This window comes from Diadema antillarum, unplaced genomic scaffold (assembly GCF_040938485.1).
Source record: "Diadema antillarum isolate AM-2024a unplaced genomic scaffold, OU_Dant_1.0 seq00000123_RagTag, whole genome shotgun sequence".
Taxonomy (NCBI): Eukaryota; Metazoa; Echinodermata; class Echinoidea; order Diadematoida; family Diadematidae; genus Diadema; species Diadema antillarum.
Window position 1 is genome coordinate 30,107 of NW_027271203.1, and position 72,089 is coordinate 102,195.

At 37.1% G+C, this 72,089-nt stretch overlaps 3 protein-coding genes across 3 annotated transcripts; 2 read left to right on the forward strand and 1 right to left on the reverse strand.

The window, feature by feature from the left end:
- The first annotated feature begins 1,419 nt into the window (after window positions 1-1,419).
- On the forward strand, window positions 1,420-19,133 carry LOC139727226 (aquaporin-9-like). The gene is made up of 6 exons (XM_071638184.1): window positions 1,420-1,501; window positions 9,413-9,550; window positions 14,050-14,168; window positions 16,596-16,813; window positions 17,191-17,345; window positions 19,033-19,133. Exons 1-6 carry the CDS (start codon window positions 1,420-1,422, stop codon window positions 19,131-19,133), a joined length of 813 nt encoding a protein of 270 aa, XP_071494285.1.
- A 7,623-nt stretch (window positions 19,134-26,756) lies between these two features.
- On the forward strand, window positions 26,757-35,569 carry LOC139727227 (low-density lipoprotein receptor-related protein 3-like). Its single transcript, XM_071638185.1, has 5 exons — window positions 26,757-26,889; window positions 28,505-28,681; window positions 31,779-31,973; window positions 33,569-33,682; window positions 35,198-35,569. Exons 1-5 carry the CDS (start codon window positions 26,757-26,759, stop codon window positions 35,473-35,475), a joined length of 897 nt encoding a protein of 298 aa, XP_071494286.1. The 3' UTR covers window positions 35,476-35,569.
- An 8,936-nt stretch (window positions 35,570-44,505) lies between these two features.
- Window positions 44,506-54,204, reverse strand: LOC139727224 (aquaporin-3-like). The gene is made up of 8 exons (XM_071638180.1): window positions 53,940-54,204; window positions 53,636-53,783; window positions 52,661-52,787; window positions 52,080-52,217; window positions 49,645-49,766; window positions 46,345-46,562; window positions 45,449-45,618; window positions 44,506-44,650 (listed from the first exon to the last, which is right to left on the reverse strand). Exons 1-8 carry the CDS (start codon window positions 53,996-53,998, stop codon window positions 44,622-44,624), a joined length of 1,011 nt encoding a protein of 336 aa, XP_071494281.1. The 5' UTR covers window positions 53,999-54,204; the 3' UTR covers window positions 44,506-44,621.
- Between the last annotated feature and the right edge of the window lie 17,885 nt (window positions 54,205-72,089).

Here is a 72,089-nt window from a genome sequence, read left to right on the forward strand (position 1 = left end):
AGGTGTGATACAGGCGGTTTAATACTCAATATTTGTATTTTCCCTCGAGGAGCGAACGTGACGAATATATAAAGTGTGATGTGAAGAAACATAGGGGAGGTTGAAATTCTCCTTTTGATCCACTGAGGACATGAGAGAAAGCCATTCGACAATATACCGTCATTCCTATGAGAACTGTGTCTGCAGGAGGTCTAGTAGTGGACGGGAAGCATGGCTTGCTCGCAAAATAAAGACAAGCTAAGAAAGATCTTCACGTTGAGAAATGAGTTGGCCAGACAAACGCTGTGTGAATTCTACGGAATGTATCTGTATGCTGTAAGTATCCATATGAGGTAAGCCCTCTGATAATGACATAAAATGATTCTGAGTTGTTGAAGCGGATTATCGATCACGATGTCCCTGATTCGAAGCCCCTGCAAGGCTGCAGCGTTTGCGCCCCTATTATGGCTAATGCACAATAACCTCATCGCCTGGTCCTTTGGAGGGGTCTCAAGCCTTTGTAGTTGTTGGCTTATAAAGTATCCAATGCTTCCTAAGCGGTCACTAGTTAAGGAAATCAATAAATTATTCTAATCAATTCTGAACTGCAGCTTTTATGCCTTCATCTGTAAACTTACTTCAGTTCAGGAAAAGAAGAATGTGGCTTGCAAAGCATTGTTATGAATCATGTTGAGATCTACCCACGAGCTGGACAAGCACGAGTCATACAGCCCACGAGCACGGACATTTAAAAAAGTCCACGTGTCATACATCCCACGAGTCAGACAGCTCATGAGTTCGGCACTAGGAAAAAAAAAATCCCAACAGCTTGCTTACATTAGTCCTGTAATGTAAAGTCGGTATCTTGGGCTTTCTTTGTCCAGTGTGGAACTCGTGGGCCCTGTTTGCCCTAATGTCGGACTTGTGTGCCCTGTTTGCCCGTCGTGTCGAGCTAAAGGGCCTTATTTACCTAGTGTAGAGCTGGTGGACCGTATAGCTCGTGGATCCATTCTACTTACTGTCGAGCTCATTATGGGTCTTATTCACGAGGTGTCTATGATCGTCGGCTGTTTGACTCGTTGGTGTGGATCTCGTGACGCGAACCCGTGATGTCCTTGGAACACGTTTACAATTCAGACCATTCACGATGCATCACAACTGTTCTCTTACAGCTAATTTTTTATATTTGTTGCCTTCATTTCTCAAAAGAGTGGTCTCAGGAAATAAAACAAAGTTGTTAAAATTCGGGGGATTGGGGTTCTTGATATGAAAACATCATAGAGTTTTTGTTTGTTAGGACAAACGACATGAAAACCTAAATCGTACCGATACATGTAGCCTACATTATTTTGACCATTTTCGACAACATTTCGCTTCCATCCCGTGCGCTAACTCTCCAAGGTCCTCGTGCGAGGAGTGGTTGCTCGAGCGACGCTCTCGATGTCGACGTCGAACTTCCAAACGGCCTTCTCTATCGGCATGGCTCTCGCACTGTCCATCTACTCTGGGTTCGGGGTATCAGGTGAGATGCATGTCTAAATTTTCATTTTCATTTCAATTCAATTTATATTCATATTTCTCACATATACAACAATAAAGTATATAAATACGAAAATTTTACAAAACATAATTTAGATGAGACTTCATCGGAATGAACAAAAGTTTGATTTGGTATAAACACAAGGTCTGTATATATGCGAATCAAACTGTGGTCATGATGCGAAAAATATGATGGGGCCTGCCCATTTTCTCAAAGATCCTTGAAAAAATTGTGTATAAAAGATTGGATGATTATCTTCAATCATATAGTGTTTTGATTCCACAGCAATTTGGTTTTCGGAAAAAATGTTCCACGAGCATGGGTGTCTTGAATTTAGTGAATACTGTCGTTAATGCTATTGATAGTGGCAGGTATTGTATTGGTATATTTTTAGATTTGTCGAAGGCTTTTGATACTATTGACCATTCGATACTCCTGTGTAAGCTTGAGCATTATGGTATTCGTGGGGTAGCTCTAGCTTGGTTTAAAGATTACTTGCAAAATAGACAGCAATGTGTAACGGTAAATGGAGTTAAATCACAGTCGAGGCAAGTAACATGTGGTGTTCCACAGGGCTCAGTCCTAGGCCCTTTATTGTTCCTTATTTATATTAATGACATTATCAATTCATCTAGCTTGTTTACTTATTCGCTTTTTGCAGATGACACTTGCTTACTTGCCCACCACAACTATTTGTTACCCTTAATAAACTCTGTAAATGATGAAATTGGTAATATATTTGAATGGTTTTGTTGTAATAAACTATTATTGAATACTAGCAAATCTCAATATGTTGTATTTAGATTAAGAGGGAAAAGAATCCAAAATGACATTGTTCCACTTGTCATAGGCGGTAACCAGATTGATCGAAGCCAAAATGTACGATTCCTAGGCGTTATAGTCGATGAATATTTATCGTGGAAAGACCACGTCAGTTACGTCTGTACTAAAGTTTCTCGTAGTGTTGGTATCATATCCAAGTTACGTCTCTATTTACCAAAAGAAACCTTAATTACTCTGTATAATGCCATAGTTATGCCTCATTTAATGTACTGTAATGTAGCTTGGGGAAATACTTATAAGACTCATATAGATAAGTTGATTGTTCTTCAGAAAAAAGCTGTAAGGTATATTACAAATTCAAACTTTAGAAGTCCAAGTTTGCCATTGTTTATTCAACTTCATATTTTGCCATTTGAAAAATTAGTTATCTTGAGTTGCTTGATTTTTATGTTTAAGACACAAGGTGATCCGAAATCTTTCATGAAGGATGCGTTTGTGTTAAATTCTACCGTTCATGCTTATAATACGCGTAAAAGTAATCTCATTCATCAACCATTTGCAAGAACTCAAACTGCCCAAAATTCATTTGTATATGTTTGTATTAGAGAATGGAATAATTTGCCATTGAGAATTAGGTCAGCCTCATCACTATCCAACTTTAAACGTACATGTCGCATTTATCTTGAGGGAAATTTGTAAAACAAGAATGATCAGGGAAGCTGAATTTAAAAGTATAGTAAAATAGAAAGTATCTTTCTGCAATTTCATGTAAATTATATGCATGTGCATGAGAGTTTTTGTGACACGTGTTTGTGTGATTGAATGTGTGTGTGTGCGTGTGTGTGTGTGTGTGTGCGCGTGTTGCATTTGTCCTATGTAAATATGTTACTATTATACTTCTTGTTAATATGTTTAAAACTTTAGTATGTTTTGCTTTGTTTTATATGTTTATCCGGGACCCCTTTTTACAAGCTCTGCTTCTTTTGGGGTCCCAAACCATTCATTATTCTTAATGCTGTATCCTTTTGTAAAATGTCAAATGTTTAATGAATTGGTTAAATAAACTTGAAACTTGAAACTTGAAACTTGAAGCATTAGCTTGTACAGCCGCAGGTCCCGTGGGTAGTGATAAATCAGACTAGGGGAAGTTTAGAATGTGGATGATTTTTAAGACCAACTATAACTGGGGAAACCGATTAAAGTAAACAAAACAAAAAATCCAGCTAAATAGAATACAGAAAGGTCACATGTTGCAACAATATAACCTTAGTAAGGACATCGGTAGAACAACAACTGGGATTGCAGAGATTCAAGGGGTGTGTTGCAAAGTATAGAAAATGGCGTAACAGTATGGCATAAATACACAAGTAGAAGGTGGAATAATGATGAGATTTGTCATGAATGTAAACAATACCGTGTACTAGGGAAATAAAGCTCAGGGGGGCATTTCATGAAGGAACTTGTCTGATAAAATGTCCGACAAGTCAATTATATCCGACAAGTTCAGAGAAATCAGCCAATCAGACTACAGAATTTCTCAAAACTTGTCGGATATAATTGACTTGTCAGATATTTTATCCAACAAATTCCTTCATGAAATGCCCCCCCCCCCCCCCCAAGTAATATTCCAGCATGGGTCCTAAAACCAAGCAGGCCGTGTGACCATGGTAACCGACAGCTGTCACGCGCGAGGATTTCGACAATCGAGTGGGTTGGTGCATGAAGAGCGCAACAGGCAGACTGATCAGAAATAGTGTTCATGGTTAGGATCCCGACGGACGCGTGTTTTTTTTTAGACGGCACAGATTGGGGACCCTAACCCTAACCCTAACCCTATAGCTCTAACCCTAACCATCAAACCCTAACCCTAACCCTAACCCTAACCTTAAACCCTAACCCTATAACCCAACGTGTTTCCCATAGGTTTAATACGCGCCATGCCCCAATCTGTGCCGTCTTTTAAAAAAAAAAAAAAAACGCCCGCCGGACTACTAATAAGGGATAGACAAGGGGTAAAATAAAGAGCAATAAGAACTATACACTATGCATGCCGTATACTCTGGAAGGTGACGTCACTTCATGGGGGTGTGGACTGTCCTCTTATTCATCATCTTTTGGGCTATTCAAATTTTCACGCATTATGAATGCTACACATGAAATGTTGAGCCAACACGATTGTTCAGAGAGAATATGAAGTACTATTCATTCTCTTGAGAATTTAGCGACGAATTACATTCATTTCTATATTATACATTGCATTGTAATTACATTCAATTTTCACAGTAGTTCACAGACCAGTTTGAGATGTTTTGCTGTTGTATTCAAATTATAGATGAAATCTGTTACAATGGTGATTTAACAAAAATTGTTAGTCCGTTAATTATGAAATTGAAATTCTGTGTCTGATTTCATAATATTAGGGACAACAAAGTCATTTCACTTAGTCTGTCTTTAAGAATTAACAGAAATCCAAGACAAGCTTTATTCACGTCATTGACTGTCTCGAAGAAACTGGTCCTTTAATCAAAACACATGATGCGTCTGTATACTAGATACAGAAGATTTTCTCGACTCGTGAGGTTTTACTTCTGATTTCAATAGGCATTCCAGTAATGGTATCTTAATATCGTCATTATGCAAGGACATAGGACAATGCTATCCCTTTATCCATGGTGTTTATGTGAGTCGGAGGTCCAAATAGTACACCAGGACAGAGAAGAATCGTTATTCATATCATTATTTCTTCAGTTATGTGGCCAGGCTGTCATGTGGCCAGGCTTTCCTTTCTGCCCAGGCTTTCATGTAATGAGCTTTGTAAAAGCGAACGATTTGAAGACTTCTTTCTGACGAATACTGTTTACCACAAATCGCACCAATGTCACACCAAACAGTTTCTTGAAAAAACACACAGTCATATCACCATCCGATTGACTCTTTTTTTTTCTTGACACACTTTTGAAATTGAAGAAGTCATCAGCTTTGTTAGGGGGGGGGGGGCTATGCCCTAATAGTGATGACAATCGTCCCCGATAAACCTTTGTCATACATATTTTTCCTGTTGTTATTTTTTTTCTTTATTCTTCATTTCACTGGAGTAGACGCAGCCTGCACACATACTTTACTTTGTCAAAGCACGATGCGTTGCTGCCTATAGATAAACATATCAGATTACCAATCTGTCAAGTACAAACTGCACAATATTTACATTCTCTGTTTGCACGCATCGCTGTCTATCCACACAATAGAAGGATGTATTGATTTCAATAGTAAATTGGGTTAACAATGCAACACGTGTACCGTCTGTCTGTACAAACAGCTGAAATTCCCCTTCTCATTGCACTGCCGGATCCTTGATTATTGAGATGGTCGTTTGGCTCTCACGCAATCACCAGAGTACATTGTTCACATGAAAGTTACAGCCAATGTAACACGCCTATTGCGACATTCAGAACTATGCAGAATTATCTTTTATGTTGTACTCTACTTTGGTATCACCTTACTTCAAGGAGAATTAAAGCCAAATATACATGTGGATTGAGTGAATGCAGCAATATTAGTAGAACACATCAATGAAAGTTTGAGGAAAATCGGACATTCGGTTGAAAAGTTATGAAGTTTTGAAATTTGGTGACGAGACCACTGGATCAGAAGATTACTACAGATCATGACATCACATTTAGACTACCATATAAAGAAAGTAAAAAGAAAATTCCACATGATATCATTTCATATGACAGAAACACATTCCCTAAACTTGTTATAGTTGTTACTGACATAATGTCAAGGGTAATGTTATTCCCCCTGCTTTCTGAAAGAGGTAGTCCTCTTTCATTTTGATAGAAAAGTGAAAAAATGTTTAATTTTCTTTATATTTTCTTTATATGGTAGTCCATATTATGTGATGTCATGATCCGTAGTAGTCTTCTGATCCAGCGGTCTCGTCACCAAAACTTCAAGAGATCATAACTTTTGAACGGTTTGCACGATTTTCCTCAAACTTTCACTGACGTATTCTACTAATAATGCTCTATTCACTCAATCAACATGTATTTTTGTAATTCCCCTTTAATCTATTATGACGCACTCGCCTTGTGAAACACATATTCCTCATAATTATATAGAGAGAATACTATTATTACAGAAAACAGACCTTTGTGTTATTGGTACCTAATCGTGAAGATGCCATACTGATGTTCCATTTCATGGCAACAACATATAAAGATTAATATTAATTTGTATCGTTTGCATTCAGGACAAATTACGTACAATTTACCAATCATTCTCTCCTTCTTGTATTCGATTCCATCTTTGTTTAAACCAAAACTGTCCATTTACATCCTACCCGACCATGGGATGAATTTGATTGCACTTGGCTAGGACTATTTTTTTTCAAAATCCATAATCTCTGTTTTTTGGCCCTGAATTGTAGAATTCTCTCAGTAACAGTATGAAGGAGGCTTAAAGATTTAATACTTTTACTTTGAGAGGTGTTTTTTTTTCTCAGAAATTCCTATGCAGAATGTTTATATTCTTGTTAGCCCTGATTTCAAGTTCGTTTTTTATCATGATCGGTTATCGTCTCTTGATATCATTAAAGGGTGTGCACAGTTCTGGTCGAGGTGAGAATTTAGCTTTTAACCTTTTGCGATTGAGATATTCATAAACCACTCTATGAGATGTCAAAGAGCATGCAATTCTAAGGGGTATCAAAAGTTTATTTGATGAAAATCGGTTTTGAAATGGTTGAGATATCCAAAAACAAGGCGAAACATAGATATCCTAATAAAAGGCGTGGCCTGTCACCTTTTATTATTATCACTTTTTTTTTTGGATATCTCAGCCTTTTGAAAACCAATTTTCATCAAATAAATGTTGAATCCTTCTTAAAATGACATGCTCTTTCATATTTCATAAGGGGCTTCTCATTATCTCATTTAGGAATGTTCAAAACATGAATCCCCACCTTAACAAGTACCGTGCAGTCCCTTTAAAATCTTCTCTACATCTTGGTAAACCTATGTATCTGGTGCTTTGTTGGTTTTGACCCTCCAACTCCTTTTCCTTGGTCCTTTCCTCGTCTCCTTCAGTCTCTTCTTGTTTGTTTCCTTCCACGCTAATCCTTTTTCTTTCGAGAAAGCTTCCTCGTGTTTGTGGAATGTGTGGGCATTTGTTTTGTTTGTTGTTGTTGTTGTTGTTTTTTTTTTTGGCAAGTTGCCTAGTCTTGTTCGCTCAGCAATTAGAGGTTAGTTTCATGACATGTTCCGCTTTTTTCAACCGTCCCCTCCATTTCCGATCAATTTTCTTTCGGTATTTGTCATAAAGTCACATCGTTTATTGTATTTCAGTTCACAGTATTTTTCTTGATTTCGTTGTTGTATTGATTTTGTGTAATTATGTTTATTTGAATGTATATTTGCAATTCCATTTTTTTTTGTTGCTGGAAATGAAGTAAATGAAATGAAATGGATACATTAATAAGTATAATGATGAGCAGTGATTCTGTATAGACTGCGCAGTAAACAAAGTGTTTGATATTTCTAAGATATGTGTGTTTGGCTACGCTTTATAAAGGTTGTATGACAAAAGTGAAATGTTTTGTACAACAGGCCAGATGTTATATTATTGGATGTACCACGTCCCAGTGGAGCTTGTATTGATGTAATATTCTATCTTGTATTATATTTTCTTTATGTATTTTCTTTGTTTCATTTTCTTTTTAATTCACTTGATTTAATCTAATTCTATTCTTTAGTCTATTTTATTTTAACCACGAATTACAACTGAATCTATTACTTGTCAGTCAATCCTTTCATGATATACTGTACATTGTACATGACAGCAACAAAAGAAGAAGAACAGTTGGGGGAAAGAAAAGAGAAGAGAGAGAGAGCGGCGGAGTGAGGGGCGACATGAATCTCACGTCTTTGATAGACCGTGTTATTGGTAGTGATGCGGGTTTTTTTTTCAAGGCTAATAGAGTGGTTTCCCTGATACAAAACCTATAGGCGTCAAACAAGTAGGGCTTGTCTAATGTCTAATAGAATATAATGTTTAACGGCGCTTAACGTCAACCTTGTATTGTAATTAAATATAAAACCTGAATTTTGATGAATAAAGATCAAAGCATTGCATTCAAGCTTTTGTTCATTATATCCGCGTGAAATTATTTGAAAGTTTATCAGGTGTTTTTGCCATTTTTTTGTTAGTTGTCAGCACAGGTCTCTTCTCCAATCATCGCAAATAAATTTGACGTCGTTAAGTATCGTTATCAGCTTTGATTTTAATCGCTTGCATACCAAATGACCTTGGAAGAGAACGACAGCTGATTTATAATAAATCCTCATCGTAAAGTTTTTATGGCAATCGACAGGATAGATACCTCTGGAGAAGTAGATGTTAAGGATGCAAATTAATGTCCTTTCTCTTCTGTAGTTTGATTAGCCTTCGTAGCAACATAACATTTGAAAGTTAACCTTTCCATTTCGTTTCCTCTTATTTCATTTACTCTCTTTTTCCGCTGTCTTCACATATTTCAATTTTCTTCCTGAAGAGATTAAATGACTTTTATCATCTTACGTTACTTGTTATGATGATATGCTCCTTTATTAAAGGTCCTGTTTACCTTTGGGAGCAGTGATTTCTAGAATGTTCAAGATATCACTTTTGATGCCTATAGGTCAGTTGCATTACAAAACATCCTACCATATAAAATTTTCGCAATAAAGCCTAAAATATAAGGAGATATCGATATTTTGTCTCATTAAACCATAACTGTAGGCGGTTTAGTCTGGAAACATTTTCTATCATAACTATTGTTCACATACTGGTTCAAATTTTTACATTGGTTGTTTCTATCCCTAACTCACATTTCAGAACTATTTTTAAGCACTAATGCTGGGTTTTTGTTTCATCTTGCAAATGGTAAATTATGCCTGTAAGTAAAACGGTAGATGTATAAAAGATATATAGGAAACTGTATTGCGACCAAAATCTTAACAGCATACAGTGTACGTATGCACGCTTGTAACGTACTAAATTACGTGAAACCTACATGATATATTTTGACATGCCAACTACTAAGCGTCTTTTATGATATATCCCTGGGGTCAGGTGGTCACCTAAACTCAGCCGTCTCTGTAGGCCTGGCTGCCGTGGGCGCCTTTCCCTGGTGGAAGGTCCCTTTCTACGCCATCGCACAACTTATGGGAGGTTTTCTCGGAGCTGGCACAGCCTACTTGATTTACACAGGTAGTAATTTCTATTATGCTGTCCCTTGTTATAGACACAAGATTGTTCGTGTCGTCGTGACATGCTGAATTTACTTCGAATAAACAAAATCAAAGAAACAGAACAACAAAGTTTCATGAAAGCCAGATGTAAAAAAAAGTCAGAAATTACAGGAGTTCTTAATTCAGATGTTACCGAGCACATAAGTATGAAAATCATACGAATTTTCACAATGTATGGCCGTACAAGTCAATTCAAAGAAAAGTTCACGTTGTTTTTTTCTTTCTCTTTTCTTTGTTTTATCATAGGCTTGAATTAATATTATGCCTTCACATTATAATCTGAACATTTCAACAAGATAACTGTGTAAGGGTAGGGGGAGGTATAGTTGATGTACATTATGAAGGGATAATATTCAAGCTTGAAAGATATTACTTGCGATGTTCCACTGGGTGGTTCAGTATGACTTTTGCAGATCCTCGAATATCCAGTGATCTACACTGTTAGCACATGATTCAAATGTGTTCTTTTCGCACCAAACTCCAATTACTTTTGTATGAACAGGGAGGTGTTTCCTCTCACCTCCCTGGTATGAACAATAAATTCCGAATTGCAAAAAGTTACTCGATGGATAAGAGCAAATCAATTGTCTCTAAATCTTCAGTAGCCAAGTATATAGTACATGACTTTTAGCCATTCGAATGAAGTTTTGCCAACAGATATCAACAGATATATTTAATGGCACTCCTTTGGAAAATATATCTAAAATCAAATTTCTGGTTGTCACTGTCGATAATAAATCATCTTGGGGTCAACATCTGTACAGCTATTCCACGTAACATTGGTATCATCAACAGATTTAGATTGCATTGATGCCTTCCTCTTCTTTGTTGAATTTATATCATTCCTTGATTTTAACTTGCTGAAACTATGGAATTTTAACATGGGGAAACAACCACCAGCATTCATTTGTTAGATAAACTGCTGTTATTACCAAAAAGTTGCTACCGAAATGATCTAAGCGGACTCGCCCCGCGCATCCAGTCAGATTCACCATTTGTTTTTTGGATTACAGAATTCAAACAAATTAAAGATTTGTATTGCTTATAATGAAACAATAATGTTTAATTGAAGTATAATACAACCCCACATACGTTTAATTTCATATATCAGAGAAATGAATTGTTTCATAAATATCCTATTAGGTGTTCGAATAGTTTTCACTTACTGATCTTAAGGACTTCATAAGCTCAAAATACATTCACATACACAGGCCCTACATTTTTTGATTCTCCGAACGATGAAATAAAAAAAGACAACGCTCTCTCGTTATATATAGTCTTTTTAGCCCAAGCTGATATTTTGCCTCTTTTCGAGTCCTACCGAAGAGACAGCGTTTGTAATTAATCCGTAATGAATATAAATATCGTCATCCCCAGATAGTGAAATACATATTTTCATTTTATCATCACAGCTTTATAGAGCTACACTGAATCATCAGATATTCAAGCAGCTTTCTTGAACGTCCCTTTTCTGATTCCTCAATAACAGCTTGTATAAGGCCTTGTCTATACAGTCATACTGTGTTGCTGTGATTTTGTACATGTACATGTATTTGTGTTTTGTTTTTATGTTTGTTTCTTTCTGTCCTGTAATGTCTGCCATGTCCAGACTGACTTTATATTTTTATTTTGTAAGATCATGAGTCGATTGCATGCTTTGTCCACAGTATGTCAGCTGCACTTTGTAGTGGACCCCTTATTTTGTTTTTTCTCAGAGCACGGATACTCCACATATTACAATTGGTTGGAAAATATGTGCATTTGCTTTTAATTCGTTAACACCTCTAATTTTCATCATATAGTCATTTATTGTGTTCTCAAGATCATTCGTAATTTTTGTATATTATGTTATGTTCTGTGGAAGAAGAAAATGAAATCAAATGAATATGGATTGAATTATCAAAAAGTTGAAAAATTCTAAAACATCTGACGAACAAGCGGTCATAACCAATGGCTATGTGTTTGTGACTCAGTATCACATGAAAAAACGTCGAAATTCCATTGTCTTTCTTTTTGACTGTTCTACACCGAGATTCATGAAGCTTCCACAGTTCTGTTTGTCTGAATTTACGTATTAAAGGGGTGATATAGTTTTTATTTAAGATGGGGCCTTATGTTTCCAACAATTTCGTGATACAATAAGCATATAATTCTAAATATACATTGAATTCCTCTTACAATAATACACCCTTTAATGTTTTACAGATGGTTTCCAATTATCTCGCAAAAAGATAAACTTTGAATCCCCCTCTCAACCAAAACTAAACTATCCATATTTGACCTGAAACATACACTGGTATATCATTACATTTTCACTCTAAACAAAACGTCAAAAATAGATCTAATGTGTAATGATTCCAATAAATGATTATGATCTATAATGTAGCAGGGTAGGAAATTAAAAAGGAACAGTTGCCTTTCCTTTCTTCATCAATTGCTCTTAACGGTACAATTATCTAAGAGAAAGAAAGAGAGAGAGAGAGAGAGAGAGAGAGAGAGAGAGGAAGACGGAGAGATTAATAGAGAAATATGGGAGGGGGATTGATTGGTAGAGGAGAACAATGTTATCTTTATACTAACCGTGAATGTGAACACTGGAAATTATATATCATGAGAATATTATCATAGACGAGAAGCCCGTCCATGATAAAACAATTGCAAAATAGCTAATGCAGGGCACACACACATATACACACAAATCAATTTCTAACTCTTCTTCAAAACAAAACACGAAGTCTTTAGATCCGTGCTTTGCGGGCTATAGTATAGATTACTTGTACAGATTTGATGAGGATGGTTTTGTGTAATCACTTAATTATGTCCCGATTCGGCCACGAGTATTGGCACTGGGGGAACTGAACCGGTAGCCCGTTTACAAATCTTCAACAATGTATCCATTAATCTCAACGAGATCTGATTATTGCGTGTCTTCTTTGAAGTCCTGCGTAAACAGACAACCAGGATTACATTTTCGACTTAGAGCACGAAGTGCATGTATTGATTGTTCCCAGGACATGTCTGAAGAAGGAACACTTTTAACAGCTTATATAAGAATGGTGTTTAGTGGAAGCACAATCTAAGATCTCACGACAGCTCCGATACACTCTAAATCTGTCGGAATGGACAAGTAACATCGATAAAGTATGCAATAGGCCAGCTGCGCAGGATGAAAACTTGGGGACTAATCACGACAGAATGTTCGTTGAACTTCACCCCCTTCAGCGAACGCGTTTGGAAATCAAGACTCAGTACAGGCTCTCGACAGAGAAACACGAATTTAACTATAGTATCATCTGCATGACTTTAGTAGTCTAAAGCAGAAGCACAAAATGAGCCGAAACAAATATATATATATATATAAACAATATTAAATTATGTACAGACCGATCACTCTTGAATTGCTACATGGTATAAGTACTAGGTGTTACAGAAACATTTCCCATTTTTTATCCTTAATAGTTCAAAAACTATAGATCAGATAACACTGACATTGATATGAGCAATAGCTGAATAGTGTACAGTTTTGTTGGAAGTAATCTAAAAATGAAAGCATGAACCAGATTCATGAGATTAAAGATTAATTTTTAAGTTAGGATTCAGATTTTGCTCTATTTTCAACCCTCTGTACAAACCTTCACTTGGCACAGTGGTCAATTGGTGTGTATGGGAGTGTGTGGTTAACACCCAGACAATGGTCCTGGACAATGGCCAGGGTCTAAATGCTGTATTATCAATTTATTCATGAGAAATTCCACTATCACAGCTATAGTCTTCATTCATCCTGAAATGTAGTATATGCAAGCACATGGAAATACATGTGCTTACTTTTTTTCATGTGCATACATTTCACCCTTTACAATGAATTCAGACTAGCAGTGCCCAGGGCAATCCACATGAATTATCAATAAAGCATTCATGTGCCTGGAGCAATAGACCCCTGAAGCCTATTCAGCAGAGCTCTGAACAGGTGATATTCATGTCCATTGTTCAGGGCCATTGTAAGCACACACTCACATACACATCAAAAAATGTTCAAATTTTGTACATAGGGTTAGAATTTGACCAAAATCTGGAACCTAACTTTTGAATTGACCATGGATTTCACGAAAATGATTTATGTTTTCATATTAAAATCATCTGCAACTTAATTGTACACCACTCAGCTATTACTCATATCAATGACAGTGTTTTCTGATTTGTAGTTTTCAAACTGTTATGGATCAAAAGTGGGAAATGTTTTTGTAGCACCTAGTATAAAGGTGGTCTTCTGTTAATTTGTGTTTTCAGAAAACTTATTATGATAGGTCCTTCTCTAGATTGAAAGAAAGACACATGGACAAACAGAGAGCGTTTTTTTTTTTCGAAGGATTCAATTCTACGTAATCAGATGCAGTAGTTTGTTTTCGTTTTTATTTGCTCACTTGAGCGTGATCTATTTTCTGTTGCACTAAATCATAGACGCTTTTGATGATCTGGACGGTGGAACTCGACAGGTTTTCGGTGAGAATGGGACAGCTTCAATCTTCGCCACTTTTCCCCAGCCTTTCCTGTCACCGATTACAGCGGTTTTTGAACAGGTTTGAGCAACCCCTCGGATTTACTACTATTATTTGATGATTACACGTATAATACATACTTTTGCTGGTGATTAAATGGATTGAAAGTAGCTAGGAATGAAGTGTTTTCTCCACAGTATCTCTCGATGTTTTCTCTCATTTTCTCTTTCCCTCTTTCGGCATGATATCAAAACGACGAAATGAAAATAGTCTCAGTTGTGGGAAATTAGGAGATTAAATGCATTTGAGCTGTGGGTATGGCGTAGAATGTTCCAGGTCAGCTGGAGAGATAGGAAGATCAATGCGAGGAGTTTCAGAAGAAGAAGGTCTTCTTGCCCATACAGCTAAGGAACAGGAAGCTGTATGTGGAAACACGGTCATTGGAAACGGCGACCAGACAGCACAGATGACGGTAGAAGGACACGTTGAAGGGAAGGCAAGGCCAGGACGTACAAAAACAGGATGGATGGGTATCGTCAGGAAGTGGACGAATGGAGTAAATGACCGTGGCGAGAGCTAAGGCACACAAGAGAATGCCGACGGTTCTGTGTACTCAGCTATCAGTCAGTTGACGGACTGATTTGGGGGAAAGAGTAACACAAGTGAAAAATCACGGATACAAGTCATTTATCTTTTTTGTTTAATTCTCTGAGAGACATATCGATACAATTTATATAGGCGTTCAGTTGGTGACCAATTTTTCTTCGCTTACACATACTGCTTTTTCCTGTTTTCCTGTATTTTTTTCAAGAGTTTTCACAACTGAATCCATTGAGCTATCATGTTTTTTATAGTATCAAACTTATCTTCGATGCACTGATAGTGTACTACTGAAAGTGTCATCTACATCTAGCAATCAGTGTTTAGAACACGTTTTGTTAAATCTTAACGCAGTTTATGATATAAATCATCTATTGTTTATATGTTATATATATATATATAAACGAAGAATCAAGAAATAAACTAGTAATGCATTTTTTTTTTGGCAGACTCCTGAAGAAGGTGGAGGCCACCGAAAATTCGAGTACAATAAACTCATTCTTTATTGGCAAAAAAAAAAAAAATGCATTACTAGTTTATTTCTTGATTCTTCGTTATATTGGAGCCAATACGTGAATTCTCAACACGTATGTATATATAAACCCCTCAAAAAAAGTTTGGAAATTTGACTTCAGTTGTAAATTTCTCCAGTTTGTAAGCACTATACAATACATGCATGCTATCAATGGAAAGATTATTAAAATCTCTTTGAAATATCCTACACAATATGATTACGCTATCAAGTAAAGGGCTGTACTCAAAAGCGTCTGATAAGGTCTGCATTGAAAAGCTGCAAAATGAACAAGAACTGTCCTTATGAATGAGAACGGTCGTGAAGAGTAAATAGACAACATGTTCTTTTGTATTATGTCTTTTGTTCTCAACTGGTCAGCCATAAAGGCAAATTTCAACAGACATCTTAACTTCACATTCAAGTTTTCAGTGGTGCCATGCCAGACAATTTTGATAGCTCATCAAGTTTTATGGTTGTACATCATGCCATGTGTAAGCAATGTTCAAAAAGCCCGCGCCATAGGGCAAATTAAAGCTGAGATGCTTCAAAAAGATGACAACGCAAGACCACATAGAGCGAGACTTGTGCGCAACTTTCTCGAGAGAGAGAGGGCTTCACTAGACTGGACTGGCCTGCATGCAGCCCCGACCTCAACCCCATAGAACATCTTTGGGATCAACTTGGCCGAGCTGTGGGGAAGAGGGTCACAAATGCAACGACATTGGCAGGACTCCGTCAGATACTGGTTGACGAGTGGAACGCCATTCCTCAACAGCGAATCACGAAACTAATCAACAGCATGAGGACACGGTGCCAGGCGGTGGTGCAAGCACTTGGGTCGTCCACCAGATACTGAGCCCCGATCATGTTCATTGACAATTATAAAGACAATGTAAACATAAAGTAAAGACAAAATAACGACAAAATGAAGACATAATAAAGATGAAACCCACCAATAAAACCAAGACCATGCCATTTCACTTCTTCATGTCTTTGTTGTGGTTAATGTGGCAAGATTTTGTGAGATGTTTGTGTGTGTGTGTGTGTGTGTGTGTGTGTGTGTGTGCGTGTGTTTGTTTGTTTGTTTATCTGTTTGGTTGAACGCATACATGTTTCACTCCATAAAAATGCTGATTTCTAAGGAAAAATGAGAAATGATTGATCAAACTCAGATTTCCAAACTTTTTTGAGGGGTTTATATATATATATATATATATATATATATATATATATATATATATATATAAAGAGAGAGAGAGTTAGAGATAGGTTGATTGATTAATTGATTGAGTTTTCAGAATACAAGTGTAATCAATGATCTATGGTGTTTTGTTGGCCAGGCATCGAGTTTGGCGAATAGCAGTACGTTATAATCTACCACAATCTTGATGCAGATTTTGAACACGGCGTTGATGCTGGCGCTCATCGGAGCCGTGGCTGATCGTCGCAACCAGGCCCCACCCCAGGGCATTATCCCTCTCTTCTTCGGCTTCATCGTCTTTCTCATCATCCACGCCTATGGCTACAACGCTGGAGCGCCTCTCAATCCTACGCTTGACCTGTCTGGGAGGCTGGTGCTGGCGGCCGCTGGCTATGGCTCGGACATTTGGATGTGAGGATGTCTTTTGGTTCATTCATTCATTCTTCCTCTTTCCATTTTTTTAAAATTTCATTAACACTACTGTTCAGTCAAACCTGCGTATATATGGTAACAACACCAGAGAAATATAAATTGTGGCCTCTGTGAACAGACGCCCGGTTAAGTCAGTTTGAAAGTAGTATATACAACTGTAGTTTGATATTTTTTTCTTCTCTACCCTGTTATAGAAGTCATTATTCTTCATTTAGGTTTTATCAGTGTTTCAAATGGCCGAAAAGCTTTAACAGTATTATCAGGATTGCCACATAGTCACCGCTATAGTGCCATTACTGTCACTTCATTGAGCACTAACTGGGTCAACTGAATTCGGTATTTGTTGTTGAATAAAGACCACGGGGTTTCCACTGGTGGGTCATACCCATCGTTGGACCAACTATAGGGTCTGCTCTCGGGTCCTGGAGCTATTATCTTGCCGTGGAACTGCATCACCCACGGGTAGATGATACTGAAGAACTTGGTTTGGAAGCCACCAACCTAAAACAAGGTGAGTTCATGGCTAATGAGGCCTATAGCTGGGTGTGGTGTCCGTCTATTTTCTCAGTAACCTTAATCGTTGGACGATCCGTCTCTTTTCGCTTCATCTATTCCTTTTTTCCCCTGTGTGATCAGCCACGCTGATATGATACTAACAATATATTTACCAATGTGCTGTTTAGTTGACTGAATGAACCTCACAAACAGAAGACGGCAAGATCACTATAGTATAGGTTTTCCCGGCCAATTTCGCACTTTTGTCAGTCCATTTGATAAAAGGTTCATTCAATTTAGCGAAAATCCTCGTCACTGCACATTCTGTCATTCAAAATTGCAAGTTGGTCGTTCAATTTAGCATTTCGATCAATGAAATTTGCACATGTGCCATTCGAATTCGTAAAACGAGCATTCAAATTGGCACGTGCTCTTCAGTCATTCAAATTCGCCAACACTGGCCGAAAGGGGTATTTCAGTCATTCAATTTCGCGTATGGGCAGTCAAATTCCTAACATGTTCATTCAAATTAACGTCATGTTATTTCTCTTTTGAAAAGGTGATAACATTTAAACGCGTATTTCTATGTGACTTTTTGTTTCATCCACGCACTGTTAAGCAGTAAAAGTATCATACTTTTTACCATACATAACTCGGGTTTGTTTTTCTGTAACGCCCCTTTTCTTTCATACATGTCATTTTAGGCCTACATGTACCAATACGAACTTCATCTTCTTACAGTCATGACAGCACAAATTAGATACAGACGTATTTCTCAAGAAGACAGAAAAAGAATTATAGAAACATTTGATGATAATAACCTTGACTTCCTAGAACTGGCCGACACACTCGGAATAAAGCACTCAACGGCCAGATAAGTTGTGGCCACAATGTCATGATGCACTAAATCTTCGGACTGGAAGAATCACTAAGCACATTGAAGAAAAACAAAAAAACCTGTTGCCAAAATCTTTCAAATAAGTACGAAAATATGAAATGTAATGACGCTTGCAAAACAGTAACTGTGTTGACAAAAAAAAAATAAAGAAAGAACCAAAGCATAAACATGCGTGCTAAATTGACTGCAAAAGATGTTAAATTGGATGCCCAAAAATGAATTTGAATGAACGAGTGCGACATGTCCGTGATCACGTGACTATATCATTCTTAAATTGAATGAACGAATAACGAAATGGTGCTAGTTTTACGAATTTCAATTGAAAAAGTGTTAATAAGAATGACGCTAAAGGTAATTTGAATGCTCCAAAATGAATTTGAATGAAGAGATCATAAAATTGAACTACCGAACATGTCATCTACGCTAAATTTTGCTAAATTGAATGCAGCAATTAGGAATTGGACTGACACAAGTGCGAAATTGGCCGGGAAAACCTATATTTGTGATCATAGAAAGGCACTCCATGAGAACAAACTCGCTTCTAGTTTTCTACTTTGACGGTGAAAATTTGGCATGGGAATTATGTCAGTGCCATAAAAAGTTGTCAATAAATTGGAGAAACAAAAGAGACCACTGAAAAATAATAAGTACCGTTCCATACAGCAGGCTTTACCTTCGTTTAGAGAAAACTATGGTTATTATACATATAGGCCTACACAGTCTTAGTTCTAAAACTCTATTGACGTAATTCTGGTTGATTTTCTCGTCTTCCTTCACCATCATCGTCCTCCTTGTCATACAACAGAGTCGGCCGATGTTGACACAAACGCCAGTACTGAACAAATCTCCAGGAATTCTGCTTACGAACATGACGAAGATCTTGGCGAAAATCAAACTACATTATAGATTACCGAGTAGATCATCGCTAAAGTCATCAATGGTTCTAACACCACGGCTGCGGGTCTATAACAGGTCCTGGTCTAGTATACCACAGGATGACCAAAGCGACTCGATACGGGATGGTTTGGAGAAGATGTACATCCCCAAGTAGCAGGGGTGTGATTAATGTCATCAATTTCATATATAGCACATTGTGTAGGAAATATTCAATCGCCCTTGCTTAACGCCGACCACATGTACGGGTAAACTAAGTGGGCGTTGATTTCTCTGAAATTAATCCTTTCATACTTTTAAAATTATATGTTATAAAATTCATATTAATATCATAAAAATATATAATTATATCATGAAATTTGTATGTGGAGAACGCCTTAGGAACTCTGCTTGAAGCAGAATAAAAGTTCTGGATTCTTACTTTTTTAATCTCAAGTGATCATCAGTGAGTAGATAATCATGTTTTTATGATTTTACATTGAACAGCGATAACGCTCCAAAGACATAAAAGAGCTTCGGTACGGATTGGTTTAGGTGTTGATGGAAGGGATACTTATACGAATTATTAACTTGAAGAAAAACGCATGCCCACGAAGAACACTACCATAAAAACCAACAAAAGGAAAAAGAGAAAAAATTGTTGTGGTAGTTCGTCTTTTCAAAACAGTTTTTGTCACGTGATTCTTCAGTTTGTACTATCTTTGGCTGCTCTTTGATTCTCGGGGCTCATCCAATATCAACCAGTGCTTGTCTCCTACTCCTGATATCATTATTCAGCGAAGTGTCTCCCCAACCAGGGGCGGATCCAGGAATTCTGTAAAGGGGGGGGGGGGGGGCGTGACTAATATTTCTGGTGCCACTTCCGGGTTTCATTTCATTGTTTTTCTGTTTCTTTCTTTTGTTTTTTACGAAAAATAAAGGGGGGGGGGGCGTTTATTCAACAACAAATGGCGGTTGCGCCCCCCTCTGGATCCGCCACTGCCAAGTTAACTCGCCGTCTGTCCTCTAAATTGCTCCTCTTCCGCCTTTAGATGCTCGGGCAACATTATTAGGAGGGCAAACAATCACTCATTCTGCCAAAGGCTGCATTTATCAACTTTCCCCTGTTTAAACGGCTTTCAAAAGCCGTTTCCAAAGCCCTTTCGAAAGCCGTTTCCAAAGCCCTTTAGAAACGGCTTCCAAAATAGTTGCGTTTATCAACTCTTCGCGAACACGATAACTGGCCCGTCACTGCACAGCTGCATTGCGCAATTCGACCCGAGGAGAAGAGGTCATATAAGGCGTGCATTGTTCGTAACTGCAGTACAATACTACAAAGCCGTTTCAAGACAGCTTTGCGTTTATCAACTTCAAAAGGCTTTTACAAACAGGTTTCTGAAAACCTGTTTAGGAAACCTGTTTGGAAAACCACAAATTTGCGGCTTTCGAAAAGGCTTTCCGAAAGGGCTTTCAAAACAGCTTTGCGTTTATCAACTCGTAAAAAAAAAAGAGTTGATAAACGCACCCATAGACGCACATAAGGATGTCTGGTAGGATTGTAAGCACATGAGTGTCTTATCATTCAAATTCGAATTAAGAAATATTGGCATCTTTTATCACGATGCACTACTCTTGAGATGAATTATACGCAGCGTGTTTGCATAGGGATATTTTCATCAGAGAATTGCCTGAAAACACGCAGAGGTCATACTGTGAAGGCGCCCACTATACTCTCCAGTCTATCCTGGGATGAAAGAAATTAAGTTCGCAGTTGGTGACAGCATCACGTTCTTCGGTTAAACTTGCATGTCCATGTTGCGTTCACTTCCACGTTGTTGTTGTTGTTGTTTTCCCGCGGGCTCTGTTGCATTTCCATCCCCATCCGTAGTTAAGTTGTATTATACGCTTTATATATTAGCAAAGATATAATTGCGTTTTTTCCATCCGCTACTCATTTTCATATGTACATTGTTATATCACATTCTGCAACTATTACAAATATCCTATACATATGTATTGTATATAATTTCTTTGTTTATTTGATGGAAGTGAAAATAGATTTGAATCTTGAATCTTGAATAGATTTATTATGACAAGGCTACTAGTATCTTGCCCCTGACACAACTGTTTTATTTTGCATGCCGTAGTGTCAAAGGAAGGTGGTTGTGAGTGTGTGCCTTGACAATTTGAGGTGAGGGTTGGCGCTCGGTGTGTGCTGGAAATTCAGCGCACAACAAACGGAGCACGAAAACAGCAATGTCCGATATCCTTCTGACGGGAGCACCATCGTAATGGTGACTTCGAAACCCAATTTTTCATTGTGCCATATATCTATTATTACTCAGAGTGATGGCCGAGCATTTATGAAGAAAATTATTGTGATTTCAGTATTTTACCGTGTGATTGTGCCAAATTCTATTGTAAGACACTATTTTCATAGCTTTGTTGGTTAGATTTAAGCGGCAGAGTCAACAGAAATAAGGACAACCTATGGCTATTTTTCTTTGCAAAATCAGAGATGATGATAAAAAAGGTTTATGAAGTGAAAGTGTATGATGGACAAAATTGTGACCAAAGTCCATATGATGAGCTTACCATACTGTTCATCATGGTTGTTCAAATTGTTTATCGTAGGACTGTACCACATAATGATGGAAATGTAGGAGGCCATGCGATATAGTGACAGGCTCATGGTGTAAGTAGGTGCTTGAATACCAATTATACAACTCTGAATTAAATGAATCTCTTGTCCATTACTTTCTGTGGTTTGGATGTATTTTTTTTTTGTCTATGTCACCAGGAGTTAGAGGGATGGTATAGGTTTGTAGGTTTGTTTGTTTGTTTGTTTGTTTGTTTTTTGAGATGGGTATTCAGGTTTTATTTTTTATTTTTTGGCAAGAGAAACCGCTTAGAATCATTACACAGTATTAAAGAGCATACAATTCTAGAGGAATCAAAAGTTTATTTGATGAAAATCGGTTTTAAAATGGCTCAGATATCTTTAAAAAAAAAGTAAAAGTTTAGTGGTCCTAAAAAAGATGGGACTGATTTTATATAGGTACATGGAGCATTTGATTCCTCAAGGCAAAGGGTCAAATTCGGAAAGTATCTCTTTTATAGTAATACATCTCTATCCAAGAGTGCCACTTCAGCGTTGCCACTGTCCAACCAGAATGCCTTGCCATTATACACGTTGTATTATTACCCATTATTACCCAGTTATACACTTGAGTTTAAAGGGAAGACATGATGGGTAAAACATCTTGTCCAAGGACGTTGGCACTTGATGGATTTCGAACTCGAGACCTTCGATCGAAAACCAAGAGTTTTAACCACTATGCCACAGTGCCCCCAATAATCTCGTGTGACAACCTAGATCCAATGCAAATTCATCAACCCATTTTCAACATTTCACGTTAGAGTCAAACTGTTTCGCTTGAACAAACAACTATCTCCAGACTATAGGGCCTAGCTACAAACTCTCTATAGACTATAGGGCAGTTTGAACTTGAGTTCACTTGCTCACCAAGTGGATTTGATGGAACAACGTGCAATTTGTTATTTTTCTGTGATAAACTTTATCCAAGAAATGGCCGTATTGATTCTTATTGACATCAAGACATGAAGCAGTGCACACAATATCAGATACACTTTTTTCGTTATCAAGAAGTAAGTCTGAGAATGGCTTACTTCTGTTCTTTTATCAGGGTGCAGCTTTATTTTGTGCATGTTATACGTTCCTCTTTTTAAACCTTCCAAAAGCATGACAAGTAACCCTTTCGACCCGCTAACAATTTCCATACACTAGATTTTGCACAGGACCACCAGGTATTCGTAGGCTATGGGTTAAGAAACAACCAGGGGGTAATTCTTGTGTCAAAAAATAAAATCTGCTCAACTTCCCACTTCAAATATCTCCTTCAATAATCTCCATTGCGGCCACTTAGCTAAAAGAGTCCCCCATGGTTCTGACCTAATCATATCAAAATAGCAGAAGTTTCAAAGATTAGAGTGCGAGGATGAAAACTGTCATTCCAGATGACTTTTTGCACGTCATCCGGGGCAATTCACATCGTAACAATAAGAGTGTGCAACGATGAAATATGAATCATCATGTATAGTTTGCTCAATAAACTCCATAAGACACGACGTATTTCTACAAGTTTTGCTTTTGACAAGAAACCTATAATAAGAGGGGTTTTGTGTTTGTTTGTTTTTTTTTTTGCTATGTTGGTGTTATTGTTCGTAGACGTGTGAAAACTAGGAACCGTGAAAGTTATCTTGCAAAAAGAACTATTCACCTCCATACACGCAAGGATGTTACTTCTATAATTCATAACAGCTATCTTGCTATAAAGTTGTTCAAATTTCGTAATGACGGAATCCCAGTTATCCTCCTGCCGTCTTTCTTTGAGCCTCCTGTAACCTCTGTATGCCACTTCAGCCAACATCAGTATTTCCGACTGACAAAACGCAGAAAAATGGCATTAAATATATTTTGACTTCCGAGACATTATAAACAACAAGGCAGTCCCTGCTCTCTCTGAGACTTCAACTCACAACCTTGTAAATCAAAGTGTTCGAGTCTGAAAGGACTGATGGGGGTAAAACGATGTCGGATCCACGTGCGGCCGATGGTGTACGTGCGGAACGGCAACCTGCTCTACCCGGAGTCTTCTCGTGGGATACCTGACATCAATACCGCATATAGTTGAAGGTATCGACACGAGTTTTCATTCCGACACAATGTAGACAAGACAACTCATCTAGACTGACGTCATGTCCCACTGAGAGACGACCAAACAGGGGGAAAAGAGAATTTTGGAGATATAGCAATGATGCCGCGCAATTGGATGGGATAGTGTGTCCGCTCCTTGTGCTAAAAGCCACGAGGTATATCTGACATCATTTTTTATTCATCTTGCTCAGAGACGGGAACGCATCCGACCGAAATCCCTGAAATATTACAACTTAATGTTCGACTTTGCGAGCGGGTTTTGACACGAAAAAGCCAAATTCAATTCATTACCAGGGAAGAGGGGACGAACAAGGAGAAGAAAACAACAACAGTGGGAGCGCTGTGGCATAGACTCTCGACTCCTAATCGGAGGACACGAGTTCGAATCCCGCCCAGTGCTTAGTCCTTGGACAAGATATTTTACCCACAATGTCCCTCTCGACCCAGGTGTATAAATGGGTACCTGGCAACACTTGAGTAATAATTGATGGCAGGGTCCTCTGGTAGAGCAGTGGCAACACTGAAGAGGCTACCCTTGATAAATAATTCCTTATTATTATAATTATTATCAACAGCAACAACAATAACAACAACAAAACGTGTAACAACCACAACAACAAGAAAAAGAGGTAGAAAAAGACGACAACAAACACACAAAGACATTGAAGATGACATTAGATCCCACCAAGCATTCCTATGGTGCAGTAAGCTCAAAGTATTCTAGTGCACCCATCGCCCGCAGACTGCTAGTTGTCACAAATTATTTGCGAGGTATAATAGTCTGTCATCACATGTAATTGTTCATGCTTGATACTCGGTTCGGACCGACATTTATATGGTCACAGTCAAGCAAACAAGACATGTTAAAGAGAGAAAAAAAAGTAATGTTAAATTTGATTTCAATGACACTGTATCTTCTTTTCAATTAATGAGTAACATCAAGAAACATATCTGCCTGACACAAGATATGATTTTGATTGATTCCAAGTTTCCAAAAGTATTGTAAGATATAATTATATCGAAGTGGGGAAAACCTGTCTTATTCGCTTTCATTATTATCACCTGCAAAGACATAGTATTTGTACAGTTTAAGATGTATACCGCGGTTTGGTCTCTGATCTCCCTTACATCACACATGCCAACAAATCATCATCTAATGGTTTACTGATTATCTCACCATCAAAGCTGTAACCTACGTAAATGGAGTATTTCGTTTGTTGTTTTGCAGCTCAATAAGAATATGACATTTACTCTAAGCGTAAAAAGATTTGGGGCTGTGATTTTGTCTTCATGCATTCACTAAGAGAATTGGCATCAGAAAACGAAGTTAAAGGGATCGTACAGTTTTGGTTGAGACCTAATTTCGGATTTTTAACAACTTTTGGTGAGATAATGAGAAACCTCTTATTAAATGTTGAAGGGATAGTACAGTATTGGTGGAGATGAGAATTGGGCTTTTAACTTTTTGCGAGATGCCAAGAAAACACTTATGATATAGTACAGAGCATACTATGTTAAGAGGAATTCAAAGTTTATTTGATGAAAATCGGGTTTGGAGTGACTGAAACATCCAAAAACAAAGTAAAACAAAGCCATCGTAATAAAGTGTGGGTCCCACACTTTATTAGAATCGCTCTTTTTTGGATATCTCAGCCATTTCAAAACCAGTTTTCACCAAATAAACGTTGAATTCCTCATAGAATTACATGCTCTTTCATATTTCATAAGAGGTTTCTCATTATCTCACCAAAAAATGTTAGAAACCTGAAATTAGGTCTCAACCAAAACTGTACGATCCCTTTAAAGAGCATGTAATTCTATGAGCAATTCAACGTTTATTTGATGAAAATTGGTTTCGAAATGGCTAAAATATCCAAAAAAGAGTGATTCTAATAAAGTGTGGGACCCACACTTTCTTACGATCGCTTTGTTTTCCTTTGTTTTTGGATGATTCAGTCATTCCAAACCCGATTGTCATCAAATAAACTTTGAATTCCTCTTAAAATGGTATGCTCTGTACTATACCGTGAGTGTTTTCTTTGGTATCTCGCAAAAAGTTAAAAGCCCAATTCTCATCTCCTCCAATACTGTACCATCCCTTTAAAACAAAGTACCATGCCCTAATTATGAACTTGAATAATTGTCATGCTTTGGGAAATGATGCGTACACAAAATCAACTCGAGTGTAAATTGTTTGCAACGTAGATAGAATCATCTTCGGTGTCATGTCTACTCGGTCGTATGCTTTATTTGCGAGGCAGATATTTCATAGACAAAATGCTATCACAGTCACAAAGATATGTCAGTCCTTTATTAAATGCTACAAAATCACAGTCAAACAGTCCATTTATTATTCTCTTGTCACAAATCTAAGGCTTGATATTTTTGCTATAAAATGGTGATACTAATAACCTCCTTTTACCATTATATAGTTTGTTACATTTTATATTTTGGAGGTTTAATGCATCGCCTCGATAAAAACTTATTTTTCTTTTTTTTCCATCTTTCTAGATATGACCTATATTTGCAATAGACCTTAGAGTCGCCACCACAGTTGTTTCTAGTATTGATGAAACACTAAACACAATGTAATCGCGCCAAATCAAGTATACTGTATTTAGGTTCTCATGACTCTTACGCTTTGTAACGAGATCAGTATCTTGCATAGACTATTTTTGAGGCGGTTTCAAACTGAGCTCAACATTGCGCTGGGAGAGGACAAAGTTCACAAGGAAAAACAAATAGTGCCTACACACATTTGGCCAAACACCATTAACTGTCCGTTATGTGGTGCGCAAGCGACCAGCAACGATCTTGGAAGGAACGTGAAGTTCACAAACGTGCCCGCATCACCATACGTCATCTCTGGCCGCCCACCATGTGAGGCCGTTTGGAGAAGAAAAAAAAAAAAACCCAACATGGCGTCCTTAGTAACGTCATATGTCAGCGGGTCGCTGCAGCTGCGACAGGTTCCCATCACATTCAGTTACAAGCTGGCGTCCGTCGTGTATCTTACTGCATTAGTTAGCGCAGTAGGAGCACTTCATGTCGGTAAGTTTGGAATTTTCCATGTGCCAAATTTTGTTGAACTTGCCAGTGTTTCAGTTTAGATAGGAAATGAATATAGCGCAGTCAGATTTCCCGAAGCGCTCCTTCAGTGTTATATATTTTACTACCCTTATAGAGTACCTATATTCATAGAATATAAGCCTGCACTGGTATGACATTAACTCGGATGCCTGTATGAAAGCAACATTCTTCATTTTGCCAGAATTAGCTCGTGTCTTTATTTGTTTTCATTTCACTGTTTATTTGTGTGTTGGATTGGTATTGTGAACATTATGCTTATAAATACGATTCTTTTCAGCAAATATGTTGATAATCTCTAAGGAGTTGTTATGGTCATATATGGACTGTGCGCTGCGTTTTCAAACTGAGAATTCAAACCCTTTTCCACGGCACTTGCAAGATTACTCTATAGTCGGAAGTTATATAGTATATTCATATAAATCCATAGCACACATGTATTAGGCCTATATTTTTTTGTGACAGCTATACGTAAGAAGTATTAAAATTTCTATGCAATGATGGCAAATACGGAGAAAACAGGGACTATCATCGTCACGTCTTCAAGGTTCCTTCAGACAGAATCCTAAAATAATTTCTATTCGATTCAAGTCCTAGCTATTATAGATATGAACTGCAATACATGCAAACTCCGCGGCTAATTTCAGGGACAGTGTAGGACATAATAATTCTCCTTGTTAAGTTTGCTTTTTTTTTCTGTATGCTGCAAGAAATATGAACCCTGTCTATATTAAATCCGTGTTCGATGTACAGGATTATCACAATTATTTCTGACTGCCTGTCTGTCAGTCTGTTTGTCTCTTTCTCTCTGGAAGTGGAATGCAATGAAGGGCTGTAAATAATCATAATGATAATAATGATAATAATGATAATAATAATAATAATAATAATAATAATAATAATAATAATAATAATAATAATAATAATAATAAAATAATAATAACAATGATAATAATAGTAATAATAGTAGTAGTAATAATAATGATAATAATAATAATAATAATAATAATAATAATAATAATAATAATAATAATAATAGGTCTTCTTTATCCAGGGTAACCTCTTTATTGTTGCCACTGCTCTACCAGAGGGTCCTGCCATTATTATTACCCTAGCGTTCTAGATACCCATTTATACACCTGGGTCGAGAGGGACATGGTGGGTAAAACATCTTATCCAAGGACGTAAGCACTGGGCGGGAATCGAAGTCGGGTCCTCCGACTGGGAGTCGGGACCTGCCACAGCGCCTTCACTAATTAAACGTTATCCACATGCAGTAAATAGAAAAATCTTAGAGTAACATCGTCACCCTTGGAAGAACAAGTCACTGCGATCACTGGGCACAAGTTATTATATAATGGCGCTTGGTGGCTGAAATATATAGGTGTTGTAAATACTGGACGTTGACGGAAGTAGTAGCTTACAAATAGACTGCGATGTTCATCTCTCCCATCGATAAGCAGTTGTACATGTATCTTCATCTGTTTGAGAAGGAGTAATGTTGCTTTCTATTGTCTTGTTCGTTTATCTCTTCCTTTATCTATTCGTTTGTCTCTTGGCATGGGCTTTTTGAGTACAGCGTACATATCTTCAAACTGCAATGGCGCCGTGAGAGCCGACGTCGGGGGCCTGGTCGAGCCCGAGGCTGGACTCTACTACAAGGAGAATGTTGACTGTACGATGACGCTCTTCGCTTCCCCTGCCCACCGACTGTTGCTGCAGTTTCACAGATTCTCTCTGGAGGGAACGTATAACGGTAGAAACTTTTTACAAACTCTGCATGATATTCACCATCGCCGCTATTTTCTTCCAATGTCTATTTCTGCCCTCTTGTGTCTCATCATTAAGAAATCTCAGAAAGATGTTTTGGAGTGCACTTTTGAGTCGACATTGACACAAGCATTCAAATATAGACAATGTTAACATGGTTATCGATGTTTGTTTATGACATATACATATCAACGCGATACACTAACTTTTTCTTTTGATGGCCCGATCGGATCACTAACGCATATCATTTTTTGGTGGTGGCCCGACATCTACTTATAGTGGCGGCCCTGGGTCACCGGGCCCCTCATTGCTAGTGTCGAGCCTTGTATACTAGTATATATACCGTATTTGATAGTTTATGAGAGACCGAAGACGTTCTGTGTTCGACAGTCTTATAAGTTTACATCAAATTAGATAATAAACATCACAAGTTTTTTGACTGTTTTTAACATCCATATCATATCCTTTGAATTCCGTCCAAATCATATGCTAAAGCGTAATAGTCAGAAAAGTTTCATGAGCGCTTAAGATAACGAGTGTATTTGAGTGTCATCAGATAGGTATGCAATGGAGGTCAAGATAGCTGAATAATATGATACAAACGAGTTGATTACAATTACGATGACAGACTTTGTTGTGGGGAGAGAGGTGGCAGGTACCACAATTTAGGCATTCACATTTTTCCTGAATATTTATTTTTCTTACTTTTTATATAAGTATTTCCCGCGTATTCTACCAAAAATGTGCACCAGATCGCTGAATTTTACTTCTAAAAAAGCAAAATTTCCCTCGTCGCCTGAGTAGGGGGATATATCTTCCATACCCTCCATCTTACCGTTTTGTTGCTGCGCTCCCTTTTTCATTCATTCATTCATTCATTCATTCATTCATTCATTTTTCCATTTCAAACAGAAACATATAAATATTTTGCAGAAATTGAGTAGGCCTACATAAATTTCATCATACTACATCATAATACCATATATATTCTTGTCCCATACAAAAAAGACCCTGTGTAATACGGCCATCAAAATAATCAGTCTCCACCTTCTTGTTTTGCATCTTCAATGCATTATCATGCTGGGCTCAATTCCATGGTGTTCAACTGACCAAAAGTGCCAACTGCCTTCAAGAGTTTGTCTTTTCAAGTGATTGATGTCGACAGTACATGCTGACTTTTTGTAAAGGTTCCAGTTATCATGTAGGCCTACCAATATTTCATGACACTTCACTCTAAAAACAAAACAAACAAAAAAGACCAAAACTAAACCCTAAAAATGATGTTAACTGTTGTGTTTATTTCCGCAGGTTCCCTAAACAGGAATAGAACGCATACAGACATCTGACATCTGTATAATTATAGTCCCTAAACCTATTCCTCTCCCCCAAACATGCGCAAGCACAATAAATCGATAGATCTGCCGAATGATATGGCTGTGGAAAATTTCTTTGGGTTGACGATAAATTTTAATCAATAATTCTACACTTACGTCGACTGTAAATGATTGGACGGGTTCGCAAGGGAACATTAAAGGTCCTGTTTACCTTTGGGAGCAGCGATTTAAAAAATGTTCAAGGTGATGCATATGTGTAGGTCTGTTGTATCACAAAACACCCTACCATATAACATTTTCACAATAAAGCCTAAAACATAAGGAGATATCAGTATTTTTCTCATTAAACCATAACTGTAGACGGTCTAGTCTAGAAACATTTTATTATAACCATTGTTCACATTTTTTGTATTTCAAAACACTTAACATAGATTATATGGATTCACATTTTTACAGTGGTTGTTTCTATCCCTAACTCACATTCTAGAACTATTTTAAAGCACTGATGCTGAGTTTTTGTTTCATCTGCAAATGGTAAATTATGCCTTTAAATTACACGTCATCAGCCTTCTGCATGCTGAAGAATCAGCATTACAGGCACCAACATCAAGCATGTTAAGTAAATCAATACATCCAAGACAGAAGTCAGCGGAGAAATATTGGAGCTCTCTCGTCACCCTTGATATTTTTATCGAGATATCGAGCTATATTCGTCATAAAAAGAAGGTGGATATGAAATATTGTTGGGGTACCACTATATCTAGTTGGCCGTTAATAATGACATCAAGGCGCAAATAAGACTGGAAAGTTTACGAAAACACTTCAAATTTTAGCACAATTCAGAAAAGATATTATACGTAGGCTCTCGTTGTTTCTTTCCCGTCCGTTCTTTGTACTTAACTATGACGCAACACACTAGCTTTGAACTTATCATCGACAGGAAGTGCGAGCGTCTTGTCAATGCAAGATCTACAGGTATCCCTCTCATGACTTTCAGCCACTTTAAAAGTTTTGAGTGGTAACAGTACAAAAAATAAACGTAATTATACCAAGCAGTGGACCAAAACCTTTAGTGATACCCCACACTGTGAAAGATACATGAGCTAATTGAGATACACTATACATGTAGTAGGTTGCTTTTTCATGTATTCTAGTAATATTGGAAATGACAATGTTTTCGTAACTGGGGTCTTTTGCTCGAAATTTCACTTTTAATATGATGTTTTCATCAGTTTCACGTCGATAACATGCTCATAGTGAGAAGGTTACGCTTTGTGAGACTTCTTGTGCAACACATATCAAAATTTGGCTCTCATTAACTATTAGGTACTAGTAGTCATCTACTATAGTATTCATCTACTATATACTATTCTCTCAAATAATCTAAGCAGTATTTCATTACATAATTTAATTATCACGGTTATATCGTTAAACTTCTACAGTATACATTTTCTAAACACGACTTGAAGACATTGCTATGGTTTAATAAGAAAACTGTGGTAGCATGGACGTTCTGATTTCAAAAAGGCGGGAATACGTCTGAAGCTTAATGTCAAGTTTTATGAAATGTTGAGAGAATGATATTGTCTGCCTTCTATTGACTCTATCTGTCGAGCGCTGACGACTTCGTTTGTTTGTACAACCTTTGTCTCCTTTATGTCCACGTACCTTGCAAAAGATGGTTAATATATCTAGTTTATTGACACACCATGATCTTCCTCTGTCTTTGACCTTCGATACACTGCACAGGTCGCTGCCTTGACAGCCTCGGAGTGTTCGATGGGAACACAGCGGATGACCCACCGCTGACCCCAGAGCTCTGCGGTCGCCTTCACCAGCTACCCAACGTGAATTCTACCAGCAGTAACGTGACGTTTCAATTCCGATCGGACGAAAGCGGGAGGGGTCTTGGCTTTGGCATCTACTACACTCAGGTTTCAGAAGGTGAAAATAATAAAAATGCAAGATTCGTTGAAATTATGATAGAAATGATGATGAAGGTAAGGAGGACGAGGAAGAATAATACACTGTACTAGTGGTAGAACTATGGTAGTAATGGAAGTACTATAGTGGTGAGAGTAGTACAGTATACTAGTATATTTATTATATTTGTAGTGATATTCATTTTCCTTGTTCTACATTTTGGAAGGAAAACTGAGATGACGAAAGGGGATGTTTGATAGGAAAATAGGGGTAATTGAAAGGCGATAACGACAACGAAGATCATAAGGAGAAGGTGTACGCAACTGTTAATGATTAAGTCCAACCGCCAATTATACTGCTGAGATTTGATTACTGATACACTGTATAGCATCGCGGGTGGTGAAATTCTACTACTAAAACTACTTCTAATGTAACCACTACAACTACTGCTATCTCTACAACTACTTCTACTATCACTACTGTTACTACTCTTTCTACTTATACTACTATATTTTTTTAAATACATTAGGCCTACTGCTGCTGCTGCTGCTGCTGCTACCACTATCCTAACTGGTACAACTCCAGTGGCAGATATTACTACTTCTTAAATCATATAACACAACCGAGTACTTCGTCTAGGCCTGAAGTCTTAACCATCTGAGTACTGTGAGTGCCTATACATGTATATTGGCACATAAAATCCCATAACATTGTATACACTGTTCAAATTCCCTGACACAGAGAGGACAATTAATGTAGCTACTTTAAAGATCAATGTAGTTTAAATCTGTAATATATATGTGATGATTAAATGAAATATGCAGCTGCAAGCCACCGCAGCTTTGGGATATGTTCAAATGAATTGTTGTCCATTTGTGTCTTTAAAAAGTCATCCTCATAAGTCGTCTTCATACTGATTACAACTGTCATACTGAATAAATTCAGCATCGATCTCGATAAAGATTTCATTCATTGTGTCCTTGTTTGGGTATTTACTTCAAGTGGAATTCCACTCATTATCAAGCGGTCATTAAACAAATGGAGTAAAACCACAAAGACAATGGTACAAGTTTCATTAAGATACGACACCGAAATATAAAGTTATGTAAATTTCAACGTTTAGTTGCAAGTTTCAAATGCAAATCTATGTTATCACTTCACACCTTTGTGCACAAATATATGAAAATGCTTTTTGATTAGATAATTTCAGCGACTACAAAACCTTTCCCCCTCAAAGTTGTTAGGATCTCACAACACACACACACACACACACACACACACACACACACGCACACACGCACATCTTTCGATGTAAAGGACGCGAAGTTACTCTCTTTGATTTTATCAGCAGAAAATGAATTTTGTGTTCAGGTCAATGGAAGATTTGTGAAGTGCTGATCATAATCACTTCATGTGGTTCAACTATCACTTTCCTCTAAACTATAGGTGAAACTTGGTTTCCCATTACCATTTTCTAATGCAAATATTACTTTATTTCTCTTTCTTAAAGCTAACTTGAACGATGAGTGACATTACACTTAAATCACTTAAATTGAATAGAAATTGAATCATGTTTGTTTTTTTTTTCGTGACCTGATATTCCATTTTGTTTCCAGCGCCGTGTTCAGACGGGGAATTCGCCTGCAACAATACCTGGTGTGTTGACCAGAGTCTCGTCTGCGACACGTTGAATATGTGTGGAGACTGGAGCGACGAAGGAAACTGCACAGGTGGGACCATGCACGTTTTAATCAAACTACTTGTTTCGTCACACTGTTACGAAATTGCCACAAGATGGTGATACGAATATGGAATTTTCAATTCCGTGCAAAGTTGGCCTCGAACTTGGTCAAAAGCCAATCAATAGCCGAAGCAAATACAGTGCCTACAGGTCACACATTGGTACCCGAACTACACACTCAGACTACACGACGATATGAATCCTTAACAAAAAGTTTGCTCAAAGGAAACAAAATGGCTACACGAAGTTTTCGTCACCGCTAACGGAACTGCTGCTGGAGCCTGAGAAACTCCACCGGCGGTCACAGTGTGGCTCAAGATACCCTCATGAATGACTCGATGTTTACACGATTAGAGCCGAATTTGAACATTTCCTTTTTTGGTTGTGTCCATCTTTGCTCAATTTCGGGACAGTGTGGCGCCTGCATTATGACTGTCATTGCTCAGGGTAATAAATGTTGTCCATAGTGTGTGTACAGTAGCTTGTCAGAGTCTAATGTACCAACACCATTCTATAAGATGTAATATAAACGAGATATAAACGCCGACAGTGTCAAAGTAAAAACAGAAAAACAAAAAAATTAAACGTATATCTTTGTTTTGATACTGTATCATTTTATTACACCTCCATACGTTTAGTTGAAATTCATTGTTAGTACGCTTGTAGTTCCTTAATAGTACCAAAAAATGTCTTTCTTTTGAGCCGTAATTTGGTCTTATGCCATTGTTCATTTTGGGAACCTAAATCTAGGACTAATGCTTAAATTGGCAATAATAATTACAGTTATTATTTCGTTTTAATTTGGATTTATTAATACTGTTGATTTGAAATTCGCGTAGATTTGATCAATTTAACCAGTCTCTAATTTCGACAACATAGGATATGCATTTAAACCACCGACTTGTCAATTGAATGAAAGTATCTGCAATGGAGCAAAATGGTTCTAGAACTAGACGATCGCTCGACTACGACCACTCATTAATTTTATACAATTTGCTCTCATGTGGGTGTAATTCACTTGACATTAATTTTCTAAGGCTGGATGACAAACTAAATTTTGCACTCTATACCAAGTCTCAACACTTGCACGAAGAATTAAGTCTTTCTTGTCACTTTCATTTCACAATGGGTTAGGGCATTATTCCATTCATCATGGTGTTGTTTTCTCATGACGGTATCTGTGAATTTTGTTTCTTTGATCTTCTAAAATGCATGCTTTGTGATAGTAATGGAGGAGACACTACTATTCATTGTTGATCACTATAATCACGTTGATAGCGGTGATTCTATGAACGATGGTAATACATGGAGAGAAACCGTTCAACAAGTGCAGACAGCACGCAAACAAAACAATACAGTTTTCGTGACTGGTATGAAGATGATAGATTTTACACTTGAACATGTTCAACCTCATTACCTACGAGATTATACAATCTACTTTGAAGATTAACTCAAATTGTCTTTCGCATAAAGTTAACAAATTTACAATGCTATATTCACACAGAACCCGTACAGGAACCTCAAGGTCTCTCCATCTACGCCATAATGGGTATTGGCTTGTCCATTATCTTTCTCGTCATGGTAATCATCCTCGGAATCGTGAAGATCGCCCAAGCCCATCGGTACAATCGCCTGATGAAGGAGATCATGGACGAGGTGGAACGCGATATCAAAAAGAACCCATACTCAGACGATTTACAGGGAAGAAGAGACAATGACGACGTAGGTTTCAGTGGCAAGGTCTTCGGGCGCAAGCGGTCACAAAAGATAGCGCCCGAGTAGTGTCATGTGATCTAATTTTGCCTTTGAACATCCTTATGGTCTAAACAAGTTTATTTATTTGTTTATTTTCTATGTGTTTATTTGCCAATCTTGTGTATGGGGAAAACATGTTGTCAATCTTAATTCCTAGCTAACTCGACAATAACTGAGAAAACTGTGAATGATCAATAGGGTTAGCTATTCAGTAGTTTAGCCTGTTAGCGGCGACTCGAGATCTTTTCGTCCGCGCATGTTTGAAAGATGTGTGCGTTTAGGCCTGAGGCATGTGCATTAGGAATATGTGCCTTCTACTTTTCTCGTTTATTTTGTAGGTATGTGTTGAAAGTTGTACATGACAATCCAGTTGGACTCATACGGTATTCATAATGATGACCACATGTAACTGTCTATTCCCCGTACTTGGAATACGGTGTGTTATACGTGAAGCAGAATGATCGCCAATCATTGCCTGCCGCGTAGCTAGAAATTCCGAAGAACAAAACTATGGCAGCCTCTTTAGTGATAGGAACACTCTTTCAGAGCCCCTGTCATCGTTACCCAAGCACTTTGCGAGGTGTCCGTTTATATACCTAAGTGAAGAGAGACATTGTTTTTTTAAAACAAACAAACAAACAACCAAACAAACAAGCAAACAACAAGAAGAAAACCCTCGTCCAAAGAAAGTAGCACTGAACATGATTTGAATTCAGGAACTTTTGTTCTGTAAGCCTAAAACCTTATCCACTACAACACAGACCTCCCACCTTCACTGACATTGTGAACTTGTACGAGCATTTGTGTTAAAAATTATTCTGGTGGAACTTTACAGTTTTGCAAGGGAAGCTCTGGCTGCAAAGGTTATCACAGCATTTCCAATTTTCAGTTACATTTTAAAATGGCTGGAGTGGGACAGTCTTGCGTTGCTTCAGATGATTCTAAAAAAAAAAAATAGCTATTGATCATGCGAGTCGATGGCCATTCATATTTTTTGATATTCTTGAAATGTTGGATCCCCGATTCTATTCTGATTGTGTAGCTCACCAACAATGATCAATTTGGTCGTTTTAAGAGGTTAAATTGAAATCTGACTGTGGAAATTGTTGAGACAGCTAAGCTTTACCCACGGAAATTAATCATAGTAGTTTTCTGTTGAAAAAAAAAGATAATATACATTATAGGACCGAGCGAGGAACATAAATTATAAGAGTTCATACTAACCCTTGATTTCTGTATGAATTGAAAAAAATGGGGATGATGCTTTTGTAAGAATTCTCTAAACTATTTTTCCTGTTGACTGCCAGTGACTGCTATTTTCTGTCTGTAAAACCATTTGTCATAGTGATTGTTCTCGCAAATTTGCTCGAAGCTGACGTTGATAATCTGAATTCGTGTCATTCCGATATTTTTTCCAACTCATTATCTATGTTATGTATACTATTGCTGTGTGTATATATCTCAGATATTTGATACGTTTAACTTTTAAGTCATATTCAAGTCTTTCATTTTTTTTTATCAGCGCCGTCCATTGTTACTCTAGTAATGTTATTGTAAAAAAAATTTTTTTTTGATTCATCTGTCATAATTTTAGACGCACATCATTCACTGTTAACACAAATGGGATGTTCGTTACAGGTGGTGTTGATATCAAGGAATGTGCAAGAAATAGATCATAAAGAAGCTTCCGAAGATTTCGTGCCAACACAGTAATATTTTTGTACATACAACGATCCTCTCGTACATCTTGCATGTCTCTCAGAATGAGCAATGAAGCAACGCCACCTAAACTGTTGACAAGTAGGTAATTTTCTCGGTTTGTCTATACTAGAAAAGATATAATTTACCTTTCTTCTTTTTTTATCTTTTTTGTTTTAAACAGAAGACAAGTTAAATCGATTTTACCTTACATATCGAGACAGGTAATACAAAGGGAAATCAAAAATTGCTGGATGCATTTCTTGTAAATCAAAACTCTTCAAAAGATCATGACCAACCCCGTTTTGCATACTGTATTGTATTCATATATAATCCTGTAGATACACACCATAAAACAAAATCTAGTCAATTTTAAATTGGAATCATTTCAGATGGGTACTTACAAGGTTTCTTTTCACAATGTGATTATATTTCGAATGGATTCTCTTCGTATTTAACAAGATTTTGATCCTATTTCAATGGAATGTACTTAATTTGAGCAGATATTTATAAGTAGAAATCTCATAAGTCTCCGTTTGAAACGATTCCTATTCAATTTGATTTTTGTTTAGAGTGTACATAAAAGGATTGATGGAGTAGAGCTCTAAGATAAAACGTTGAAAATTACCCGAAAAAAAGTGTAAATAGTGTATAGCATTTCAGTTTTTCTGATTATATGTATATTTGTGTGTTAATATGTCTGCTTCTCGAATAAGAAAGACATTGAATTTGATGAGAAATGAGAGAAAATGATATTTTCGTTGGCTTCTTGGTAGAGAAAAATAAATCTCAGACTTGATCTGGAACATTAGAGTAAGAGAAAAAAGTGTAATATGCAAAAGAATGAATGAAGTTGTAAAATGTTAGAACAAGTACTTGCGAAAATATTTGTGGTGTTTATCATACATCATGTATAATCATCATAACCTAGTACATTTTTCTGCAATCTAACATGCAAGAAGATTACATTTGGTAATTTATCTTCGTGTTTCTAATGTATGACACAATCATTTGGACATCAGCTTGAAATGAATTGCTCCTTGAGGTGAGAAAGCAAGCTACGTATTTCCTGCACTGGATAACAACTACTATCAAGCCTAGCAAAATCTGACTATGTATTCTTAAGAAGGAAGAATAGTACATTCAACCCAGCCCATCTTTATCGGCTACCTCCTATGACTCATGAGCAACACTATCATTCTCGAATTCCAAAGTCGTCTTCCATGTATTGTATCTGAGTCTGGAGATGTTACTCATGTATAAAGTCGAGCTTTTTCCGAGCCAAGCCTCTGGGCCCTCATTGGTGTACAACCTATGTAACAACCTTGCTTCCCTTACCTCTAAGTTGAAAGTTGAGGATTGGTTCTTTAATAAATAAGATAGATAAAAATCGTTAAGAAAACACCGACACACGCACACTCACACACTCATTGACGACGCACGCAGGGTAACAGGAGTAGTGCCGAGGAGCGACGACGCGCAAGGGATGACAACCGATAATGGGTTACTGCTGTTGAAATCCATGACTCTACTATTCGCTCTTCTCTTCTTTCAAGTCGCTACAAATTTTCACAATAATAAACTCCATGTGCTGCTCCAATCGCTTAACGAGTTTCAGAATTCAACTAAATGTGGTCAAGGTATTTTCTTCATTGTCTCTTTAGCCTCAGAACATTTGGACTAGTTTTCCAGCAATGTGAAATTAACATTATTTTGAAAAGGATGTGAGTAACACGTACAGACTATAATACGAACTGTCATCACATCTTTCAAACTTGATTCAGTTTTTCATCATGAGAAAGACGCCCTACTCTGTAATGTCATCAAACAAGCAAACAAACAAACAAACAAACAAAAACTTGTTCCTCATTATTGGAACAAGACATAAGTATAAAACATAGCTATAAGCGTATAAGTGTGTGGTACCTCAAAGCAACCAATAAGCGAGGTGATAATTTTCATTCACACGCCACTCATTCTCAAGTCAGAGAGAGGAGGGATAGAGACAAGAGACGGAGGAGAAAAGGAAACCAAAAGAAAGAGAGAAAAAAGAGGGGTATAGGTAAACAGACAGACACACTCAAGAAGTATCCCTTGAACGCCAATCTACCCCCGTCTTGTGTGACATGAAAATAATGTCCATGTCCTTTCTCCACGGGATCCCGAGTCTTATGGCTGGCAAGTCTGTGTGTGTTTCGTAGAAGTACGAGTACATTGTACATGTATTATATAAGTGAATGAGGTATAGTCGTTTCTCATTTCGACGCCACTCCCTGATTCGCAGTCGAATCCGTTGATTCCTCATTTGACAAGTCGAATTTCAACATCCCAGCCTCCCAATGAGACGAGACATTACACAATGTGTGCTTGACCACTGATCTCTACAGAAATCCCTCCTATAATAGAGATCAGTGGTGTACACGTACGTGTGTATGCGTGTTTGTGTGCAGGACAATGTTGCGAGTGAGTTTTGCAGTCTGGCGCCCTCTTCAAGTGTGACCCAAAGCATTGGTATAACTACTCGAGCGTATCATTGCTTGATAATAATAATAATAATAACCGATATCTATATAGCGCTTGTTTCTAAACAGACAGATAGCGCTTCAAAAATTGTAACAAAATACACGAAATCAACAATATATACCAAACAAAACAAAACAGAGAAAGTACAAAGCAAAACAAATAAACAATGACTTAAAACTTGTCAGATCGCTAGCAGGGGAATTAAGTAAGAGCTATAAAGAGGTCCTACTTTTGGAACAAATAGGTTTTCAACCGTTTTTTTAATTGATCTGTGTTAACTGCTGATTGGATATTTGTGGGGATACTGTTCCAGGATTGAGGTGCTGCAATGCTGAAGGCGCGACGTCCGGCTGTTGTTCGGGTTCTTGGGATGGTAGTACGTGTGGTGGACCTGAGGTTATAAGTTGACTGGCTGATGTGGAGGAGCTCAGAAAGATACACTGGTACTTCATTATGGAGGGCTTTGTATGCAAGTGTAGCAGTCTTGAATTCAATTCTCTTAGAGATGGAAAGCCAATGCAGATCATTCATAAGGGTGTCACACGGGTAAACTTGGACTTATTGTACACTAATTTAGCAGCATGATTTTGGAGAGGCTGTAAACATTGGAGATTTTGTGATGTAGTGCCATATAATAAACTACAGTGTATTACAGTAATCTAGTCTGGAGAGTACAAGCGCTCTCACTGCGTCATGTGCAGAAAACTCATCGAGATATTTTCTAATACGACCCAGGTTCCTCAAATGATATCTGATATTGCACGACATATTGGTGACGTGGTCATCGGTAGTCATTTTGCTGTTAGTGTTAAAGACAACACCCAATATGCGAACTGATGGCGAGGGCTTTAGCACTACATCATCCAGTGAAATGCTCACATTTTGCAGATATTTTTGGTGTGATCTAGAAGATATGATACAGAACGGCGTCTTACACTTCTATTCAACCCAATGTTCAACGCTGGTATTCATTGTCGCCCGAAAGGTCGTGGATAAGATAAATCAGACTTCCTTATGCAAGCAACCCTTCTTTCTCTGGCCCAGTATTGGATTCAAGCTTTTATGAAATTATGGTCCTATTGGGGCTCATGGAGAACATTCAAAATTCTGCACAGTTCTCTTGTTTATAGGCACACAGCACGCACTGTGCTTTCCCGTTCAAAAATGCCTGTAAGTGTATATCACAATAAAGTGCCATTTTGAGAGTTATTTGAGCAGGACAATTAGGCATAAAGACTATACACACTTTTTTCACTCTCTCTCACACACACAGTATCAAGCTTCACACTTAATGATGAAAGACTGATGGCTTTCATGTCAGTCTCTGTTTTGTTTTTCTTCGTCTCCAAACCCATGGTTCCACAGTGCTCATAGTCAAGTGCAAACACGTCCCCAATTAGGCCTATACCCGATGTGGAGGTTTAGAACAAAACGAATCCTAGTTTGCATTGACGCTTTTAAACCTTTGAGTGCCGATTGCCACAGTAAACTCCATAGCACTGTACACGCTGCCCAAAGTCACTGGCGGAGAAAGTGTTAAATGATTTTTGCAAAGTCAAGCACACTGCGTCGACATTGAGGGATGCGAACTCCCCACAGACATGACAGAATAAGACACGTGGTATACAGAAATGTAGTACACTGTATAACATGAATGAATGTATAAATGTATAACTTCATTGAAGAATAATGTGACAAGGCGGAGACACATTAATCATAGTGATATTTTTAGTTGATTCGTTCTATGCTATGTTCATATCGTTCATTGCACCTGTCATGGAAACAAGTAACTATGACGTGAGACGTGTTTGTATTGTTGTACATTTAATATCAATGGAAACAAAATTTCCGTCCTATCATAGATCAATAGAGATGAATCTGAATCTGAATCGCAATGACTTGTTTGAATGGGTAGTGCTAGTGTGCTTTCATACATGTTCATAATGGTTAGGTGTGTTTGAATGCGTTTGAGTTTATGAGTGTAAGTGTGACATCAGTCTGTGGAATATGATTCATAATACGGAAATCTGAAACCTACGATCAATAAACAGCCGTAGACTAACATAGCCACATTAATAGGTAATATTTGGATGGTAACAAGAGTATATCTGTTAGCCCTTGTAATAGATCATACCGCTAAAAATGACCATTGTATCTCCATGTGCAGGTAGCAGGCATATTAAATTTGTGTATCAAATAAGCTTTTTTTTTTCTTTTCTTTTGTTTTTGTTAATATTTCTTATACCTTCTTGTCTTGGAAAATCTATATGATTGGCATTCATTTTTTTTTCATGAATCAACCACCACCATTCATAGGAAATATAATATTATGTACAGTTACGTTTTCACATTTCATATCATGTACACAAATCGTTTCATCCGGGTAGGTTCTGATACAGTGTATGGCGGTACCATACCGATATACTAGCATAAATGGAATGAAATTCAGCTGATAACAATGGAGTTCATAAACCAGACAAAATAACACAGTGACTTCGTGAAGCTGGTTATCGCAAGTTTATAATGTTATGTCTAGCAAACATGGGGAGCAGAGCACCGATATGGAACCAGTATGAGGCTGTGTACACAACTTGAAATTTACAAGGCAAAGTTCAGTGTGTGACGTATGAAACTGGAGAACAAAATCGATAATGAAAAGGAAAAAGCAAACAAAATAAGTCCAAATCAGCATGCTCATGATTTATACAACACACATTGGGCATTGCTTGAAAGTAAAATACATGGACATTTATAAACAACGCCTGTTTCGCGTGAGAGTGAAACCACAGGTTTACTTCTCGATGATATCAAACAGTACATGTCTAAAAATGAAGGAAGATGAGGTTTCTCCAAATACTTTTCTTGACAAAATCTGCGTACTCAAAGTGTTATGTAAAATGAACAACAATTACCAAGTTAGATAATACCCCTTCTAATCTAAAAAAAAAAACAACCTTCAAAGCCTGTATTATGTCAATATTAAGCGTGTTTGTTATTCGTATGCACTGCATGCCAACCAACACTGCCTGAAACATCATTTTGTCACGCGTATCACGCGATTCACAAACGTTTTGTGCGTGACATCAACACAGTCAAAACAATGATAAAGAAAATGAACAAACTTCTCTCAAAGATACGTGAACAAGTTAACTCAAAACGGCAGTATAGCGTAGGTAATGCTGGTAATGTCTACAGTGATTTAAATAACGACGGAGACAAGCTATCTAAGAAGAAAATATCAACAATGTAAACAGAACCTGATAAACACAGTACAGTGTAACATGAAAACCAGTGCAACTCCATCGCCAATTGTACTGAGTATGGTTAAGATAAAGCTGAATGTAGTGCCAGATAATACAAATGTTTATTCCATTATGGCGTAATTAACGCATATACATGTATCAGATGCTTGTAGTCTATCGTTTATTTGATGCACTTCAACTACGTAACATTAAAATTGTAATGTTTCCTCACTGAAGTACTCAATAGTCATTATAGCCTTGTGCTTTTTGCTATCCAAAAAACAAACAAACATAAAAACAGGGATTTTCAATTTAATTGCAAAGGATCGCAAAGGTGTGAAATGACGGTTCCATTTTCTAAATATTATGTTTTATGTATTGACTGTAAATCATTTAGCACACTGTGTAGAGTCTTGACCCTAATGGCAATCCTGTCAGGGCCGACAAAGAAATTAATGTCAAAACATGATTATATACTGATGATCATACTCATTAATATAATAATCATAATCATACTCATAAAATGATCATACTCATGAAATAATTTGAGCACGACACATTGTACCAAATGCATAAGTTTCATCCTATTCAACGGTTTTGTTTATCACCACTATGTATTCTGAGTTAATTCATTTGTTCGTTTGTATTTTTGTAACACTTCAAAGTTCAGACAGCAATGGTCAGGATGTAAATTCTATAACACTCACATAAAACCATTACATCTGTGAGGATATTGTACTGCAAAGAGATTTCAGTTATGGCCTGGTCAAATAAACCACAGGATTTATACATCAAAACCAACGTGCGTTATATTTGTTCCAAAATTTACAGTTATTATAGTGGTTAGTTGTATAAACGAGCTCTCTTTGTCAAATATCGTTGGATGTGTAAACAAGAAGTAGGCCACTACAGCACAAAGTACCAACTCATATAAGTTTGATAAGTTGCAGCCTTAACTGTATGTATTGCTATATTTATTACGCCCGCGATGTGCTTAGGTTTGTATATTCTATCTTTCGCATTATGTGTCTACCTCTCGTGCACTCAATCAATATATATGTATATGTATATATATATATATATATATATATATATATATATATATATATACATATATATATATATATATATATATATATATATATATATATACATATATATGTCCATTCATTATGTAGGCGTCAGTTTGATTACTTATATGACTCAGCATTTTTAAAACGCACTTCCAGTAGCTGATGAAAAAAAAAATCATCAGCGTGAAAGGTCACTTTCATTTTGCAGAGTTGTGTCGAAAAAAAAAGAGTTGTGTTTTCGTCCTTCGAACAACACATATAAACATCGATCAGTGCAATCTAATGATCAGAAAATATGAAATCCCATACAAGCTTGCCGAAGAGACCTTACACCGTTTCTGCTCTCTCTGACAACAACTGTCGATTATCAGGATTTAACTCCATAGATGGTAAAGGCAGGTTTTAACTTTGGAGGTACAAAAAAGAAGAAAGAAAAAGTCTCCCAATTGCCAAATTTCTAAAGTGCGATATTTTCCCAAAAGACGCTTGTTTTGGATTTTATATTTGCATTTTCTTTTGTGTGTGTGTTTTTTTTTATCATGACCTGCTCAAAAGAACTAAGCGCTCGATGACCCAAACACTGACATAATTCGTTTGTTTCCCCAAGCTCCGTATCAGGAAGGCAACGTCACGTTGATTATAGACGATTTACTTCTATCTCCGCATCTATGAAGGCAAACAAAAACATAACATACTCGATGACAAAAAGAAGAACACGCACAGCACGATGAACGATTTCTCATTAAGATGGTGATATACTGACACCTAAATCTGCTAGAGACTGGGGATCTTGTTGGTACAGCTCATGTTATTCAAAGGCGTAATTGTTGCAGCCCTAAGAATGTCCAGACAGCTTTTAAAGACTACCAAATTTCAGAAAGTAAATCCATGCATATTACCTATCTGGAAGAAACCACGCAATGAATATTTTCAGAGAGTGATTTGGGAGTTCCGTTTGTTTTTGTTTTTGTTTTTCAACCAGGTCGAGGCCTGTGTTCTGATTTATCTTTTTTTTTTTTCTCCCTTTTAATGGTCGGTGACTGAAAATCGTATTTTCTACGTTCAGTAAAAACAAACAAAAAAAAAACCACACAAGAAAAAAAAAAGACTGCTGTCGTGCAGCGATTTTGTAACTTGACATGTGATCAAGGATGGATCTTTGTCTGTTCGCCGAAACTCGCTCATTTCAATTTGATTTTTAAACGTTGGGCACTTATTCTATGAAACACATGAGACTAACGTCATCAGCTAATTTATATCTATATAATTATCTCCTATAGATATCCGTCGAAACTTCATCCCAATCGAAGAGTCAATTAAAAAGTTATTTGATCATATGCACTCTATTTTAATGCAGTTTCTATGCGCGTTATCATGAATGCTTAGTCTTAAAGTACGGATAATAATACAGATGAGAGACAGAAGATGAACCATCATGTTAAATGCCTTGATCAGATGACTAACCCTGCGTCCGGTAGGACTCCATTGGTTGGGATTTGTCTTCAACCTCATCTTCTTTCGGCAAGGGTGGATGTTGCCAGCCAACGAACAAGAAGTAGATCCAAACTCCTACCGTTGCCCCGACAGTGGGTCCAAAGGCTCCAACCCACCACCAGTGATACTCTCGATCGGCACTGTGGTAAGATAGGGTTATGAAAGTTTAATGAGTAATTCTTATAAAGTCAACAACCACACCTTAACCTATAATGAGCACGCGGATCTGGCGAGTCCTATTCAAAACTGATAAGGGATTTTATAGAATCTCGCAGGGGAAGAGGACTTAGTAACGGCAGACATTTTTACAGTCATAGGTCTGAATCTTACATTGGTCCATTTCCATTACTCTACTACATTAAGCTTTGGATGAAAGTCGTTTAGTATATCTGACATCCTGCACCCTTCAAAGTCTCTTTCTTCATTCTCTCTTACATTTCTGTCTTTTAATAGTGATGGAGCATAACAGTCTGGTCCCAAGTCCCAAGAGATGAGTGACGACAAGTAGGTTTAATAAGTGTCGTTTCTTTCATACATGACGTTGATGTTTATGAGCACAGCTTGATAAGCAGCCAAGGTACTATGTGCTGAGAAGCTGGTATGTTTGCTCCATTATTCACAATCTTTCTTTCCCGAGTTTTGCTTCTTTTCTAGCTTTTTTTTTTCATTCTCTTCTTTTCTGTTTTTCTGTATCTCTATGATCTCTATGATCACTAGATATCATCGTTATGTTGTAATCATCGTCGTTATCATCACCGCTATAACGAGTTATGAATTTGTGAATGTGGTGTTGTGGAACAAACAAAGAAAGAAACAAACAAACAAGCAAACAAACAAACAAACAAACAAACAAATCAGTATCTCACGTCCAAGCTGTATTGTTGTATCCGATAGCAGAGAGGACGATTCTGCCGGTGAAATCCCGGGCGGGATTCAGGGCGGCACCGGTGTTGTAGTTGAAGCAAAGAATAACAGCGAAAACGGAATGCCCAAACAAGAACGGTGTGAGTCCCGAAGGAACCTTTGCATTTCGCTGGTCCAAAATGGACATGCAGATAGCAAGCACAAGACCTGTATTTATGACCTACGGCGTCAGCAGAAAAAGAAAGATGTGTGAAGTCATTAGAAATCAAAAGTTCCGCAACATTCTCATGAATGTATGATAGTCAGTTGTTCAGCGCCAGTGTGTGTTTTTTTTTTCAGTCATTCTCAGATACCCCCCCGAAATACACACACACACACACACACACACACGAAATAAAATAACATGAAAAAGAATAACATAAAATGAAAGATGATGGAGTGGCATAAACTGGAAAAAAATATATACAATATATATATTTTTTAATATCATGTAGTAGAATGTGTCAAATATTGGTTAATCCAATATAAAAAACCCAATATGTGCTATAAAATCACTTCACGATTCTATCTTCCGTCACCGCAGAGCTATCTTAAGAGATCCCTGTTATGAATTTGTTATTGACTTATGAATATGGAAATCATGTGGAACACTGTGTAACATTTACCATAAGCAAATATCAAAACCAACTAACATTTGTTTGCAATGACAATGGCTTTCATTGCATTGTGAATGTGAATAGTAGAAGCCGTCTTACTATTAGCTTAATTGTCTTTTACATTGACGTGTACAGTAGAAATGAAACAACAATCTGATGAATTGCATTACTCAATTCGTAGTCTTGAAGGGGATGGCCAGTAATTGATCAGTGGGAATCAGTGGGAATGCTGGGGGCAGTGGCGTATCTAGGGAAAACGGCGCCCGGGGCAAGCGCGAAAATTGCGCCCCTAATTTCTGAAAAAGACTAGTGTTCAACCCCAACCCCATCCCGGTAGAGACTTTAAGCAAAGTCCACATGATATGCTTTTCAAGCCCTTAAAAGGGGTCTTTTTGAGGGTAATTTAAATGTAATGAATTTTGATAAATTTTGGCGAGCGAGCGCAGCGAGCGAGCCGAAAATTTGTGTATTTCAGCTGACAAAACATGGAATTCTTGTCATTTTTTGCTTATCAAATCGTACAATTCTAATCAAGATAGTGACGGCCTTATAGATAACGATTTATCTATACCAACAAACTGAGTACTTTAAAAAATATTCTAAACCAGAGGGGCATTTCATGAAGCATTTTGTCCGACAGCTTGTCGCACAAAATTTGCTTTCAGCCAATCAGAAGCAAGGATTTCAGTAGCTTTTAACAGTTTGTCAGACGAAATATCTGACAAATTGCTTTATGAAATGCCCCCCCCCCCCCCATGTACGCGCGAGTGAGCCGAAATTTGTATATTTCCGCGTCATCATCACGTTTTGTTCTTATCTCCTTTTTAATTTTGATAAATTTTGGCGAGCGAGAGCAGCGAGCGAGCCGAAAATTTTTGTATTTCAGCTTACAAAACATGGAACTCTTGTCATTTTTGCTTATCAAATCTTACAATTCTAATCAAGATACAATGTATAGTGACGGCCTTATAGATAACGATTTTTACCAACAAACTGAAGACTTGAAAAAATTCTCTGAATTAGTACGAGCGAGTGAGCCGAAATTTGTATATTTCCGCATCATCACCACGTTTTGTTCTTATCTCCTTTTTATTTTGATAAATTTTGGCGAGCGAGCGCAGCGAGCGAGCCGAAAATTTTTGTATTTCAGCTTACAAAACATGGAACTCTTGTCATTTTTTGCTTATCAAATCTTACAATTCTAATCAAGACACAATGTATAGTGACGGCCTTATAGTATTTCCACGTCATCATTACGTTTTGTTCTTATCTTGTTTGATTTTTTTGGCGCCCCCCCCCCGTATGTTCGGAACCGTTGGCGCCTTCTTTTGATCCAATTGGCGATCGCTTCAGAACGAAAGAAATTGCAGCCGCTGCTCAGTGAAACATTTTGTCTGCTAAATATAAAATGACATGTGTGAACACAATAGACATTGTCATTTTGTCGGCTTCATCATCAAATTTTGTTCTTACCTTCTTCTTCTATTTAAAATTTACAGAGCGAGCGCAGCGAGCGAGCCGAAAATTGTATTTCAGCTTACATAGAATTCTTGTGTGAACACAATAAATATTGTCATTTTGTCCGAGTCATCGTTATGTTTTGTTTTTATCTTTTTTTAATTTGGTTTTCTGCCCCCCCCCCCCCACCATTCTTCCCCCCCCCCCTTCCGGGTAGTTTCTTCTCCTTCTTCTTCTTCTTTTCTTTTTTCTTTTTTTTTTCTTTTTTTTTCTTCTTCTTCGTTTTTTTTTTGCGCCCCCACCAAGGAGTGGCGCCCGGGGCACGTGCCCCCCTTGCCCCCCCCCCCCTAGATACGCCACTGGCTGGGGGATGATTGTTCCAATTCTTGTGGGATTCATTTAAGAGTACATTATATATCTATTGTTGTGTGAAAATTATTTGCATCAGAACGGTCTCATATTCAAGTAATGTGCAGTTATGCTTCCAGGTTAACATGCCTGTACAGTGACGGTACATTAAATTGCACATTACTTGAATATGAGACCGTTCTGAACCAAATGATTTTCACACAATATATATATAATGTACTCTTAAATGAATCCCACAAGAATTAGAACAATCATCCCCCAGCATTCCTACAGATTCCCACTGATCAGTTACTAGCCAGCCCCTTTAATAATGGAACTGAACTTGGAGTATTGGTTCTTCTTTACTTCCTGTCATTCACTCATACATTTATTTTCCATCTCCAAATGAACATGTAAATACATTTTTTTTTTACAGAAGGTAAGAGCATATAGTAATGTCCGTTTTAAAGTAACTGAAATTTATAAGAATTCCATTAAAAATTAAGGAAGGTGAAAAGAAAAACGACAAACAGACCTTCTTACACAAAAACATGTAAATACATTTTTTTTTTAACAGAAGGTAAGAGCATAATATAGTAATGTCCGTTTTAAAGTAACTGAAATTTATAAGAATGCCATTAAAAATTCAGGAAGGTGAAAAGAAAAACGACAAACAGACCTTCTTACACGAAAACATGTAAATACATTTTTTTACATAAGATAAGAGCATAGTAATGTCCGTTTTAAAGTAACTTGAATTTATAAGAATGCCATCAAAAATTAAGGAAGGTGAAAAGAAAAACGACAAACAGACCTTCTTTCACAAAACACAGGCCCTACCTGCTCGAAAAAGCCCGCTGCCAGATTGCAATGTTCCTTGGGGAATGTGGCGAAAATGTGAGCCGTCGCGTTCTCACCGAAGACGTAGACATCGCCATCTTCAGCAAATTCCCAGATAGCAGCTACCGAACCAAAAGAGGCATTTATGCAATGAGTAATCAACGTAATAGATTTCTTTCTTCGCTTTCTCTATATAGATATGCATATTGTACATAAAGGCCTTCCCATTCCACTTGAGTTGGACTGATTTAAGTTTTACAAATTCTGTATGGAATTGAGCTCCATATTCTATACTCTTAAAATGGATGAAATGGACAAAGAATTACCGTGCTATAGTAAGCGTCTTCAGAGATCCTTACAATTTATCCAGTGTAATCTGCCTTTGCGGCCACCTGTCTTTAGCGTCCATGTACTGTATAAGATCACTAAAAAAAGAATTCCCCCGAAAGAAAAAAAAAGTAATATGAAAAATATAATGAAAACTATAAATATAATATGAAATGAAATTTTTATAATAATAATGACAATAGTAATAATAATAATAATAATAATAAATATAATAGTTATTATTATTATTATCATCATCATTAAATTATAATTATTATAACAATAATAGTAATAATAATAATGATAATAATAATAATAATTATTATTATTATAATTATAATTATCACTATTAATCATCATTATCATAGTTAAGAAAAGCCATGTATCAGATTGTGTCTATAGCGACCATCTGTCGACAACGACCACTTTTTCGTCTCTCTTAGGTGGATGCAAAGATAGGTTTGACTGTTTTAGTTTATTTCACATGTTTGTATTATTTCTGCATTTCTAAAACACAAACACAATAAAGAAAGACATAATACTTAACTCTCAGGACATACACACAGTAGATATAGATAGGTAAGACAATACAATGTAATCTATCAAAACAATGATCCATTGCAATACGCTTGTGAGATGCTATGTATAATAATCTTACGTGTGAGTGCAAATAGTCAGAGAACATTTCTACAATGTGCAAAATTGTAGAAACAAGTGCAGAATGAGTCGGTCAGTTGTTTTGTGACTGTATAGACCGCCTACTGTATGTCAATAGTTATGTGCTTATGTTTACGCTTTTGAATGAACTTGTGTGTGTGTGTGTGTGTGTGTGTGTGTGTGTGTGTGTGTGTGTGTGTGCGTGTGTGCGTGTGTGCGTGTGTGTGTGTGTGTGTGCGTGTGTGCGTGTGCGTGTGCGTGTGTATGTATGTGCGTGTCAGCATATTGTTGGTATGCAGTTCAAAGAGAAAAATCATACTTGTGAGAAGAGCGCATGTGAACACGTATAGCATGAATCCATAATTGATTTCTCTTTCTTACAAACGATGTTTTGATGGATAAGAGTAAACAAATGAGTAAGACGTCTTACAGGCATACGCAATCAATGAAAATAATCTAATTATTGCTTTATAAACATACTTTGCGTGATTCATATGAAGATAGTAAGTTCTGTTTCAGGTTAGCTTTAAAGAAGCTAAAGGACACAGAATGTTTCTTCGTTTGAACTCACATTCATAGATGTTGATGAAATACACTTGCTGATTACCCTAAAAGACGTTTGAAGGCGTATTCAAACATCTAACACGAAACACCACACCACTTTTCATTCAAGTTGAATGTGTTAACCGGGGTATTCAATGGTAAAAAGGGGAAATCATAATCAAATCACATCTTGTCACAAAACAGTGGCATTGGTGATATAAGGCAATCATCTAACGAGTATCCCATTTAACATGAGCACACATCTCAGTTAGACTGCATTCTCTAAAAACACAAATCTGAACAAGAAAGATAGCATTATCCATTACAAATTGATGTGAAGTTGTACTGACTTAGAAATTAGGAATTTCAGAGACCGTATTTAGTTGATTTGTCATATTTCTTTCAGCTTCTTTTTTGAATATTATTTTCATATATTTACGCTTATATGTGCAGAATATGTTTCTATAGATTCTTTACTGCCATTACCGCATATAGGAGGAGGGCATGACAATAAACTATCAAAACACTATACAAACAAACTTCCTTTTATTAACATATTTATATGTTGTACTAAAATGTAACTTTCATAAATCTGTCACTACAATTTAAAAAGTGGGTAACATCACATCTACGTTCAAAAAGTATACCCCCCCCCCCCCGAAAAAAGAAGAAAAAAAAAAGAAGAAGAGTGATATTAATCTTGGGTTTTAACCTGTTTTAACGCATCGGTTATAATGTGGTAGAGTTCTTTAAAATTTTCTATGCTCAAAGGTTGGACTTTAACATGAAAATTCTACATTAATGCAATGTCAACAGCAGATGTGACATATGGACTGTGCGCATTTTGTTGAATTAGTAATGGGGAAAAAAAAAGCAGATGCAACTGGCGACGTGTAGTTCCAACCTACCTGCGTAAAGTGCATAGATAAGGAAGCCACCCAGCAATCCGCCAGCACACTGGGCAACCATATAGGGAAACACCTTGTACCACGGGCAGTGGCCGGCAGTTGCCACGGCGAATGTAATGGAAGGGTTGGTGTGCCCGCCTACAGAGAAACATTTTCAAAGCAGGAACTCAAGATATTCTATCTCTTTGATATATACTTCAAAACAGGTTAAGTATGTGATTTGAACTCGACTTGGTAGTTTTTGCTGCGAAATCAATCTCTACACAATAGTTACGTTCAGCTAGGGACGGATAATTACCCGAAAATCCAACTGTTTGACAATTCATTTCATGTTATGTTTAGTTTGGTTTTCAGAGGTAAAAGCATGCAGGTCCCTATACTTAGTTTTTGTCCTTACGATTGTACACTTCGGTTTAGAGATACACATGCGCACTTTCTAAACTGCATAAAAATGAACACTTTTCGAAATCTGCTAAAATGCATATGACATTGTAATTTGTTACTCCTCCAGCCCGCACCCATCCCCCAATGATTTCAAACGTGAACACAAATCATTTGCAGAGCTGATACATTGTATTTACCTGAGACTCCGAAAGATATGTAAACGCCAAAGCCCACAGCACATCCAACGCCCCAGGCGACCTGAATCTCGGCGTCTGGAAGCGTTCGCGCCATAGTGGCCTGCGCCACAGCGCCGTCGACAAAGCACTGTAGCAAAGTTTCAGGGATATATTTCACGTGTTAGAGGAAAAATGTCAAGAGGTGAAAGCCTCAGGGATGAAATGCAAGAGGCAGAAATGACTACAATGACATACTTTTGGCATTCTATAACTTTACTATCGACAGTCTCAACCAGAAAGTTTTGCTTGGCAACAGTTTGGATTGTAAGAGCTGTAAAAAAATAAACACACACACAATGGTGATCATATTATGCTTGTGATGATTGCAATGATATAAAAACGAATATTGATAAAGGGAAAAACAAAGTCATCGACCGGAATCAGAATAAGAATCATCGGTGACGAAATAATGATAGAATTACCGCTGTAACTATTGGTGCTTTTACATGGTTGACGGTGGTGATAATATTATGTGATACATTGTATTGATGATAACCTGATGATAGTTTTGTGGTTCATTTAACTAAGGTTAATGAATCACAACTTAATTTGACAGCACCCTAAAGTGTGTAACTGTACCGTTAGAGGTTGAATAAAAATGATAAATCTTTAATTTTACTGCATAAATGAATTGGACAGACATTTCTGTGTTAACCCTGCCAAAAGTGAAGATTTGTGTTAAAAACATATGATAGTGACTTCTAACAGGAAGGTCTGGTCATGCGCAAATGCGCAAAGCGTTTATCTTCATTCCTCTCCAAAGATTTTTTTTTTCAAATAACTTGTAAAATATGCTGAGTTTGTGTATGGATGGGTGTGTATATAGACATGATCAATCAATACTTTCAACGCAACGTTATTATAAAACAATGGTATCCATCCAAAACATCATGCAGAATGGCCACTGTAAATAAAAGAGTAATTTGTATCGCCCACCACAAATATGAATGTGCCCAGGAACTCGGCTAAGAGAGCACGAGCGAGTTCGTTGTCGACGCGCAAGATACGTTGAATTTGCTCGTAGTACTTCATCTTTGGTTTTGGCTTGGTGGCTTGGTGCCTTGGTGGCGACACGAGAGCAGATCTGTTATGGGAAAGTTAATAGACACTTTCAGTCAATGAACCTATCAATAAAAGGTGAAGATGGCTTGTAATTACAGTAAAATTCACTTAATTACTCTGTACGCACATTTACTACAACGATGGAAACATTTGGCCGTATGAAACATGAAAACATTACCGTACGTCCGACTCGTTAGGGCGTCTGTCGCCTCGCGGATTTTCCTCTGAAGAATGCATGGGAATGCAGACATGCAAAATTTTAAGTCATAAAAGGAGCAATAAACTAATCTAATCCTTCCCTTTGCGCAGAGAAATCACAAGGCATTAATTTATGATCCGTGCCAGTTTGTGCGTGTGTGTTGTTGCTGTGCTGGATAAACACACCTTTCCCTGCATGTGACGCTATCAGTATATGTGTTGTAGAGAAACCGCATACTATGTTATCTCGGTGGGCGCTAGGTGTATACACCCGAAGCCAACGTTTACATTACATTTTATGATACATACAAACAGCCTCCTATCCACGGTTGTAAAGATGTGAGGAGTTATACGTATTGTCAATAGGAATGTTTACGGTCCTAATTCTTGGGGGTGATAACATTTGCGATATTGGCGCGCTGTATTATGTCTTTACAAATATATGAAGATTGTAAATCTCACTATAATATTCAAGGTGTGATGTCGCATAGCTGACTCAGCGGTAGTTGTTAGCCTTGCACTGCACTGTCACTTTAAAACAAAGACAATGTGGCGGAGTTTTGTCGGCTTGTTTCCTTTTTAAAGATAGAATATTGTGGAACTAAATGTCTTTTTGTTTCTTAATACCTCTGTTTCAACGCTGAAATGGGAAAAACCTCTTCCGTGGTTACAACGATAGCAGTCTACTATTGTATATCAAATTCGTCGGTGTTGTCAAGATATTATACCAATAAACTGCTTTGCTGTTCAATGGAAAATACTTGAATCACACCAGTTTTGCCATGCATGGATATATATGTATGTGTGTGTGTGTTATCTAACATTCTTACTCTGTATTGCAATCTTTAAAGTTCATGCATTTATCACAAAAATAAAATATTAGCATGGCAATTCATGCCAGTTTACAGAAGTGTATACGGTACACATCTTAATTATACATTACGTTTGAAAGTCATATTGTAATATTTACGCAAATGAGACACACCGCACATATCTGAGAATGTAAATATCATAAAAATGATATTGATTACGTGATCCTTTGCGTGATTTTTCTTTTTTATCATTCTTATCAATGTTTTTATAATTTCTACCAAAGTGCTAACAAACTCATACACAGCATAACAGTTCATTAATGGTGATCGCTTTATGTTCTGTTTTATAACCCTCCAATCTTCATGTAACATTATGGATCGTGATAAAGCTTGCACACCGTTTACGTATAATATAAATGAATATCTTTTTTATTTTGCTCACTTCCTGTATGATGATCTTCTGCGCAGTCATCATGTGAAAATTGATTCATTAACATGAACGACAGATTTCCTTTACCAAAATTTAAAGAACAGCGACGAACTCTTTCCCCTAGGCCTATATGGTTGTTCGTCACTTCTGCATGCATGGCTTAAACATGTTATGGCATACAGTGAGTTCACCAGGGAAGCAGTGATCTCTATATACTTATTACATGCAGCGATCTACTTTTGTCATCCAGTCCTTATTTGTCAACGCGTTTGCACGAACCGAAGCGTGATTGGCTGAGAAGCAGTCAACGTGTTCCCATATACAAAGTCCCACCATGCAGTGCGATCCACCATGTTTTCTACTTCTCTATACCAGTGTATCCCCTGACAATACACGTGGTATCATTATTGATTTGTGAAGTGAACTGGTACATGAAAAAATGGCAACAAAACCTTTCATGGTTAATAGGACCTTTGGCGTAGGTTCTCCCTGATATTCGAATTTGAATTCTTTGTCTGAATTCTGTCGGAGTGTGATTATCATTGGTATTGTGCAGGCTGTAATTTCATTATTAACTTGATATCAACACAATTTCATCTGAACAGTTTTTAAAGTATAGCTATGAAAAAGCTTACTTACTTAATCACTTAAACATCTCCCATTGTATAATATGTATACTCCTTGATTCCTCGTGTGTATTAGTGGTGAAGCAGAAAAGACAATTTATATTTTCTGTTTTTTCTCACCCATTGGTCTTTGACTTTGTAATGGCTTAATGAATCTTATTTTATAATAAATAAATATATATATATAAATTTTTTTTCTATGGGTCTCAGAGTTTATCTTTACTTCCTTGGCATTTTATCTGTTGAACCGATCGTATAAAACATAAAATCTTATATTTGTAATTCCAGCGATTGCCATTAAATTTGACACTAATGTCTGAGTACAAGAATATCAATCGCATATCTAAGATCAGAAAATGTTTTCTGAGTGTTTTATGTTGGTTGTAAAACGTCAGTTGTTTTCTAAAGCCAAACACACAAACGGCACATATCAAAATGGAAAAAAGATAATGATACCACCACGATTTGTACTCGTCATGGCAATCACGGAAATCCGGATGGCACAGAATATAAATATCAATTCAACCTTTTCCTCTCAACTGTTCAGACGTTAACTGTCGAGAAGAAGTGTGTCTAAACATATCTTGTCTGACAATCACGTCATGAATACAGACATATGCACACAATTTCACATGAATTGAGAAACACACTCACACATCTGCAAAAAACAAAACAAAACAAAACAAAACAAAAAACCCACACCAAACAAACAAGCAAACAAAGAAAGACATTTATTGAAGTTAGCTTGAAAGAAATATGTCTTTGGTGTTTAGAATTTTATCTTATAAAAAGTCATCCATTGAGTTACATTTAGTGATGTCTCAAATTATAAAAAAGTAGAAAGAATTGCGTCCAGAAGGTTAAGAGGGAGTATAAGGGGGTTAAATGTTCAGATTAATCAAGAAATCAAACGGGAAATGCTAGCACAAGAGAAAGCCTAGTTCGGCGTCTCTTACATAGCATGTATACGATGGACCTCTTCACATTTACGTGTAAATGTTCGATATTTCGAAGGTTCGTTATTCGGAAACATACAAATTCCGTACACTCATAACATTCGTTAGTCCGAAAATAAAACAGGTTTCGTTAATCCCAACATTTCGAGCGTCATTCGGAAGATTTGTCGTTCCAACGGTTTGTTAAATTCGAAGTCCAAAAATGTAATAAGGCCAGGAATAACGGATAATGATAACACATAGTAAGAAATTATATCAAAACATTAAAATTTCATTATCAAATATCCGTGTCAGAACAGCATGAAATTAACTTATCGATCTGTTACTTATAAACTGACGCTGAAATGCCATGATCAAATGCAGTAAAGCGATATCAAAACCATTTCTAGTGTAAGGATACAAATTTTTGAATTTCTCCACGCAAAACTAATTTCGATGATTCTATACTTGAGACCTAGGGATCGCTCACTGTGCATCAAAACTACAGTATTTCTGCATACACTTTCAAGAATACCTCATTGTAAGCGTCATATGAATGATATTCAACAAGACCAACATTTTAGTGGTGTTGAGGGCAAAACGTTGTTACATCATATCATATTCTAAACTGACCTTTACTCAGTTGTGAAATGCAAAGCAGTTAAAGAGTATTTGCTCACATTTACCTTATTTGCACTGATGTGTTGTGATTTTATGTCTTTGTCATGCACCTAATGGTGATAGAGGCATTATATTTATGTTTGCCAAGTGGTCCGTCCATAATTCAGTGCGTGATTTACAGTTAGTCACTGCTGCTCTCGTTCACGCGTTACCACGTTAAAGCTGAATACCAATAATGCATGGCATGGTCACAATTTCAGTTACAAAATTGCACAAGACCAAACTAATCAAGAGATGTCCACACGAATTACCAGTAGCATTAATATTTTGTTGATTTAGGGCTGGGAATATTGACAGAACGTGAATTCCACGACAAAAAATGTCCATAGGAAATGTAGTATAACATGAAAACGAAAGCTCAGATGAGTAAAACTTTGCTTAAATTAATAATTAACCAGATTCAGAAAGGTACTAACTTTGCAAGACTACTGAATTACCAAACATCCTATCTTTAATATCATACCGAAGTACAGTTCTGACTTTGACTGCTTCAGTATAATATGCGACTCTTAAATTTGATCGACTTAATGTCAACAATTTCCTCTTTTCAACCAAGAAGCAAGAAGCATGAATTACCCCTTGTTTTCCTTTAAACGCATCAGGAACATCATCTTTGGGAGTAGTGATATAGAAGAGGAACACCGAAGTCACAGTAACGAATCAGCCATCCTTTATTATGTAGACATACTATATTCCATGTTTAACGATTTACCAACATTCAAAAGTCAAAACATTGTAGCATTGGATCAAATTTATTAAAAACTTTCACTGATCACTCACTTGTGACATCCGTTTTCATTCATACAGCTGTGGATAAGTTTTAGCTTAATTGAATGCGAGGGTTTTTTTTTAATTCATTTCATCTATATTTATTTATTCATTCTCCACTCATGGGAAGGAGCGCCCTTTCAGCCATAGTTAGGGCTGATTTTCAAAGGGGTCCTTGAACACTTTGCCTTGCATATGAAAACGCATAACAACGCAATGGTGTAATCCGTGATGTAATGACAAATATAAGAAATGCGTAAGTTCAAGCAATTGGAAAAAAGTAAATTATAGAGAGATAAGGACAAAATTTGCTTCATTCTTTACTGCTCCCCTTCCCCCAAAACAGCACAAAAATAATTTTGTCTGGGGGAAACAATCTGCAAATATCATGTTTTCATCTCCGGCATCAACAGCGTGACGAAAACTGACTAACTTAAGAATGGCATGTCAATCCTAAATATGACGTCATCAAAACTACGGAATCCTATAATCATATGGATATATTTTCCAATTGACGTGGCAATAGTCGCATTATCACCATGCATACTCGCGAACCTAGCCCCCCCCCCCCTAACATGCATTGATATTTCCAACCTCAAACGAAAGAGAGATAGAGAAAAAAGAAAAGAAAAAGAATGCACGACATGTTTAACCTAGCACGTTTCAGGTATGTCACCCCCCCCCCCCCACACACACACACACAAACGGGGTGGGGGCGGGGAGATTTTATTGTTACAATGACAACTCGGTAAATGAAATATACAAGCGCTGAAAAATTGTAAAATCTAATCGAAAATGTATGAATCAACACGTTGCCCATGGAACCGGTCCAGGTTTAATCAACATCTCAAGAGATTGGCGAGAGCAAATGGGTTCATATCAACAGAATTGAGAAATTTCGAATAAACTTTGAACAAACTGATACGCACCTTTACATACAGGACAAACACATACCTCCTAAAATTAGAGATAACGAGAGGCGTAAGGCCTACAGAGAATCTGATGTTCACCTAAGACAAATTCAAACATAATACAACCTTCCTGCTGTGTACCCCGAGGGTGTTTCATTAATGTTTCGTAGTTACTAAGGAGAGGAGGGGGAGGGGGACTCTAGAAAATGATTACTAAAGGTGTCTTATTAAAAACATAATTCTTCCGGACAGAATGATATATGAGATGATGCTTGACTTTTAGTGCTTTGGCCCTAAGTAGCCCTGCCCTATGGGGCATAATCTACGAAGGCATTGGAAGAAAATATCGAAAATATCAAATTTCTTTTTTGGGTCTCACTCTGGGGTCCTGTACTGGCATGCTAGTAATTGAAAACTGCGGTGAATTAACTTCTACTCTACATCGGGATCTGCAGACAATTATTCATTCGAGGTGTCGTAAGTCTGCGATTTAGAAAAAAAAAAGGAGAAGTTTGATTTCTTTTTATCATCACTGTTTATGTCACTTTCTGAACCTGCATTGCAACTCTGGTTCTGCATCTTCATGCATACTGAAGACATACGATGGTTCCTGTCCAATATAAAATATGTTGATCATGATTTGCCCCACCCATTTGAGCAACTGCTGTAAAAATCTTTCTCCCCCCCCCCCCTTTAACGTGTCTAAATACAGGGATATCCCATAAGAATGCACACGCTTAGAAATGAGGTAAAACGAAGTGATCTCTCTTTCAAATTGTGTTTTCCTGTACGGCAGACCAGCCCGCTTAAAACAAGTTCTGCCTTTTAAGCGTTCACATAGTGAAGGACATATTCAGTGAGTAGAAAGAAAAGTGATCATTAGTCCTTTTTGGTAAGATACAATGAGGTCATATTTACAGACCTGCTTCACTTTACAAGCGGCAATAAATTTTGCGTCAATAACCAAACTTAATCACATAGCTTTGATATATCTATTTCCTTGCCTCTGTGCATGAGAGTATAGGCTTCTTATAGCCATACGCACCATAACGTATACGGTACGCTTCAATATATCTATCTATATGGATATATATATATATATATATATATACATACATACATATATATAATATACCGTAACTTACTGGGTACTGGTGTGTAAATTGATTAGAGAATATATATATATATATATATATATATATATATATATATATATATATATATACATATATACTAACAATATCACGTCTGTCAATGTCACACTACACGTGCGCGATGCATGTACTTTTGTTTTCAACTGTACAATTATAAATACTCGTTTCGGAAAGAGGGATAATGACACTTTATTTTTTGTATTCATATAGCTCGATACATATACGGTTCAGTGTTTGTCGCTCATTGGATGGTTAGCTGTTGAGAAAAAAGAAAATGGAATGGTCTATTTAGCAACAGGTGTGTAAATTGATTAGAGAATAAATCGTATGAATATAGACATGTGTATACGGACTTTGCTATTTTCGTGGATGTGTTGTGCACTTGTTCACTCACATCCCTTCGATCTCATGCACTCTTCCAGTCATTGACACTGCTGAGCTCGGACATTAGACAATGACTTAATCATTACGAACACGCCACCAGATCATGCGCTATATCCGCGCTTCTTAACGCCTTTTCAACCCAAGGCCCCAATTACATTTTTAAATCTTTATTTTGGGAAGACATCGAGGCCCACATGGTAAAGAAGCACTATGTAAAATGCACCGCTAGGCAAGGACTTTGTGTCTGCTATCTATGACAGACACACCACTCTAAATATATATCAAAAATATATCACAACTATTTTTATCCAGAGAAATACCTATAGTAACTCCATAAAAGAACAATGCAATGGGTGTAATACATAAAGCGATATAATAATCAAGTGGTAAATGTTTCTTAGCGTAAGGGGGAGAGAAGGAAAGGGAATGGAAAAATGAGAGATACATCAAAGAAACATGTTGAAATATTATATTACTTTTAACTAAAGAAGCGAATTGATGACATACATCAGTAAAAGGCCAGGTAGTCTAATTTGGCCTACGCTCAATAAACTAGAATTATCACTGAAGGTGATTAATACCCCCGCCCCTAGGGTTGCTTTATAGTATGTGATGTCATGAGGGCAATGACGGTAATACCAAGTTTGTGCACTTGTCGAATTGGAAACAGAATAATTTTAGTTTACTGTACAATTACAGAGTTGACACTGAGTATAAAACTAATAGCAAATGGAAACATGCTTTCCCCCAGCATCACTACACTTAAAGACCATCATACACACCAAATTTGACCTTCATAACTTGAATGGTTTAGTTTGATACAAAAATGAGTGGTTACCATGGCAACACATTTTCCTTAAACTAACACATTGGTGTCGTGCAAAACTACACTTCTAGATCATGATACATACTAAATTTGACTTTAATTGCTTGAATGATGGAAAAGTTATTCGATCTGCAAGGTTTTGGTAAAATTGTGGTTACCATGGCAACGGTTTGTGTGACAAACACAAAAATTATGTGTTCCACATCTATACCTCAGGGCCATAATGCCTACCAAGTTTGGTTTCAATTGCTTAAAAACTGTGGAAGAAATTCACTCCACAGGATAACAAAAACCCATGCAGTCACCATGGCAATGCATTGTCCGATACAAATACAAAGGACATTTTGCAAAACTACACTTAAAGAGCATCATACACACCAATTTCACCTTCATAGATTAAACGGTTCAATTTGATACAAAAATGAGTGGTTACCATGGCAACACATTTTTCTTATATTAACACATTGGTGTCTTGCATGACTACACCTCCCGATCATCATACATACTAAATTTTACCTTAATTGCTTGAATGATGTGGAAGTTATTCAATCCACAAGGTTTTGGTAAAATTATGGTTACCATGGCAACGCTTTGATTAATTAATTTAAAATTATGTGTTTCACATCTATGCCTCAAGCCCATAATGCCTACCAAAGTTGATTTCAATTGCTTCAAAACTGTGGAAGTTGTTCACTCCACAAGATTTCAAAGAAAACATGCGGTTACCATGGCAACGCTTTGTCAAATACAAACACAAAGAGTGTCTTGCATAACTACACCTATAGATGATCATACATACCAATTTTGAAATTGATCGCTCAAATACTATGGAAGTTATTCAATCCACAAGGTTTTGGTAAAATTATGGCTATCATGGCAACGCATTGTCCGACAAACACAAAAAAACATGTCTTGCACATCTATACCTCAATATCATCATTTACCCTAAGTTTCATTTGAATTGCTTCAAAACTGTAGGAGGAGTTCGCGACGCAAGATTATGCAACAGACCGACCGCCGACCGCCCGACCGCCTGACCGACCGCCCGACCGACCTTTTTCAGAAGTGACCTACATGATCAAAGCCATTCAAAATAATCAAAAACATGTTTACAATCTATAGAACAAAACCAGAGGTCCACGACAAGCAGTTCACAAAAATTTATTGGTTTCAACCCGATAAATGAAATTCTGACGTTAAACTTTGTTCATCGCCAAGTCAATTTGTGTATTACATAGCTAGGTACCTACCGCGCCAAGCAGTCCTACACGCATTGATATCTGCCACATTGGTCTATTAACAAAATCAATAGCATAAGTATACATTAATTGATGTACATGTGATTGTGATGCACAGATGAATGGTCTGAGGGAAAACAAATGAATGAAGGCCTACGAAGCTGAAATATTTCTTTCACGGTTTTTTCCAGCGTTTTGCGACCGCGCTATATTCATAGAGCAGAGATGAAACAATAAATGTATTGTGCGAGGATGGCCGCCAAAGTTTCTGTCCTGCAGCGCTTCCGCGAAAGTAACATTAGTCAGCATCGGTACGGTGGATATAGAGTAAAGCCGGTAATCTAGAAGCGAAAAGTTAACACAAACGTATCATTAAAACGCATGAACAGACGAAAGTAATATTTCAAGTGTATCTGCAAGTTTCGACTATTCCGCATTATCATCATCAACATTTACACAAATCAATGTGTAATACAATGTATACTGTGTGTGTGTTCAAGTTTTAAAATATCACAAGGAGCAAATAAATGGCAGATTAGGCTTGCTAAAAGGAGAGCCACAGCTGCTGTCTGTGTAAGAATTAAGAGAGAGAAAGAGAGAAAAAAAAAAAGGAGCCAGGCCTACATCAGCAGGGAGGTCATGAGAGCTATGCCACCGTAGTGCTGTAGGTGTGGGCAGCAGGCTGACGAGATATTGACTTAATGCCGAATGTGTTTACACATCACTTATCATCTCTCTTGACAGAAACATCGAGTGTCAGCTCTTTTGAAAGATTACACAAGACATGATATCGCTATCATTGATGTGATGTCATTGGGCTCTGCATACCCAAGTTTTGGCGGTAAGCACTGCCATGCTTGATAATCACTCCAGTGTTGATAGTGGTGTAGATGTCTAGGTAGGGTGAGGTCATCATGTAGATATCTGATAAGAGAAACCGATTTCATATTTCATTACTTTAATCGGTTTGTCTTTATGAACCTGTAACAACCTGAAGACATAGAGGACAGGTCCTTCACCACTCGTTTGGCACTGCAACATGTGAGTAACGACTATCCCTCCCCCCCCCCCCCCTCTCCCTCCCCTTTCCCTCCCATTCCCTCAGGGGGTACCCATAGGGCACTGGGTTGACTGCCACACTCCAGGTTGATACTCCAAAATGATTAAGTTTTATGCAAACATTCATGACACAAATGGACCATGTGTGCCAAATTTCAATCGCATTGCTACACGATAGGGGAAATTTAGTTTTGCTAAGAGGGTTTTCCATGCTCGTGTAAGGTTTCAAAGTTGATATATTCCTTAGTCACAATTACAACAGCAAATCAGTACCTATAGCTGGTACGCTCAAAATAATGTGTCATGCACACAAATACCTCAAACCAACATATCACTGATATACCAAGTAATTTGAGAAGATTGAAGACAGAACTATAGTCTTTGTGCCAAAAGCTGAACCTCGTTTTGCCGCCTTCCCACTGTTTGGTCCTTCGTTGTTGTTGTTGCTGTTTTTAATGGTTCATCCTACACTCTATTTAGAGGGTGCTGAATCCGAATCTGGATGATGCAACTCTTGGATCCTTGAGGGTATTGAGATATCTAAAATGGCCTCTTAAAATTACAACTAAAATGACCACCAATAAGAGTCGTATTCAGAACCTTCAAAAAAGGGTAAAACCATCACAAGAAAATAGAGTGGACGGTAAAACAGTGTTAGGCCAAATCCGAATTTGGCACCCGGACTAAACAGCATTTTGCTCCGCATTTTTGTTTATCTCATATTTCCTTTTTCCAGATGTATCACTACGTCCATACATCGGCAACACTCCTTCTGTCACTCTTAAACAATCAATGTTCCCTCCATCATTCAAGCAAACACATGTCCGCTAGCTTATAATTTGAATCACATAAAGACTCTGAAAATACAGTGTTGTTCATCTAAGACGTTCTTGCAACAGCCAGACCATCAAACCCTGCGACTGAACAACCACAATGCATATAATAGCCCATAAAAAATTCAGTATAGTGGGGGCGCACTGACTTGACAGAAAGAAAGGATACAAAGTAAACATGATCTTGTTTCAATTCCATTGACCACCACCACCACTGGTGATGTGACTTTATTCTGAAATCAAAATGTTCCCATGAGCATAATTATAATAATAATGACAACCAATATTTATATAGCACCTTTTCTATAAATAGACTATGTAACACACAAGCAAGGAATTTGATGCATGATGCTTGCATTGTCAGCACCTGGAATGTCACTGGCATAAAGGGCAGGGAGATCTGGGTACCTTTTCATAAAAGTTGTCAGTCTCTGACAATCACCATAGTAACAGTCAGTGACCAGAGCATCTCAGCCACTCAAAACCAAGGATTTGCTGAAATTGTCACAGACTGACAACTTGTCACCGCTGACTAAATTGATGAAACATGCCCCTGGACCTGGGCATGACAAAATGTGGCTGGCAAGTGAGATTTTTTATGAGACTAGTCATTGCTTTATAGTGATGAAATGAAATCACGATGGTACAATCTAAGTACACACGCACTGCATTGCATTGTACAAAGTAGGCACAGGTATTGAACTACATTCAATAACATGGCAATACACAAAATATCATTTCATTTTGATGTACTACATTATCAGGGACATGCAGTATCTAGATGCTTGGGACTAGTATTAGTAGAAGAAATTTCTACAGTGTCATGTGTGACATCGAGGAAGTTAAAACTGTAGTGTGGCATACAGGTGAACCAAGCTATTAAGATGTCTAAAGCTTTAAGGCAATCCATAGACACATTAGGCAATAAGGGTATATACCATAGTCATCATTTTTTTCTGACACAGGCTTGTGAGAAAGTGTCTCCTACTGGTCAGTACTTTACTATTACACTTTCAAGCTTTCATCAAAAAAAGAAAAGGAAAAAAGGAAAAAAATGTGGCATACAAGTATGTTATACAATTTTGAAAGTTATGCTATGACTGTTACATAACCTGTAAATCCTTTACAAGCATACAGTGTCAGTGTATCTTTCCATTAAATTTTGACTTTAATTACACTTTTTAATATGAGATGAAAAGTGGACTTGGTCAATCAATGAGCACGAAGTCAGGTGTCCATGGGTAAAACCATGAACATCTTGCATTTCTTACCTCCTGAAATGTCCACATATAACACTAGAACAATTCTTTCATTAACTGGTAAAAGAAAACAATGAATGAATTGTTATAAAATGACAATGAGAGCTCTCTGATGTTCAGAGCAGGACTTGATTTTAGCTGAATTGCTAACATTCACATGGCAATACTTTTCACAATACTCGCCAAGTTTGGTGACATTTCAATTAGTTTTCTGCTTCTGCTTCCATAATTTCTTTCTTCCATTTAGGGTATACATTGTCTTTCATATTTCAAAATGTAAATTGCTATTCTCTTGTGAATTCCTTTCAACTGTCCCTCCAGAGGTTACTCTGACCAGTCCTGATGGAGACATAGATATCGACATCCCTTTCACCCTTTGAAGAGTTGTGTTCTGGAAACCATGGATCATGCCTAGGATAATTTGTTACATATCAATAAACATGTGTAAGTCGGTCCTCTTTGGGAAGTGCTCTCTTTCAGTGTATCTTATACGTATGCAATTCAAGCAAGATCATGTAATTTGAAGACATATCAACTCCTATACACCTGTAGTTTCTTGAGTAATGTACAGAATCTTCTTGCATTCCCATAATTACATGTGCACTTTTCCCATCCGCATAAAGCAGTATAAAATCATTTAGCACAGCAGAACAGTGAACTGTTCTCAAGTGTGTATGCTATAATCATAATCTCCATTATACAAATATATATATATATGTATCCATGGCAGGTGGAGGTCAACACAGCCATTGAACTTGCCCTTTTTATCTCACATTATACAGGTAGACCTTGTGCCATGCACCCTCGTGTGACTGTTATGCGACATTTGTTATGCTGTGTTCATGTGGATGTTTACCACATTGCAGACAGTGAGTGCTCAAGATGTTACTACATGTAGGATCTTTAGTCTGTCTAGAAGACAGAGGTTTCAGCTGATATGAAGATTGTGAGTAGGATGAGTGTTTTGGTAATAACCTCACAGTAGTCAATTCTGTACTCACTGAATTCTTCCCTTCTAACATGAACACACCAAAAAATTAAAGTCCAAATATTGTATGTCTCTTGAAAATTCAGAGTAACCTAACGATGTTGCATAACATGTTCCAAAATACAATTTGCCATACTTCATAAACTTATGACTCAGTTTCACCCTTTACTTGTACATGCGTTTCATTTGGTTAACCAGGGAGGTGTAAGAAAAGGAGAGACAACTCCTGCTCTCCTTTGAAGTCATGTGCGGCACCGTCGAGAAGTTATGCGCTTAACTACAGGTGGAAATCAGGTGCTTTGACAAAAAAGAGCATCAATAATCGGGACTAGCGCTCTCACATCTAGAATAACTTGCCCCTACTGCATTTTGCTCTCTCTCTTACAATGTGATGGCAACAATGAATTTGTGTACCTTGAATAGGAGCAGCGAATCAAAATGCAGTGTAAAACTGACAATTTAACAGCAAATAGTTTAAAAGCACGCTGGAGCACGTTTTAGCAGAGTACTTTATTTGAAAGATCAAAATATCCCAGATTAAAGGATAGAAAACTAACATGCGGAAATGTGCGCAATATAAAAAATATTAGGTTTTTAAGAGGGCCTTATTTTCATTTCATTTCAATTTGTGCATTACGAAGAAACTAGGAATACATGTTTATAATATTGAATTCTTTCCTACACTACTCTTAATCAATTCGAATATTTCATTTGGAATTTTACAGGGAAATAAAGCTTGTAATTCAACGAAAGGTGAAATGCCTTCTTCGTCTCTGAACTTTGCCCTGCAACTAGAGCGGTGCTGAGCATGACTTCAAAGCGTATAGTGGAATGCTAGAAATCCCATTGTAACGCTTTGAACCTAAACATGTGTTTGCATGAATTACGAAGAGTTGTCTCTTCTTTTCTTACACCTCCCTGGGTTAACACATGAACTCAAAATAAATGTACACATCATACACAGGCATTCTTAGTCTTTCTTTTCTAGAAGGCAATCTCTTATCATCATTATAATGAGATTTGCTCGATTATTAAGGAGGTTCAACTTCAAGGGATGGAGTCACAACATTTTTTTACCTTTGAACCCATGTTTGATGCCGCCACTCAAAGATATTTGAAGTACAGTACATCTATGTACCGAAACTGGATCCGTCTCACAGATAAGAAGACAACTGATTCTTAAGAAGTGGGTTAGTGTATTCTTGTGATCTGATTGGTTAATTGCAATGCAATCAATTCTCACTGACCCATATGCATTTAACTTTCAGTAATGCCATTTTCCATAATTAATGAAAGCGGGATTTTTTCATGTATGCAATACATACCAGATGCATGATTTTTTTTTTTTTTTCTGGTACACTAGAGTCAGCACAATTTAGCAATAATTTCAGGAATTTTTGACCCATTTCATAAAACAGATGACTCACAGTTTTTGTGTTTTTTTTTGTGAGTAGGTAGGAATTGAGTTTATATGCATTACCTCTGGATTATCCAAACCCACTCTGCTATCTCATGTTTGTCTAGACAATATCTGCCGACCTACTCAAACCTGTGAGTCATTTCAATATTATCTCATTACATTATGACCTGCCACTCTCCAAGGAAGATAAATGCACAAGTATGTCTTTGTGATGGTAATTCCTTTAAACCATCCCTGCTTAAAAAATATGAGCAATACACAATGTAAAGACAGAGATAAGCAAACAGAAATTCAGCAAAAATTAATGAAAAAAACAAACAAACAAACAAACAAACAAACAAACAAACAAACAAACAAACTGGGTAATGATGAAATATCAAAAAAAAACTTGGAAACTGGGTAGGCCCTTTTCAGGTCCAAACACATACCCTAGAAAGAATACATGGTGCACTGTTAAGCCTTCTACCACCCAATTAATGAAATAATAATCAAAATTACTAGACCCGACATGTCTGGACACTAATTTGACATATGAAATTATAAAGAACTAAACTTGAAGATTATACCATACCAGTTTTTTGTCAGAATTGATAAAAAACAAAAGTGATAAAAATCTGCTTTCCAGGAGGGTACAGTTTTCAACACTTTCACACTCTGATTTACAATTTTGTACTTATTTCTGGATGGGATTGACTTTTGTCTCACAGAGTGTGTTTTATAATCTCTAAGGTGAAATTTAATTTAATTCAATGAATAAACAAGCAAAATATTGCCTGATATTAACATACACTAGGCGTTTTTACATCAGCCCGATGTTTCGAAATAGCGCGCTATTTTCTGACTTGGGAAATTAAAAAATATCTCGAGCTTGGATTTTTATTGGGCTAATGTGAAAACGCCTACTGTATGCCAGACTTCCACTGTATGCCAGACTTCCAATGAATCTACAGATTGCTCAGAAAGAAGGCAGCATCAAGCTGCCATCATCCAAGGCACAAATGCACCTGCAGAATTCTTTTGTGCATCCACAGAAAACTGACAGCTGTTTAAACAGCTACAGCCAGGTGGAACTGCAGCTTTTGATCCTCCTTGTTTTCATCACTAACCCACCATAGCACTACAGTCCCTACACATAATCTACAATCAATCACATACACAGCAGTGTTTCACAGTGTAAAAGCTGCATGAAAAGACTCCATAGCAAAATGATTTCTTAAAATCACCTTACATCGTAAATTAATCACTGGTAGGAAGGCATTATTGCATAGAACTTTAATAATAGAAACACATACGTAATGAAAACATTTGAAAAAAAATAAAGATTGTGTGCTATGACATCAAAGTAATAAACTATTACATGACAAAACATTGTGACAAATCATGTTTGGAGTAGAAATTGATCCCTGCACAATTAGTAAGCACTGAACCTTTGATCTCTTGTGACCCTACATCATAAAACCCTACAGTGTCTGTTTTTTTTTTTTGTGATTCATGATGGCACAAAACAATTGCTTGTTCTTTATGTATCAATAATGCACCTCATTATAATCAAAATACAAGTTGCTCAAATGTTACAACTTCATTAGTCATATTACAACTTCATTATTCATGTTACAACTTCATTATTTGCAAAATGTCTATGGCCTTTGTAATAGTAATTAATAAGGAATACCAGGCTGTTTGTTTACTGTTGTTTCTTTAACAACCTACTTGCCTTATAGCAAATAGGCCATGAAATGGTGATGTATTAGGCATTCATCTTTATGAATACCATCGAAGATTAACGATAAAATAAAGCTTTGATGTGCCTGCAGGAACTGTCAATTTTTAATCTACAAAGAACACATACATCTTGGAAATGAGAGAAATAAGACTGTGAGAACATGACTTCACTTTGGTAATGACGAGAATTGGAAATATTAGCCAAAAAGTCACCAAATTTTAGACCATATGCAATCGTAGTTCCCTATGTAATTTTTTTTTTTTTTTAATTAATTACAAATTGGGCCACAATAACATCCATATATATTCTCGAGTGAATCGCATGCCATTGTAAGGAAATAGTCCGTGTGCCCAGCTGGCATAGGTCAACATGCAAAGTCCCAAACACCCACACTTTTGTAGGCACTGTCAGGCAACTACCTCAAAGTCACTCATATCATTCGAGATACATACTAAAAGTTATCCCTTAAACTCGACAAGTGTAAAACTTGTACATTTTAGAGAATATTGAGAGAATGTATGAAAAATATTGAGTAACTTTCATGGTTGTCAGTTAATTTGTATTTTGGAAGATGATTCCTATATGTCAATCATTATGCCCTGTTGCATTCACTGCTCACAGCACAAGATGCCTGCACACATGTCGTCTCCATTGTCTTCTGACGAGGATGATTCTAAGGGGAAATCTTCAGCATTTTGTTACACGCATGTGATTACGACTCACAAGAGAGTTTCCCAATTTTCAGAGAAAAGTTTCAATAAGTTCAAGGAGTGTGCTGCATTGAGACAGATTAAAATCATCCAGAAAGTGGCATCGCAACACAAGCAGACCGGCTTGAATTCAAGGATGTGTGGAAAACAAATGTAGTACTGGAAGGCCGCAATGCAGGGTACATGTAGTAATACTGCCAACATCAACAGAGGTGGGTCAACCAAACTCAATCTTATATTAAAAGTATATGTGATTGTATGAAGAATTTGTATAAACGTATGAGAGCATGTCTTGGAACATGATATCTTAACACAAAAAAGCAAGCCAATTTTGCGCCTAATGCATTTATTGATACATTGACTCTGATCCTTCCATATCAAGGTCTCACCAATTTGAATTCCTACAAAAGATGCTACATGTACTCTTTCTAGAACTATTTCAGAGACTGTTTACACACCTTTAATTGCATTGGGTCGACTTGGTCCTTTAATAATCATATAATTTATTTTCTTCAAGTTAATAGTTAATTTATTCAGAATACACCATGTTTGTGGGCCTACCTCCTTCAATTTTCCATTTACGTCATTCATATCAATTTCTTTTGTACCTTTGGGAAATGTATGAAAAATGTTTGAATCGTCAGCGAATAGTCTGAACTGAAAATAGTTCGATGAGCTAGGTAAATCATAATGTATAATAGAAACAGTGTGGGTCACAGCACTGATCCTTGTGGTACTCCACATGTGATCGTTCTACTACTGGATATTTCATTCTTGAAGCACAATACCTGCGATCGGTTTGAGAGGTAATTTTGGAACCACTGCAAGACAATGCCTCCTATGCCATAATACGGTACTCTAATTTCACTGAATGGATGCGATGATTGATTGTGTCAACACCTTTTTTAAATTTATAAAGTCACCAAGGGTTATATCACCTTTATCATTTGAATGTAATGATTTATTAAACAAATTAATTGATGGTAATTTTGTACTGTATTTCTTACGAAATCCGTACTGGTGTCTGTACAGCATTTTAGTAAACTCCAAAAAGTCCATTAGACGACCATTAACTAATTTCTCAAAAACTTTTGCAATTACTGGCAGAACTGAAATAGGTCTGTAATTACCTGGGTCATCTTACAACCCTTTCTTATACAAAGGCATCACTTTTGCTATCTTAGTGCATCTGGGAATTGGCCCATTTCAAATGACAAATTAAAGATATAAGTCATTGGGGACACAATATATGGTGCTGCGTCCCTGATCAATCTTATTGACAAATTATCATTACATTACAGAACATACAAAATATCTATAATTTCTTCTTCTCTTACTGTATGTAGCCCACACTGTCCACTTTGGCAATGAAT

Bases quoted from the DNA above. Each gene is read 5' to 3' on its own strand.
- LOC139727226 (XM_071638184.1), top strand. From the start codon at position 1,420: ATGTCGACGTCGAACTTCCAAACGGCCTTCTCTATCGGCATGGCTCTC. The intron at 9,551-14,049 runs GTAGTAATTTCT...ACTAAATCATAG, and splicing joins AGCCTACTTGATTTACACAG to ACGCTTTTGATGATCTGGAC. The intron at 17,346-19,032 runs GTGAGTTCATGG...GTCATACAACAG, and splicing joins AGCCACCAACCTAAAACAAG to AGTCGGCCGATGTTGACACA.
- LOC139727227 (XM_071638185.1), top strand. From the start codon at position 26,757: ATGGCGTCCTTAGTAACGTCATATGTCAGCGGGTCGCTGCAGCTGCGA. The intron at 28,682-31,778 runs GTAGAAACTTTT...TACACTGCACAG, and splicing joins TCTGGAGGGAACGTATAACG to GTCGCTGCCTTGACAGCCTC. The intron at 31,974-33,568 runs GTGAAAATAATA...TTTTGTTTCCAG, and splicing joins CTACACTCAGGTTTCAGAAG to CGCCGTGTTCAGACGGGGAA.
- LOC139727224 (XM_071638180.1), bottom strand. From the start codon at position 53,998: ATGCATTCTTCAGAGGAAAATCCGCGAGGCGACAGACGCCCTAACGAG. The intron at 45,619-46,344 runs GTGAGATACTGA...ATCTTACCACAG, and splicing joins TACAACAATACAGCTTGGAC to TGCCGATCGAGAGTATCACT. The intron at 44,651-45,448 runs GTTAGTCATCTG...TTGCCTTCATAG, and splicing joins GGAGTCCTACCGGACGCAGG to ATGCGGAGATAGAAGTAAAT.